Consider the following 72,089-nt stretch of genomic DNA (forward strand, 5'->3'; position numbering starts at 1 on the left):
GATGCAGTAAATATATTTGATCAGCAGGTAGCACAGGCGTTCAGTTATTCCGAGGCGTTTGGCAGCAGTCGGTCAGCGGTGGAGAGAGGTCACAAAAGCGGCTGCGCTTATCTTAGAGAGTATACGGCCTTGCGGCTACAACCACTGAAACAGATTCGGGCTTTCCCGCAGGCCAGGGGAAGCCACAGCTGAAAGCAGAGGCCTACCTGGACTCTAGGCAGCTAGAAACTGTCTCTGAGCTGGGTGGATGGTTCTGAGCAGCTCAGCAGCAGTGGGTCGGCTGCTAGCCAGGAACGCCTGTGGAAAGAGGGTGCTTTCCGGGCCTAGGCAGCGGGCCCGATGGAACCCACAGCCTGTCCCAAATGGGGTGTGGGTTTCCAATATCCCGCTTCTGACACCAGATATAGTAAGAAATTACCAATACGGAGTCAGGTAGAAATATAAGGGTATTTAATAGGGAAAAGCCTTACTTACAGAGCGAACCAGCCAGCCGGTGGTAGTCTGTACAGCAAGAAGCAAAGAGAAACCGAAACCGAAAACGCAGTCCCCCTACTCACTCTGACCACGCCCTCACAAGCCCTCAGGTACTCTTGTAGCCAGCCCCTAAGAAGGCGTGGCTACAGCTTCCCCTACATTTTTGTTTTCCTTTTTTCTTTTTATTTGTTCTTCTCTAACACAATACATCCCAACCACAGTTCCCATTCCATTCACTACACCAAGAACCTCCCCACCTCCCAACTCCCCTCTCCCCCAAATCCGCTCTTCCTGTTTCCCTTCAGAAAAGAGCAGGCATATCTACTAAACATGGCATTAAAAGATACAGCAAGACTAGGCACAAACACTCTTCTCAGGCCTGGGCAAGGCAACCCAATAGGAAGGAAAAGGTCCCAGCGGCAGGTGAAAGATTCTGAGACATCCTCACTCACACTGCTAGAGGAGTCCCACAGAACACCAAGCTAACAAGCATTGATTATTTGCAGAGGAGCCAGTGCAAACCCATGCAGGCTCTCTGGTCGCCTTGACCTCTGTCTCTGTGAACCCCACTGAGCCAGGCTTCCATGTTCTTCTGGTGTCCCCAACTCCTCTGGCATCTACAGTTCTTCCACCCCCTCTTCTGCAGAGATCCCCAAGCTCCAAGATGAGGGGCCCAGTGGAGATCTCTAATTTGGGCTCTTTCTTTACCTAGTGTTGGCTGTGGATCTCTTCATCTGCTTCCATCAGCAGCCTGGGGAAGCCTTTCTGATGATGACTGGGCTAGGCAACAACTTATGAATACAGAAGAAGGTCATTGTGAATTATTTTATTGATTTTTTTTCTATCACAGGTCTCTGTTATAGTCATCTTTTTATTAACATTGTCTAGGTTGAGGTTTATCACTTGTAACTCATAGTCACAATAGTAGAATTTGAAAATGAATGACACATCCTTGAGTTAGATTTGGGTTTTATAACGACAAACTTTATTTTTTATAGGTACAGAATATAAATCCAACAGGAATTATGGTTGATTCTCATAACTGATTAATTTTATCTTGTTCTCCTGTTTATCAAAGGACTGTTATCTTGCACATGTACTTCTCCCTGGCACAGTTAAGATGCATTCTAGTTTCAGCTCCTTTCTTCCCTGTTTTCTCATTGTTCTGTTGATGAGTTAATTGTTACTATATGATGAATTCTCTTGTTTTTTGTTCTTTCTGAGCACTTGAGAATATGTCCTTTCTGATACCTAAGAAAAGAGAAACAAAATGTTCTTAGTGGGTTTATAGTGAGAAGCAACCAGAAGGTTGCTAGCAAACTAAGCGCACCCTGGCTAGGAGCCTGCACACCATAAGAAACTGGAGAAGCCCAGGTGAGTCAGACAGCCAGCAGTATGATATGTTCCCAATTCTTTCAGAATTAACAGTCAATAAAGATGATATAGTACTCTAATTCGATGAAATAAGATTTGAATAAAACACAGCAAAACTTCCATTTAATCTCTTATGGTAGCAGTGCAACACATTCCAGTCACAGATTAGTAACAGAACATACTGAAAGACAAGATGAGTCTACAATCACAAAGGACAAATATTTCACTAGAAGGAGCCACACAAAATGAAGCAGAAATAAGTGAGACTGGGGGAATCAAAAACCCAAGTTAAAAATGTCACAAAAAATATTTCCACACTTGTATATTATAGCATTATTTACAATAGCTAAGGATGGAAGCCAACTAGGTGCACAACAATGAGGAATGAATATAGAAAATGTGTAGTTTACACACATGGAATTTCTTTCAACTACAAAACAAAAAGTTAAATTATTCTCAGGAAAATAGATGCAACTAAAGATGCTCTATTGAGCAAATTAGGCCAGTCTCAAAAGACAATATTTTCCCCATTTTTGGTTCCTAGATCTTTAGACAATTGTGTGTGTGTGTGTGTGTGTGTGTGTGTGTGTGTGTGTGTATGTGTGTGTGTGTGTGTAACTCGAGTGCATGCGTGCGCATGTAGGACCAGATACATTTGGTCCTAAGGAAGGGACAGATCCTCTAAGATCACATCTGATGAGAGACAGTGTTGATCCAATCCAGGTCTAGGTCCCAAGCAAAGCAGCCCAGTGTGAAAGAAGAGGACAGAGGTGAGCACATTATTTTCAGTCAGTGAAAGGGATATATCATTTTGTAATTTTCATTTTAAAACAAGAGTGAAGTTACGCAGATCTTCCAAAAAGGAGGAAGAATGCAGGAAGGAAATGTACAGGCTAAAGGTTAAAGGTCAGAGCTACTCATATGCCAATAGCCCAGAGACAGACCTACCAGGTAAGCAACAAACTCAAATAAAACTTAGCCAAGTTGATGATACTTCAAGCTCTGAGATCACCAGTCTACCTGGTTGTCCAATGGCAAGTCTTCTAAGAAGTCGTTGGCAGTATTCAGGATCTGTCTCAGTGCCAAGAGGATTAGCCTGTCCTTCACAGGGTCCAGATGCCATTCCGAGACATAATTACTAACCACCAAGATGTCAGAAAAAGCAAAACCAAAGTCTCTGTGGACTGCTTCTAGCTGAAATACAAAATTTAAAAACCAGAGTTGTGTAAAAATGAGAACAGAGTTTGATCCATGAGAATACATATTAAAACAAATATCAGTACTAGGAAAGAGAAAAGAGGATGCCAGGGGCTTGCTAGTCTACCAGTCATGTCAAATAAATGTGCTATAAGGTCAGTGAGAGACTTTATCGAAAAAAGTAAAGTGGAGATCAGTTAAGAAGACACCTAACTGAATCATGACTTCATACATATGTGTAATTATACACATATAAGCATGAGCACACATACAAACTCACACAGATACATACACACAACCTCTCAGATGTCTCAAAGTAGTAAAAAGTCTGATTCCAATGTAAATTATCAGAGAAGTAATAAAAAGCAAGAGCTTGGTTATCATTTTCCTATATTTTAAAAAAAAGATCAGACCTTCTGCAGCACGTTCTTGAGCAACTTCACATCGAGTTCCAATATCACCATTATTTTTTTATTTAAAATGTCTTGATATAGTAGACATGACTTAAAAACAAATGGTGTGCTCATTGGTCATTAGGATTAATACTGTGAAAATGACCATCCTACCAAAACCGAACCACAGATTCAATGAAATCCCCATCACAATTCCAACATAATTGTTCAGAGAAAGTGAGCAAACATCTCTGACTTCATATAGAAACACACATACAAAAACAAAGAGAAACAAGATGCCAAGACAAACCTGAATAACAAAAGGACAGAAAGACTGGTGGGGGTATCGCCATCCTGTATCTGATATTGTATTACTGAGCTACGGTAATAAAATCAGCATGGTGTTGGCATAAAACAGGCATGTGAATCTATGGAATCAAAGTGAAGACCCAAACATAAGCTCACACATCTATAGACATATGATTATTGGCAAAGAACATAGAAATACACACTGGAAAAAAAAAGAAAGCACCTTCAACAAATGGTGCTGGCCAAACTGGGTGGCTACATGTAGAAAAAAGATATAGATCTATACTTACAACCCTGCAAAAAAACTCAACTCTAAATGGAGTTTTACAAATCAGTTTAGGACCAGATATACTAAATCTAATAGAAGAGAACGTGGGGTATAGCCTTGAACTTATTGGCACGGGAGAAGACTTTCTGAATAAAACACCATTCGCACAGCCACTAAGACCAACAACTAATAAATGGACCTCATGAAACTGAAAAGCTTCTGTATGGCAAAGGACACCATCATTTGGGCAAACCAGCAACCTACAGAATATAAAAAATCTTTGACGATTATACATCTGATAGAGTGTTAGTATCTAAAACATATAAAGAACAACAAAATAATAAGGACATAAAAATAAGCAACCCAATTAAAAAGATGGGGTACAGAAACTAAGCCAAGAGTTCTCAAAGATGAAAGACAAAAGACTAGGAAAAGTTTATAGAAATAGTAAACATCTTTAGTCATTACAGAATGCAAATCAAGACTACTTTGAAAACTTCGTCATATCCACAGTCATAATGGCCAAAATTAATAAAACAAATGACAGCTCACACTGGTGAGCACATGTCGAAGAGAAACACTTACTAATTGGTGCTGGGGGTGGGGGATGACAAACTGGGGTGCAGCCACTATGAAAGCTGGGGTGGTGGTTCCTTAGGAAGCTGAAAATGGACCTACCTCAAGATCCAGCTACACTACACTTAAGCAAATCCCCAAAGGATTCCTAATACAGAGACACTTTCTCATCCATGTTCTTTGTACTCTATTCGTGATAGTCAGAAATTGGAAACAGCCTAGGTGTCCAGCAACTGACTCATGGATAATAAAAAATGTGGTAGATTTACACAATGAAATATTATTCAGCTGCTAAGAAAACTACATTCTGAAATTCATAGGTGGATCTAGGGGAAAAAATCCTTAGTGCAGTAATCTAGACCCCAAAACACTAATTCTGTATGTTTACTCTTGTATGTGGATGCTACCTTTAAGGTTTTGTTATGTGTGCTACAATCTGAATAACCATGTAGATTGGGTACTTAGTAAGGGACTGCTGGGGAGAGGAGTGGGGGAATTTAAGGGAGAAATTTCCCAAGGAATGGAAAATCTAATCCAGTGTTTCAGAGAGATAAGGGGGAAACTAGAATAGGAAGATTAAATAGAAAGGAGGATGGGAGAAATGGGTAAAGGAGGAAGGACAATTAACACTGAAGGCAATTTGAAAAACAGTAATGAAACCTACTAAGGTATAAGATTCCTAAAATAAATACATAACATAAAAGGAATATGGATGGAGTCATCAAATAATAGTGGCAACAATGCCCCAACTAAACATCATATACTAAGTAAAACCTTCTGTGCCAGAGATGAGTTACATCTTTTTGAGTCATTGGCAAAAAGGATCTCATGGATTCCCCCCGACGCCCAAGAAACATCACATTCTATTGCCAAGTTACTAATTTCTCTCCACAACATGATAGTAATGCCTTATTGCTTAAGATACCTATTTACATCGTAGAACACAGAGAAATTGAGGCAGTATCTCACTAAAAGCCTCACCCCTATAACCTAGTATTCACAGTACTAGATGATGCTTTGCAGAAGGAGAAAGATAATATCTGTACCTTCCATCTACTACCCCTGTGAGCTACAACAGTGACCTTCCTGAAAGATATATACTGGTGCAATATTGGGGCAAATGTTATGGGAGCAGCCATCCCCCTTTAGACTGGATTTAAGGCACACTCCAGGAGCAGAAAATCATCCTTGGCGCTACTGAAGTGACCAAGAACCTGAGACCAGGGGCCTAGGAGAAAACCTAATATTATTATTGTGCTGAAGGAGCAAAGCAAAAAAGTGACTCACAATGTCACTGTGCTAGACACATGGATAAATGCCTTATTCAGCCCACAGCAGAGAAGCTTCTCATAGTAGGAGAGACTTAACACAACCAACCAAAACTATACAATGTACAGAGAGTGAAGGACTTTGGAGCACTCAGCCCTAAATGGGGTGTCCTCATCAGACTTCTCCCATCAGGGCGGTGGATCTATGCAGAAGAAGAGGCAGAAAGGTTTTAAGAGTAAGGAGGCAGAAGTGGTGTGTGACTACAATAACACTGTGTCTTTTAGACACAACAGGACTTGACACACACACAAACTCGCAGAGAATGTGACAGAATGCATAGAGCTTGCAAAGGATCAAACAGAGAGGGGAAGTGAACACAGGCTCCCACCCCTAAATTGGAAATATCTGGTATTGGTACCCACTGGCAAAAGGAAAATCAGTGGGAGTGTCACTAAATATGTTAACCTTTGGGCAGGCCCTATACCCAGGAACAGTTGGCCAACACAAAATGAAATTCGTGGGTTGTTTTTGTTTGTTTGTGGGAGGTTTGTTTTATTTTGTTTTGGCTTTTTCATTGGTTTGTTTGATTATTGTTTTGTGGGGTTTGTGATTCCTTGGGGTTTATTATTATTTTTTTGTTTTGTTTTGAAAGTGAGAGGACACACAGTTTGATGGGTATGGAGGTAGGGAGTAACTGTGACAAACCAGAGGAAGGAAAAACATGATCAAATTTATTGTAAGGAAAAACTGAGAACTCTTAAAAAACAAAATTGGAATGGGCAGAGAAGTGAGGCAAAACTTGAGATAAAGAGGAGAAATAAAGAGGAGGAAAAGGAGGAAGGGGAAAGATAGAAGGAGAGAGGGAAATAAAAAGAAGGAATGGGATTTCTTGGAGCACTGATAAGGAAAGGAAGTGTTGCCAAGAGAGAAGAGAGAGTGACATAATAAAGGTCAGTAAATCGAGGGCAAATAATGGACACTGGTGGAGAAGGGATGCCATTTTTTACATGAGCATGGACTGTGAGGCCAGATGGTATTAAGTGGTTTCTGTACTTGTGTAGAGTACCAACAGAGGTACATTAGGAAGACAGCAATTCGAAACAAACAAACAAAATGAATAGCCACTCCCTGTTCTATAGCGATTCTTATGAAACTGAAGCAATTTTAACACGCATGAACTATTGTCCACAAATTCCAGTTTCCTTTTATAAGACATGCCCAGGATAAATCAATTTTATTAGACTTGTTTAACACTTAATTCTTGCTTAGACTAGGTCATCCTGAACATAGACCACCTAGGCTGTCAACATAGCTCAGTCATTTCTTAGCACTATTATTAAACATTGGCAAAAGCTTGCTTCTGGTTCATTTGGTCTCCTCATCTGTAACACAGCGTTAACTGTCCCCATCTCCGAGGATTGTTACCATGATTGAATAAGAAAAATCTATCACGCATGCTCACAACTAGTGCTCCCTCATCTGCATGTTTCTGCCTCCCATCTACTCTTCAGCTGTGTTAATTTTTAGAGATCTTAATGGTGGATAAATGGAGACTGTCTGAAGTCCATGGCTTCTGCATTTCTGTCCACTTCAAGTACCCAGCCGACCATTACACTGAGAACTCCAGGTATCTCAAACATTCTACATTTTTGCCCTCTAATACATCCTTGCTTAAATTCTTTTTCACTTTTTTGTCTCTTCTCTTACGAAAATCCTTAAACAGTATCTCCCAGTGTAAACTTTGCAGTTAAATAATCCCCTGTGATTTTTTTTCTCCTTCAAATCACCAAAACATGTTACCTTCTCCATTTTCTTACATGGTGTTTATCGTATGTAATCATGTCATACATCTGTCTACTTCCTCTTCTTCCACTTCCCTATGTGCTCACTTCTGCCTATAAAATTACAATCACTTTAGTGCAATGATTGTCCTTGACATCTGTGTATCAGATTAGAGGTTATTGTATTGGTTTGATCATAAAGAAATCAACAAATATTTGCTGAATTAAATTAAATCGTAGCAAATATAAATAAACAAAGTTCAACACAAAGATAAGTTGCATGTGGTACAGAACTAAATAGACAATTCTCAATAGAGGAATCTCAAATGGCAGAAAGACACATAAGAAAGTGTTCAACATACTTAGTCATCAAGGAAATGCAAATCAAAACAACTCTGAGATACCATCTTACTCCTGTCCGAATGGCTAAAATCAAAAACACCAATGGCAGTTTATGCTGGAGAGGGTGTGGAGAAAGGGGAACACTTCTCCACTGCTGGTGGGAGTGCCAACTTGTACAGCCACTTTGGAAATCAGTATGGCGACTCCTCAAGAAAATGGGAATGAGTCTACCACAAGATCCAGCAATTCCACTCTTAGGCATATACCCAAAAGAAGCACATTCATACAACAAGGACATATGTTCAACTATGTTCATAGCAGCACTATTTGTAATAGCCAGAAACTGGAAGCAGCCTAGATGCCCCTCAACTGAAGAATGGATAGAGAAAATGTGGTACATTTACACAATGGAGTACTACTCAGCGGGAAAAAACAATGGAATCTTGAAATTCTTAGGAAAATGGATGGAACTCGAAGAAACCATTCTGAGCAAGGTACCCAATCACAAAAAGACAAACATGATATGTACTCACTCATATGTGGACCTGCTTTATGATACATAGTAGTGACCGTGCTTTATCAGAGCTGTTTTTAATGATGTTGCTCAGAATGGTTTCCTTCCAGATTATGATTGAGAAGCTAAGTTTTAAAAAATGGTGCCAGGTACCACAAGAGTAACAGAACTGTGATGTTTTCTGGGATTTTGTTTTTTACTTTTTTGTTGTTGTTTTGTTTTTTAAATGGAGTGTTCTGGAGTGTACAATTTTGTTCAAATGACTGCAGAACCTGGAAAAGCTGTTGCTACTATTGATGCATAAGATACTGCTATTATTGGTCTTTTTTGAATTTTAATTTTAAAAGAATTCATATATATATATATAATATATAATATATATATATATAATTTGAATTTTTGGAAACTTTAGCTGTGCTGTCAACTTTGGAAAAAAGTATCCCAGTTTACTGTGTTGAGTTGGCATTGTACAAAAATTAACAGCCATATTGGTCTAGAAATGTTGAACTTAATTTTTTCCATTTGTACAAGGGTAACACACTGTATTAAATATGTAAGGTCTTATCTACGTGGGTTTGATTACAAAAACTAATTAAAGTATTCTCTATATAACAAAAAGATAAGTTGCATGGATATTCAATCTTCTAAGCCTGGGAAATGTCCCTAACTATCCTAGCAATTATTTTACTTCATCTTCAGTTTAGTAGTTATATACTATGTATATAAATGACATTCCTCATGAATGTCCACTCATTACCTTGAGCTTCAGAGGCTTACAGCTGTATATGTCTATAAGGTCTCCTTTTGTAATCAGATCCAGGCTATCCGCGTGTGTAAGCAAAGCCACATGCAGAACACCTGTGTCAAAGAAACACATAGGATTTTATCCTTTCAGATATCAATGGCATTTCTAAATTAATAAATTATTAGTTTTGCTACAGGCAAGCAATGCAGCAACTTAAGATTTAGGGAGTTCTCAACCTCCAGTGACCCCTCCATCTATAACACACACACACACACACACACACACACACACACACCTCCATCTATAACACACACACACACACACCTCCATCTATAACACACACACACACACCCTGGAATTTCTTCTGGATGGGATGTCTCCTTTGTTCCAAGCTAAGAAGTAAAGCTCACAAGTAACCACTTAGAAGAACTAACTAGAATTTACACCATATTATTGTCAATTGATATTCAGTCCTAAATGTGTTGTCTTAATGGAAACTAGAGAAAATGCCAGAGAAGATAGGGGAAGACACTCCAAGAGAGAAAAATCACCATGACCTCATGAATAAGCTACTCCTACTTTATAGTTTTGGCAAACAAATCCCTACACAAGATTTTAAAACCTTTCTATTTCAGTGAGCAGGTAAGTCAGTCATTCCTTGCTTCTCAGTCAAATTTGTGATAGGCTCTTTCACACTCCAGTGGATAAGACCAAGAAAGGCAGAGTTGGGATCCTGAATCACCAGCTTGTGTTCTTCTGCCTTTCTGCTGCCTTTATCTACCAGGCATTTTGTATGTCTACTCTTTTTCTTGCTAGAATATTTCTTTCTATTTTCTAATCCTGTAAGGACCAAAAGGAAAGATGTAGCATGTAGGCAGAAGTTTCTTCCCTGACTGGTTCTACAGCCCTTTAGTCCCAAATAAACACACTGAGGCTTATAATAATTATAAACTGTTTGGACAATAACTCAGGCTTCTTACTGGCTAGCACTCTCTTAGTTATTAACCCATTTCTTTTTTAGATTAATTTTTATTTAAATTAAAAACAATCTTATTTTACATACCAATCCCAGTTCCCTCTCCCTGATGATGGGGGAAGTCCTTCTGTGTATATGTTTGTCTTATTGGTTGATAAATAAAGCACTGTTGGCCAATAAGAAAGTAACTTAAGCAAGACTAGGAGAGAAGGAGGATTCTGGGAAATGTGTGATCCCAAGGAAGAGAGGATGCATGCCGCTGGAGTCCATGATAAGATAAGTCTTTATAAAATATATAGATTAATGGTTATAGTTGATACTTAAGATAGAGCTAGCAAATAAGAAATCCTAGTCATTGGCCAGCAGCATTGCAACTAATATTAATCTCTGTGTGTTATTTGGGGGCTCTATTGTGGCCGCAGAACGCAGGCAGCTGGTGGAAAGAGTTATTGTTACACCCTAGCCCATTTCTATCAATCTATGTATTTCCATGTGGTTTTGGATTACTGGAGACTACTCAGACTGCTTTCTTCCTTGGCAGCTACATGCTGTCTCTCTGGCAACTCACCCTCTGCATTCCTCCTCCCAGCATTCTCCGAGTCTGGAAGCCCTTACTATTCTTCTTGCATGGCTACATCCTTCCTGTCCATTGGCCAAAACAGCTTTATTCATCAACCAATAAGAGAAACATATTTTCACAGAATACAAAAGGACATCCCCCATCAGGAGCAATTGGTCAAAAACTATGTGACAAAGTATCAAGTTGGTATTTGGTTGCAGTTGGCTACTCTTCAACTTGTGTAAAATTTACAAACAAAATAGTCAGAGGGAGTTCCTATAATTTTAGCAATTTTAACATATTGAGGGAAATTGAGGTTAAGTCACATGTGAGTAGTCATACAGCTGTTGAGATCTCAATTGGATGTAACCATGTTGATGAGCTAGAAAGACTCACATTTGTGATCACTGTAATCTCATTCACTCCCCAAATTTCTGTTGTAAAGTTTAGTTACTTTCAGTAGCAAAATGAAAGGACGCTTACCACATCTTATCAATGTCCTTCGAATCCTTTTTATCTTTGTGACCAGTCCATAAGAGAGCTGTTCAACAGAATTGATATCAAACACAAACACCACACAATGAATTTTGTCCTTCAGCAGGGAGTCATGAATGTAGTTTGGATGGTTTGATGTGATTGGCTTCATGGAATTGAACTGTAAAGTAGATAAGAAGACAGAAGTCAGAGCACTCATAAAGGAAGTTGGAATCTTTAGACAGAGTGTGTTTGTTCATAAACTATACTCCAGTCCTATGCATTTGAACAAATTCCCAGATCTCTGATATTAAGAGGCTGACCATTAGGATTGCTACACCAGCTTGTTTCTTGGGTTTATTTGATTGGAAAGTCTTTTCCCAATCCTTTACTCTGAGGAAATATCTGTCTTTGACAGTGAGATGTGTTTCTTGTTTGCAGCAGAAGGATGGATTCTGTCTTTGTATCCATTCTGTTAGTCTGTATCTTTTTATAGGCAAATTAGGACCATTGACATTGAGGGATATTAATTATCATTGATTGTTGATTCTTATTTGTTTTAGATTTGGTGGTGGTGGTGTTAGGATTTCCCCACTTTTTTGATGTTTGGTAAAGTGGGATTATCTATGACTTCAAACTAAAATCAATCAAAAGAAAGAAGAAGGGCACTTTATACTTATCACAGAAAAAGTCCATCAAGATGAAGTCTCAATCCTGAATATCTATGCTCCAAATACAAAGACAACCACATTCATAAAAGAAACATTACTAAAGCTGAAATCACACATAAAGTGTCACAGACTTATAATAGGAGACTTCAACACCCCTCTCTCACCACTAGATAGGACCACCAGACAGAAACTTAACAAAGAAACAAAAGAACTAACAGAAGTTACGACCCAATTGGGTTTAACAGATATCTATAGAACATTCTATCTGAACACAAAAGAATATACCTTCTTCTTAGCACCACATGGAACCTTCTCTAAAATTGACTATATACTCAGCAATGTAGCAAACCTCAACAGATACAAAATATTGGAATAACCCCCTGTGTTTATCAGACCACCATGCCTTAAAGTTAGAATTCAACAACAACACAAATTGCAGAAACCCTGCAAACTCATGGAAATTGAATAATGTGCAATTGCACCATTCCTATGTCAAGGAAGAAATAAAAAAAAGAAATTAAAGACTTCCTAGAATTTAATAAGAATGAAGACACAACATACCCCAACTTATGGGACACTTTGAAAGCAGTGCTAAGAGGAAAGTTCATAGCACTAAGTGCCCACATGAAGAAATTGGAGAATAGTCACACTAGAGAATTAACAGTGCAACTGAAAGCTCTATAACAAAAGGAAGCAAACTCTCCCCAGAGGAGTAGATGCCAGGAAATAATCAAACTGAGGGCTGAAATCAATAAAGTAGAAACTGGGAAAACACTACAAAGACTCAATGAAACAAAGAGTTGGTTCTTCAAGAAAGTCAAGAAGATAGACAAACCTTTATTCAAACTTATCAAAAGACACAGAGATAATATGCTAATTAACAAAATCAGAAATGAAAAGGGGAACATAACAATGGATACTGAGGAGATACACAGAATCATCAGGTCATACTTTGAAAACCTGTACTCCACAAAATTTGAAAATCTAAAGGAAATGGACAATTTTCTGGATAGATATCACTTACTAAAGTTAAATCAAGAACAGACAAGTGATTTAAACAGTCCTATAACCCCTAATGAAATAGAAGCAGTCATCAAAAGTCTACCCACCAACAAAAGCTCAGGGCCAAAAGGTTTCAGTGCAGAATTCTACCAGAAATTCAAAGAAGGGCTAATAACAGGACTCCTCAAATTGTTCCACATAATAGCAGCAGAAGGGACATTGACAAGCTCTTTCTATGAGGCTACAATTACCTTTGTACCCAAGCCACACAAAGACACAACAAAAAAAGAGAATTGCAAGCCAATATCCCTCATGAACATTGATGCAAAAATATTCAACAAAATAATGGCAAATTGGATCCAAAAACACATCAGTGAAATCATCCACCATGATCAAGTTGGCTTTATCCCAGAAATGCAGGGATGGTTCAACAAATGAAAATCCATCAATGTGATCCACCATATAAACAAACTGAAAAAGAAAAACCACATGATCATCTTGCTAGATGCTGAAAAAGCCTTTGACAAAATCCAACATCCCTTCATGATAAAGGTCTTGGAGAGATCAGGAATAACAGGAACATATCTAAACATGATAAAAGCAATATACTGCCAACAGCCACCATTAAACTAAATGGAGAGAAACCCAAAGCGATTCCTCTAAAATCAGGAACAAGACAAAGCTGTCCACTCTCTCCATATCTCTTCAATATTATACTTGAAGTTCTAGCTAGAGCAATAAGACAAGAAAAGGATATCAAAGGGAAACAAATTAGAAAGGAAGAATCAAATTTTCACTATTTGCAGATGGTATGATAGTCTACTTAAGTTACCTGAAAAATTCTACCAGGGAACTCCTACAGCTGATAAACACATTCAGCAAAGTAGCAGGATATAAAAGTAATTCAAATAAAAGTCAATAGCCCTACCATATATAGATGATAAATGCAATGAGAAAGAAATCACAGAAACATCACCCTTCACAATAGACACAAACAACATAAAATATCTTGGGGTAATGCTAACCAAAAAAGTGAAAGACCTGTACAGTAAGAACTTTGAGTCTTTAAAGAAAGAAACTAAAGAATATGCCAGAAAATGGAAAGATCTCCCATGCTCTTGGATAGGTAGGATCAAAATAGTAAAAATGACAATCTTGCCAAAAGCAATGTACAGATTCAATTCAATTCCCATCAAAATCCCAAAACAATTCTTCACAGACCTTGAAAGAACAGTACTCAACTTCATATGGAAAAACAAAAAACCCAGGATAGCCCAAAAAACCCTGTACAATAAAGGAACTTCCAGAGGCATCACCATCCCTGACTTCAAGCTCTATTATAGAGCCATAGTTCTGAAAACAGCTTGGTATTGGCACAAAAATAAACAGGTTGACCAATGGAATTGATTGAAAACACTGATATTAACCCGCACACCTATGAACACATGATTTTTAACAAAGAAGCTAAAGTTATACAATGGAAAAAAGAAAACATCTTCAACAAATAGTGTTGGTATAACTGGATTCGGACATGTAGAAGATTGCAGATAGATCCATATCTATCACCATGCACAAAACTTAAGCCCAAATTCATCAAAGACCTCAACATAATTTCAGCCACACTGAACTTCCTAGAAGAGAAGATAGGTGGTACCCTCGAACAAATTGGTACAGGAGACGTTTTCTGAACATAACACCCTTAGCACAAACTTTGAGATGGACATTTAATAAAAGGGACCTCCTGAAAATGAGAAGTTTCTGTAAGGCAAAGGATACTGTCAGCAAGATAAAACGCCAGCCCACAGAATGGGAAAAGATATTCACCAACCCCACATCTGACAGAAAGCTGATCACCAAAATATACAATGAACTCAAGAAGCTAGCCACCAAAACATCAAACAATGCAATTACAAAGTGGAGTGCAGAACTAAATAGAGAATTCTTAACAGAGGAATCTAAAATGGCTGAAAGACACTTAAGAAAGTTTCAACATCCTTAGCCATCTGGAAATGTAGCTCAAAACCACTCTAAGATACCATCTTACTCCTATCAGAATGGCTAAAATCAATAACACCAATGACAGTCTATCTGGAGAGGATGTGGAGAAAGTGAAACACTCCTTCATTGCTGGTGGGAGTGCAAACTTGTACAACCACTCTGGAAATCAGTATGGCAGTTTCTCAGGAAAATGGGAATCAGTCTACCTCAAGATCCAGCAATCCGTCTCTTGGGTATATACCCAAGGAATGCACACTCATACAATAAGGACATCTGTTCAACTATGTTCATAGCAGCATTATTTGTAATAGCCAGAACTTGTGAACAACCTAGATGCCCCTCTACTTAAGAATGGTTGAAGAAAATGTGGTACATTTACACAATGGAGTACTACTCAGCAGGAAAAAAAAACAGTGGAATCTTGAAATTCACAGGCAAATGGATAGAACTAGAAGAAACCATCCTGAGTGTGGTAACCCAGTCACAAAAAGACAAACACGGTATGCACTAATTCATATATGATTTTTAGACATAGAGCAAAGGATTACCAGCCTACAATCCACACCACCAGAGAAGCCAGGAAACAAGGGGGACCCCAAGAGAAGATTGTATAGTCCTTAGAAGAAGGGGAGGGGCACAAGGACCCTTGGAGAAAGTAGAAGCATGGGCGGGGTGGAGAGGAAGGAGGTGGGAAGGGAAGAAGGGGAGGAGGGGAGAGAACAAAAGGACTGAGACAGGGGAGGAATAGAGGAGAGCAAGAAAGGAGATGCCTTGATAGACGGAAACTGTACAGGTATGGAGAGAGGTCTGGCACAGGGGAAGTGTTAGAGGGATCCACAGGGATGACCTCAACTAAGAATCCAAGCAGTGGTAGACAAAATGCCATTAATTCCCTTTCTCTAGAATGAGATTGGTGTCTACCTTGGTTACCATTCCTAGAGCCTTCATCCAGTAGCTGTTTGAAGCAGAAACAGGTACCCACAGGTAAGTACTGAACCATATTACTGCAATCCAATTGTGGAGAGGGAGGAAGGATAAGCAACAGAGCCAAGATGGTGCTGCAGAAACCCACAGAAACAGTTAACATGACCTAGTGAGGGCATGGATACCCTAGTCATAAAGCTGGCGAAACAGCATTGGACCGAACCAAGTACTCTGAATGTGAGTGCCAGCTAGGAGGCCAAGACAGTCTATGGGACCTCTAACAGAATGATACCAATATCCTTGAACTAACAATCACTCTGCCAGGTTCTGTCTCACAGAGATATTGGCATAAAGACAAAATGAGATCTGCACAATGTCTTGATTCTAGGTCTATTCATGCAACAAAAACGTGGTATAGCAGTAAGCCATAGGATATTATAACTCCTCTAAAAATGAGGAAAACAAATATGTATGTATATTCTTTGATATTGCAAAGGGAAAGCAAGTCAAAAATTATTATGGTTTCCTATATAAAAAACAAAGGCATTTGTGTTAATAAACAGAGAAAGAAGATCAATTCTTTAAATATTTTTATTCTACAAATTTGACGTTATGTATATAAATAATAATAAGTTATAAAATAAAACAAAATCAAATGTTAAAACAAATTCATAAATCAAATTAAACGTTGTACTTAGTTGGGATAACTAGAGTCAAACTATTACTGACTGACTGTAAAACAGTATAACTTGTGTGCCCCATAGCTACATATGAGTGCATGCTCAACATCGCGTAAGAACCTGCTAGAATTGATCTATTGTCTCCAGTTTTGATTCTTATTTTACTAAATAGTATTAAATATGATTAGGCAACTTACACTAGTAATGGAGTCTGTTCTGAAGCTACCATGTGACATGAAAAAATTAGTTGCGATACAATATTTAATCTATACACTCTACCATCCTAGAGAACAAAAACTCTCAATTGGGGAGAAATTCAACAAAAATATAATTAGAAAAGGTTAAATAAAATGTCTCTGGTCTTTAATTTGAATACATATATATGAATTTATAGGATAGCTTATCAGAGAAACATGTGCTTCCCTGAAAAGTGAAAGAAAAAACACCCAACAAAGTAGCAACAAGTTTTCTAATGCTACAAGCCAGGGCTTTGTAAAGAAGAAACTGACTCCCAATACAGGAAGGGAAACAAAAAGCTCTGGCAGGGGATCCAGTTCCACCACAGAGAAAAAAAAAAAACACACACAGAAAAGACTTGTGTTTCTGTCAAAAGACCTGTGGTTTAACTTACAGAGGTACTACTGGTCCCAGCATTTGGAGATAGAAAAAGTACAGTATATCAAAATGCATCAAGTATATTCAGTTTAAATTGAGTTCACAATGATAATAAAATAGTATCTTATTATTAATGGCAAACTCTCAGAAAACAACCAAGAGCCCATTTCTTTTATTTCCAAGTCAGATTTAATTTTTCTGTCAGTATACTACAGAAATAATAGTTTAATCAAATGAAAATCAACCAGCCCCAGAAATAAGGTTTAACTATTTGTAGACATAAATAAACAGAGTAGCAGAAATGTGAAATCTCAAACAAGGGAAGTCTTCGTGTTAATCTAACATTTGCTCATTGTCAGACACAAATCACTTTTTTAAAAGTGATACTATTATTAATTATATCCGGACTGTATTTTCCCTTCCCTCCTCTCCTCGATGTCTCCCCAGCCCAGACCCCGCATCTACTCCTCCTTTGCGGCTTTCAGAATAGGTCAGGCCTCCCACGGATAATCAACCAAACATAGTATATCAGGTTTGCAGTAAGACTAGGTACCTCCCCTCATATTAAGGCTGGACAAGATAATCAAGGTGCCAGAAAAGTTTGTCTATTGAGGTTTTTCAGACATCCATTTTTAACCAATACCATCAAATGGCAAAAAGGGATCAGCTGTCACGTGGTTTCTGAGCACAGTGATTCCACAGCTTAAGGGCTCCACCCTCACAACATAACTACTTCCCAAAGCCTCCACCTACCAGAGCTATCACACTGATGGCTGGGACTTCAGCATAGGAAACCTGGGGGAAACAAATATTCAGTCCCTGATCCTGTACTGGCTGGTTTTGTGTCAACTTGATACAAGCTAGGGTCGTCAGAGAGGAGGGAGCCTCAATTCAGGAAATGTCACTATAAGATCCAGCTATAGCGCATTTTCAAAAATTTGTGCTTATGGGGGAGGGCCAGCCCATTGTGGGTGGTGCCATCCCTGAACAACTGATCCCGGGGTTTGTAAGAAAGCAGGCTGAGCAAGCCAATAAACAGCACTCTTTCATCAGCTCCTGCCTCCAACATCCTGCCCTGTTTGAGTTCCTATCCTGACTTCCTTTGAGGATGAACCATGACGTGGAAGCATAAACTAAATAAACCCTCCCCAACTTACTTTTGGTCATGGTGTTTCATTAAAGCGATACTAACCCTGACTAAGACAATGGCCATGCTGCGATGCTCAAAAATGGAAACTTCTGAAATTAATAGCCCCAGGAAAGTTCTCACATTCCCAAGCTTCTGCCTTCAGGTCTCCTGCTAGCAAAGGTGGTTATTTATGTAATTCATACAGATGGGTGTCTGTTTCACAGAAAGCAGTCTAAACAACTGATGGCTGTTACAGTGGGTGTAACGGAAGAATATTCTGAATTTTTTTAATTCCTTGTGAAATGTCTATCAAAAAGGAACAAAGGAATTTGAAATGAGTGCCCTTTAACATGCTGAAGCGATTATCTTAGTCCAGTGTACACCAACTGGAAGGTGGGCAAAAGCAGACATTTTAAAAATCAACCCATGATTTTTAAGAATCGGTAAAATCTTACCTGGTATCTGTCAGGAATGTGGCCTTTTAATATGAAGTCTATGTCATCTACATGCAAGCCAGCTTTCTGACTCAGCCCCATTGAGTCACACAGAACAAACGGCAGGGGGAAACCATCACTCCCATATGTGACGGGATATGTCCTAAACTGAAAAGTGAAGGACAACAATTTGAAAAGGACATTTCCTTATTTATAAATTTAAATAAAGTCTCATGAAATTGAGTGTCAACATGGTTTCCAATAGAGCTTATTTGAACCAAAGAAGCCTGGGTAGCCTAAAATATATTTACCTTGTCAGATACCCCATTTACGTCACAGCCCACCAAGGCCTGGTGTGTGATGCTGCCTCTGAAAACGGACTTGACTGAGTTGACAAAGCTAGACTTTCCGGCTCCAGTCGGACCCAGGAGCAGAATCCGTGCTTGCGGAACCAGGTCTCCATAAGGCTTATATGTTCTCAGGGTTTGCAATAAATTATTCTGTATCCTATTAAAACTCAACACATTTCAAGAATTAGCTGGTCAGCTCACATGACCTCACCATACATCTCCTAAGAATTTACTTATCTTCCTTATATTATTTATAATTAGCAGCTTGCCTTCTTCCCTGGACACACAAGACTGTTGCATAGGGTGGTTTCAATGAAAATGTCCCTTGTAAGCTTACGTTTCTGAACACTGTCTTATGTTGGTGTTTGGGAAGAGTACAGGATCTTGAGAAGGTGGAGCCTTGCTGGAGGAAGTGCACCAATGAGCACAGCGTTAGGGCTTGTAACCTCACCCACTTCCTCTTCTTTCTCCCTGTGTGTCTGACACCAGCTTCCTGGTCCTGGTACCATATTTTTGGGGACTTTTGCTATGCCTCCCCTCCCATGACGGCCTCTATCCCTCTAGAACCCGAAGCTGAAGTAAACCCTTTCTTCCTTGAGTTAATTTGGTTGTGGTATTTTGTCAGAACAACTGAACCATAGCTAATACACTACCCTAAGTCATATTGTAAAAGAAATAAAAACAAAAATAATACTTGCAACTAAAACTGCTAACTTACATTACTAGACCTTGCAAATTCAGCAATAAATATCAACCGTGCCAAGTGTGAAGATCAATATATGATATGCATTTGAAGTTTATCGAAGTAGACCATTTCTAACATGTTCTCAAAAGTCATTAATAGATTCTCTGAGCACATTCTAAAGAAAAAAATTTACTATAAGAACTCTAGCCGGATGGTGGTGGTTCATGACTTTAATCCCAGTACTTGAGAGGCAGAGGCAGGCAGATCTCTGTACGTTCCAGGCAAGCCTGGTCTAAAGAGTGAGTTCTAGGATAGCCAGAGCTGTTACACAGAGAAACCTTGTCTCGAAAAGTCAAAAAAAATTTCTAAAATCAATGTAAGCAAATTATTTTCCCCTAAGTATATACCATTAAAAATAGTCCCTCCGACTCAATGTTCTTTTAATGTTACTAATATCAATTGTTTTATGATTATAGACATGAGCTTTGGTTATTCTTTGATGGTCTATATATTAGCTGTAATAATTTGTGTTATCAATTTTGTTGACATACATTATCATAATCTAAAGTAATAAAGATTAAAAAATATTGACTTACACAGCAATGTCTCTCCTCTTTTTCTCATCCAAAAACTCTAAGGAAAATAACAAATAATAGAGATTATAAATTCTTAAATGTATGTCTGGTCAAATGAATGGGAGCAAATCCACTAGAGACAAATATGTAAGTAGTATTTTCACAGGAAAAAGCAAGGGGGGAGGGGAATTGCCTGTTTTGGAAACACAAGAGCTCAGGAGGAGTGTCTGCACATGAGCTCTGCCCTCTGCTCAGTGGCCGTGTGGACCTCTTTGCCTGATCAGGAACTGGATTAGGAGTGTCTTCTGAATTAGAGAAGCAGAACTTAGAAATATAGACAAACCAAGGAAAGACTAATATTAATTGATACTTTCCCTAAAAATGGTAATAGGTCTGAAAGATACAAGTGCAGAAATGCATAAAGATAATTTGTTTTAAAAATAGGCACATGTTTTTGTCAAAGCCAGCTATTGGTAGGAACTCCCATTTAGTCAAAGCAGTCCTGGGTCAAAATAGAAGATAAAAGTAGATAAAAATAAATTCTAGCCGCTGGAAAGATAATGGTTGTGCAGCAAAGGCAGAGGACTAGAGACAGGACAGTTGTTCAGGTTCAGGGTGCTTTGCTTTTTCTTCCTTTTTTTAAGAAAAATACTTTTGAGGGGGTAGATTTAAAACTGAAACCATTAGCCTAACAATGCTATCAAATCTGTGATAACTCTCACTATTGGGCCATATGTAGAGAAAGCAAGGAAATACCATTAAATTACCAAAAGCAGATAGAATTAAAACTGTATGAAAGTAAAAGAAAATCTTTGAGACTTTATAAAGCATTTCTGAAGTAGCTTCAAAGTCTGAAAGGCAACTTAAAACCACAATTATGTGTAAACTTACTGTGAATACTGTCCAGCAACTTTGTGATAAAATTGAGCTATATCCTGACAGGAAATAAGGAATATTTGAAAGCAGAAACAAAACAAAAAGTGTAGGAACTCTCAAGAAAATGAGTAATCAATAAAATTAGGGATGTAAGTTGTAAAAGCATAACCAAGTACAAATGAATGTAGCAGCTGATTCTTTTAAACTGAAATAAACTAATAACTTCCTACCCTAGCCAAGGAAAGCCCAATCTATGTGATCACAATATTATGAGATGTAACACAGCCAAACTCACAAAATAATAATGGTAATAATAATGACTACAAGCAAGTGGGGTGGAGTTAGTATGACACTTAAATATTTCATTACCCATGACAAAAGGTTAGATCTTATGTTAAGTGGTCTCATTTCATGATTGAGTTTTAGCAATTTCTGGCCAGGTGTAAGCATGGCTCATCTCTCCAGATTGAAGAACCCAAGATCGAAGGTGCCTTTTGCACAGGGGTATGCCATCTAAAAGCCACTAAATATGCAGGGGAGAACTCCGTAGGCTTGTCTAAGCAAACGTACCTTCGCATCGAAAAGTTTCACAGTCGAGAATATCCATGGGAGAACATTCGGGAGGCAGTCCGAGCTTTTCACATATCTCTGAACTTATAGTCACATTTTTCTCATCTAACACTATATAGAAACAAGGAATACAATCGAAAGCCTGTCTATCATAGAACAATAAAGCTGGCAAATATGGTCCTATTAGGCATGCTGAAACTTCAGTCTCCTGGAGTGCAAAAAGAGTGATAGACATCTCTCTTTTCTGGAAGCCTTCTTGCAAGTAGGCACCAACAACACAGTTTTCGCTGTATAGCACAACCATGGTAGGACCATTATCCCAACATTTCCAGAACAAATCCTGCTTACAGAACTTCTGCACACTCGCTTTATAAAGAAGACAAAACCGTTTTTCTCCAAAATAATTCTGCAGGCACTTTTCTTGCAACCACGTCAAACGAGTTCTCATGGCCATACTCGACAGCCTAGTGGGAAAGCCAATACAGTCCTCATTAAACACTGAAAACCAGACAGATGCACACAGAGGTCTCGTTTACTCTTGTTTTCTCACAGAACATTAGTGAACATGGGGTAAATACATAGCAAGAAAATCACTACAAAAAATGTTCACTTAAATAACTGCTTTCAAAAATTTTAAATACTCTTGTTGCCATACATACCAAATGAAGAGTCTGCACAAAGGCTAGCGCCAGGGACAGCTTCTGCCTCAGTAAACAATCCTGCAGTAAACTGGAAACCTTTCCACAGCCTGCAGCTTCCTGCTTAGGAAATGAAACTGAAATTCTGCCTGCCTAGTCATACTGGCAGTCAGCCAACTTCTGCAGTGGCAGGGCCACCTTTTTACCCAACATAATATTTTACAGATTATTTGGGAGTTTCACATAATACACCCTAACCATACATCTCAGTCTTCCCAGACCCATCCCTACCTCACCCCACTCCCACCTGTCTCCTTCCCCCAAAGGAAAGAAAGAAAAAAAAAAAATCCAAGTCTAGTTTGTGTTGCCCATATACTCACTGGGGCATGGCCAAATTCCCAGTGCCCAGCCCCTTAAAGAAAACCCATTACTTCCCCACCCCCAACCCCTGCCAGACGCTATCAACCTTGAAGAGAGACACTTCAGCATCCCTATCATGATTTTTCTGAGTTCTCTTCAGTGGCTTCCTGTCTAGACTGTATTAGGGGGGCAGGCTATCACAGACGCCTCTACGTCTCTCTCATTGTCTACCGTGAGTCTGTGGCCATCAATGTCACTGTAAAGGGACTACTTTTATACAGCAAAGTCAGCCCAGAAGTGCATTAGGAAAATTTAGGAACCACATTCCCACATGCTGCTGAGGTTTGTTTTTAAAGGTAAATGGGTATGCATGGACATACACAGCAAAATTACAACCTACTGTACCTCCAAAGCACATCTCAAAGTCATCCACTTCTCTCATTCCATGCCATCATTTTATTCTAAACCTCCATGGGCTGCTACGACAGCCTCCTCTCTGAAGAAACAATGAGATGAGCAAGCAGAAACACCCTGCCCAACAGCTGGCTACAGGGAGAATGTCACTTTGCTCCCATCAAATCTCAAGGAAAACAAAGGTGGCCAACACTGTGGACACTGTGGGAAATACACTAAGAAGAGTATAGAGAGGAATGGGGAATACCTTGCCAGCAGGTATGAGAAACAATGGCCTTGTCTTCACTTAATAATAAGAGTGCCAGAGACTCAAAGTAGCAAAAGCAAAGCACTTCATTTTCTGACTTCGAGAAGTTGGAGTCAGCTTAGAGAAAAGTCAAAAATAGAATTTGATGGAGAATACTGGGTTGTTTTTGTTGTTGTCTTCTTTTCTTTTTCTGCTCTCAAGTGCATTTCCCTATCCCCTGAATTTCTCTTTGGCAGGGTTCTTTGGGGAAGAACAGTTTCCCACTCATCTAGCATAGGCCAAACCCTCCATCCCCCTGAGGCTCAAGATCCTCCCAGCTGTCCTGATAGGTCAGCTGGACTACATAGTTAAACCCTGAGGTAAACTGAAAAGTACCCAAGTAAGCAGGAGCCAGGACTGACCAGGGAAGGCAGGAATCTAGTGTCTCCTGATTATCTGTGATACCTTGGGGAGTTCAATGAACCTCATACTGACGATTGACTGTAATGATTTAGTCCTTATACAGGTCAGAGGAGAAGGTGGTGGATGGAACAGTTGGAGGATTTATAGTGGCAAAAGCAGTGAAGAGTGCTCAGATCCAAGATGTCTTTCAAACATAACAGAAAACGGAGAAAGTTTACTGGTGGGATAGAAGCGGGCTAGCTGGGGTAGGAATGGGAATGGGAATAGAGAAAAAGATTTTTCTTACTTGAGCATGGGATGAATGGTGAGACTATTTGTCATTGATATGAGAATATTGGGAGAGTTATTAGGGGAAGACCAGGTATTCTGTCTTCTACTGGAAACTGTATGTGAAGACTTTGTTAGTGCTTGGTGTGTGAGGTCAAAGACTAGGGAATGATGGTAACCTGAGAATCATCAGCGCCACACATAGAGATACATAAGTGAAGAGAAACTTTCAGTAAGTGCAGCTCTATGCCAAACCTTGTGCCTTCCTCCCTCTTTTAGAAGTTTAAGAAAACTTGTGGGAAGCAAGAAGAGTGAGTTGTTCCCAGAGCCAAGGAAGGAAGGAAAAAGTGGTCAACCACTTTAAATACTGTTCTGTCTTTCAGAGTCTCCTCCACTGAGCACATGGAGAAGAAAGCTCCTTCTGTGGACAACCTGTATGGCTGTGAGAAGAGAGCACTTGGGTTATAATCTTGAAAAGCAGAAAAGTGTTGGATGCTGAAACAGGAATGAAATTGAAGACACAACATCTCCACAGTTGAACTGAAGAACAAACTACAAGATCTATTGACAACAAGCAATCCAATGATGGCCTCCTGCATCAGCCATGATTAATTGCTCAGAGGGATCGATCAATCAGATGTTCTCATACTCTGCTGAGAAAGCCTTGTGCCGAGTTTCTCAACCTTCTGAAAGTGTGTGCTCTTGGTTTCCTCAGCATCACTTGAAGGATGCTAGCAACAAGGAAAGCTTTTTTAAGCTGACCCCAACAGAGATGGGACAACCCCATGAAAAACTGTGTCAGAGACTGGGCAACGATAAGCTGAGAAAGTTAGATTATAAATACAAGAATTTGGGCAATCAGAAGGAGTCAGATGCAATGTCCTCACTGAAGACATGTGGTCAGGGTCTACTGATCCCTGACCTAATGGGACACATGATTGTATTGAGTTCACTGTCTGAAATCTGATGCATCCGAACACTTGGCACCAGGTGACAGTACTATTCAGGGAGCTTGTTAAACCTTTCCGATTTGGGGCCTAGCTAAAGAAAGTGAGTCACTGGGTCTGGAGCATGTAGATGTGGCTATTTGTGGTCCAGATCAACCCTGATACCTACCTGATCTTTCTGCTTTCTGATCCACCAAAACGTGAGGAGTTCCAGCCATAGTCTCCCACAGAGCTCTTCTATACTTTCTCCACCAAGATGAACTATACACTCTAAAACTGTAAGCCAAAAAACCTTCCTCTCTTAAATGCTACTATCAGGTATCTGGTCACAGCAATGAGGAAACTGACTAATACATTATCTCCATTTTTGACAACTTCTTCTAATATTAAGTTTACAACCAGGAATCAACCTGGGAATAATAGATATCTGTTTGTTCAGTGATATGTCCAGAAACCTTAGGTTTAAAAAAAAAAGTCAGTCAAACTGAAATAAATAAGATTTCTCTTCTCACTAAAAGAATAGTGATATGAAGAGAAAAATAGAAGATATTTGAGTTTGTTGGAGGTGTCCTTGTTTCCAGTGAACAATAACCCAGAGGGCTGGAGTCTTGGACACTCATATGAATAACACTGTGCAGACTGAGTAAGTTATTTCTAGAACTCTGTGTGTGTGTGTGTGTGTGTGTGTGTGTGTGTGTGTGTGTGTGTGTGTGTCTGCAGAGAATAGAAATTAATGAAAAATAAAGCCATACATTTTTTTTTAAAAAAAAAAAGCAAGAATGGGTAAATGGAAGGGCTTAGAGGGAGATTTGTATTCCCTGTTAGGCATGGTGGCACATACATCAAATCCTAACCCTGGGGAGCCCGAGGGGAAGCATAGTTAGTTCAAGGACAGTCTGGGATAAAAAGAAAGAAAACTAAAGAAGAAATTGATATTACATTTTCCCTTGAATCTGGTAAGACAAAAATGTTCCATATGAGTTTAGATTATTGATAAACTCCATCTTATTGTGGAAATTACTTTAACTATGTAAAGATGTGTTTCATTTGTTTCATCTTGCCTGCCTTAGGCACCTGATTGGTATAATAAAGAGCTTAACAGCTAATGGCTAGACAGAGAAAGGATAGGTGGGGCTGACAGGCCGAGAGAATAAGGAGGAGAAATCTAGGCTTAAGAAGAATGCAAAAAAATGAGAAGGAGAAAAGAACAAGGATAAAGAGGGGGACATGCCCAGGGACAGGGGCTAAGCAGCTACCAGACAGATAGATATAGAGAGAGCAGGAAAGTAAGTTATGTAGCCAAAGTCATTAAATTCTACAAAACAAGTCTCTATTTCATTATTTGGGAGCCTGGTACACCACATGGGTTTGAACTCCCCAACTTATATCTGTACTGATTCCCTTAGTGTGAAGCACTCACCCTATAGGTCAGTAATATATTGAATTTGCATAGAGAGAGATTAATTTCAATTGGTCAAACTATTAGCCTCATCTAAATTTCAAGACAGGAATATGTCTTCCTGTTGCATAATCTATAGATCACAGACAGGATATTATTAAGATCATTGATCAGCAGAGATCTCTAGTAGTGACTTCAGCATCAGACTGAGATGATCCTAAATGATCAAAGCTTGTCCACTCATCTCTGGAGAGTGTGGACCCAGCATGGCACCCAATGCAAGCTTTTTCCTTATAATTAATTCTAGGCCGACCTTTTACTAATGAACCAACCTGCAAAGTGATAACCCATCAAACTGTTTTTCTTAAGGACACATAGTCTCACACCGTGAAGCACATACTCTCAGCATCCTGTGGTAGATATTGGGTGAGTGCACATAGCCACACACTTCAGAAACCATCACTTGGTATTGCAAAAGTCTCACCTACCACTACTCGAAGAGCTCTGTCACCAACACTTGAGTGGTTTCCACACCACCCTTCTGCCTCATGCTGTACTCATCTTTTGTCTACTATACGATTTAACATACTGTTTTTTATCAAGGAAGAATTTAATGACTTTGGTTACATAACTTGCTGAAAGCTAAGTCATATAAAGTTCCAGAAATCCAGAATAGCCTCTAGAATGCCACAAAGTGGGAAGTCCCACTACCACTCAGTGTACCAGAGAAATATTTGGGGAATCAATAAGTCATGGGAGATCTCCTCCTAGACAGAAGTTCCAGCCTTCTTGAGTCCCTCCCTTCCCAGACTTTTCCTGTGTGGATTTCAGTTTCATATTTGATTCCATGAGACATGTGTGTGTTTTATAACATTGTTGGCCATGTTGGGTTTATTTTTCTTTTTTGGAGGGGGCTACAGTAAACTTGATCTGAAGGCTTTTACTCCTAAAGGGCATGCATATTCCCGTGGACAGTCCTTTCATGTCTAACTCCCTTGGCCTTTACACACACTCACCTTCTTTCTATGTTCTAGATCTCCTTGATAACACTACTCTGTGCTAGTTCTTTATAAAAAAGGAAAACTTGTCATTTTCTGCCCAGATAGTCTCTTCATAAAAGAGACAGCAAGGCTACAGCCTTATAGTCACCAAGGAAAATGGTGAATCGTCAACCATTTTCAGTTTCTTTCATGCCTCATTTTTCTCTATATTATATAGATAAAGGCCCACCTGTATCTGCACTTCCTACATCCAGTTGCAGCTGGTTGCTATCCAAAATTTGTTCTCCATATCTTCTCTGTCTTTCCTCATCAATTTCTATTCTATCAATGACTATTCAGAATCTAGATATTTCTTAAAACCATCTTCATGAATATTCACAAAAGTGCAGCTTCCCTTGAAACACTGCTTTAGGGAAATCCATTTCCTCATACCTACCCTGAAGGAATCCTTGTCCTCTTAGTATCAAGAAATAGCCAGAAGAAAGACTAAACTGGCTGAAGATAAGATAGACTGTCACAATGCAGGAGTCTGTTGAACCAAAACATATTTTTTAAAAGAAAACTAAGAGGCCAGAGAGACGGCTCTTCAGTACAAGAGTGCACACTGCTTGTGCAAAGGACACTTTCAGTTCCCAGCCCACAAACCAGATGGCTCCTGACCCCCTTCTGTAGTTCCATGGGGATGTGACTCCTGACCTTCATGTTCACCTGCACTCACATGCATATGTGTACATACAAACACACACATAAGCACATGTTAAAAATAATGAAATAAATATGTGCCCAAATAATAAAATGCTAAACTGAAAAAGTTGAAGAATTATTAAAATTTACAGAAAGAGTTGGAAAGAATACTATAAGGTTTGTTTTCCTTCAACAATAGTCCTGATTTTGACAGCTGCCTGGAGGACTTCATAACCACCCGAAGGACTTGCATGTCAACCTTCCATGCGGACTAGCATGACTTCATCTCTCAGTAGTTCCTCTTTGGAGACACAGCTATGATGCTTTGGGATTCAGTCCATTAAAATCAAGCATGGGAATATTACAGGAAGAAACTTTATTTCATGAAATTAAAACTTTAATGTAGTTATCAAAGTTGCTAACAAATAGTGGCTCGTTTTAATTAATTTAAGTTTGTTTAGAGGCATTCATATTTTCAAGCAAAGATAAGTAAGACCCTCTCTGTCCTTATTTTCTCATTCTCTTTCCAGCATCTTACTCTTTGTGTCTTTTCATCCATAATGAGTAGATGCCAAAGTAAATATCATCTATCTAGAGAAAGTGGTACAGGAGAGCCATTGTGAGTATTCTGATTGCATACCAGACCTTGTGCTGAGCTCTGTGACTACAAAGGCAAACCCAAAGCCTATTTTCCCCAAGAACTTACACTCTCTTTAGAATAGCAGATATCTATATAATTTTGTAACCATTGTGTGATTGATAGGATGCATAGAATTGCATAATGTGCTCGATAAGTAAAAGCAAAGGCATCAAGATATGAAACGGCAGTGGGTACAAGTGTTTGGAAGCAGATTTGTGTTAGGTCATTTCCTTCCTCTCCACTTCTCAGGCTTCATCTTCATTTTTTTGATGCATGACTGGCTGCTGAGGGAGCCATTAGCTGATCCTGTCTTAAAAAAAAAAAAAAAAAGAACATTAACAAAGGCAGAGTCTCAAAGAGGCTCTCTTTAGGGCAATTCAGGTATGGGCCAAAAAGGGTAACTAATGTCCCAGAAGATTGTGCCATTCCTCACACTCCTCCAAAAACAAGGCAAACAAAAGCAGGAATGAACACACATTACAGTACAGTCAAGGTCCCAACCACCCCACTGAAGGACAGCTGGGGCTTTTCTGAGAGACACGGTGCTTTAGCAAGGAGCCACATTACCTGTTCTCAAGAGGAAGGTCTTCTAAGGAGTCATCTGCAGCCCGCAACATCTGCCTGAGTGCAGCAAAGATCAGAATATCCCTTATAGGGTGCATTGATTGCTCTGAAGTGTAATTACTGACCATCAGGATATTAGATACAGGAATAGTGAGCATGTTTTGGACTTTCTTTACCTGTGGAAAATATAATTTAAATTATATATATAATTTAAATATAATTTAAGTATAATTTAAAATGCATTTTATGTAAAAATATGTAAGTAGATCATACTAGAAATTTGACTTAATATTAAGTACAATTAAGGACAGAAACTGAAAAGGTAATGGTTTGCTAAATCCTCTTTAGAATACAATTATACTTATGTAAATTATGGATAATGATAGCTCGAAAATGAAACATAAACCACAGCAAACTGAGAAACCAATCCAGTTATTTGTACCAACAGGGACTGAAGCCAATGCCTCACATTTTCTCAGAAAGTGCTCTCTCATTGAGCAATATCTACAGCCCCTCTTTACTTTTTAGTTAGAGACAAGGACTTGACTTCACTCTGTAGTCCAAACAGGCCTTAAACTTGCAATCTTCTTACATCACCTTCCTGAGTATCTGACATTACAGGCCTGCAGAAGCAAACCCACCTTGATATAATTCTCAATTCACCTATGACTAAACACACACATGCACATGCTCACACACACTTATGGACACACACATTCGCATGCATATACACACAGTCTTGTGTGTGTGTGTGTGAGAGAGAGAGAGAGAGAGAGAGAGAGAGAGAGAGAGAGAGAGAGGGAGAGGGAGAGAGAGAGAGAGAGAGAGAGAGAGAGAGAGAGAGAGAGAGAGAGAGAGCATGTGGCTGTGATTCTGTTCCTATATCACCTGATTCTAAATATCACTCTTTACCTGGCTTTGAGAAGTCGTACTTTCTGTCATGTTTGTAAAATTGTCGTCAAGAACTTCATCACAGTTATCCACATTAGTAAGCAAGACTACTTGTCCTATACCTGTATCAAACAGACACCGTTATGATAGAATATGTCAAGATAGTTTTTAAACGTATGTTTGAACACTGATTTCTGTAAGATGATTTATTTGGAGAGTTGGATGTGAAATATCCCCAGTAAAACTTAGCCTGATCTTCTTCCAAAGGTGATTTCCTCCCAAAAGAAGAGCTTACTTTGAGACATACCTAAATTCACAGTAAGTTTAAAAACTTGGTATGCTTTAAAGTGAGAAACATGGCTTACTGCACGATTGAACTAAAGATAAATGCCAGAAGAGGCAAAGTGAGGAAGAGTGTACGCCACCGAGCTACACTGACCTCAGAGTTCATCTGGGATCTTGCTATCTTCTCCCTCAAGCATGCAGATATGCAATCTTCAAAATTCGCACTCCACCCTCTTCCTCTTCCCTCTCTCTTGGACATTGTGATTTGATTACAACATTCTCTCTTCCCTTTCCTCACTGGAAACCCTTCCATGTAACCCTCTTGCTCTCCTTCAAATCCATAGCTTCATTTTAATTTTTTACTGGTATCGCATGCATATATGTATATACACATATATTCCTAAATATCAACTGTTCAGTCCATATAAGTCTACCTGCATGTATGTTTTCAGTTGTGAACCTTTGGAAATGGACAACCAATTTTTTTCCATGAGAAGGGATCTTCTTAGAGTTGGTTTCATTAAACATCACTTCATACCATGGTGGTGTAATGCCATATATCCTTAAAAACTAACTTCAGATCTTAGCACTTCTCTAACTCAGTTATTTCCCAAACCCACCAGTGTTTTAAACACATTTCCATATACAGTTACATTAAGTGCATATAATGTCCATTAGATATTATATATAATATATATATATATATATATTATATATATATATTCAGTGTATGGTAAAAGACCTAGTAGTCATGCTGAAAGAGTTGCTGGAGGAAAGAGAGATGGCCGAACCAAATTTAATGATAATGAAAAACAAAACAAAAATATAAACACTGACATGGAGGAACTATCAGCAAACCATGTATCTGACAGTGACTCAGATTTAGGGATATGGTTATTTAAATAAAAGTGGCCATGTAGGCTGGTATATATGAATGCTCAGAGTCCCTAAGGAGTGACACTGTTTGGAAGGATTAGGAGGTGTGGCCATCTTGGAGGACAGATGGCTCTAGGGGTGGGCTTTGAGGTTTCAAGAGTCCAAGTCCAGCCCAGAGTCTCTCTCTTCCTGCTGCCTGAGATGTAGAAGTCTCAGATACTTCTCTAGCACCATGTCTACCCGCCTGCTGCCATGCTGTCCACCATGACAACAGTGGCCCAAACCTCCGAAGCCAGCCCCAGTTAAATGTCTTCCTTTGTAAGAGTTGCCATGGTCATGATGTCTCTTCACAGCAACTGAACACTGACTAAGACAAGGGGTCTCTTAAGATTCAACATAAAAGAAAACATACATATAAATTAATCAGAAAAAAATGGTTAAAGATATGAAAGAAAGCATTTTACTGGAGATATATGGGAGACCAGAGATTATGTGACAAGATATTTAATGCTATGGATCATTAGGTAAAGCAAGTTAAGGCAATAATGACGTATTTGTACATATCTATTACAGAAGTTAATTTTCAATAGTGACAGCAATAATAGCAAATATTAGAAAGGATGCAGAAAACTTGGATTGGCCGTGTAGTGCTAGCTGGAATGTTGTCTTATTCCTGGGGAAATATTCCCCCACAAAATGAAAACACCTATGTTTGGTAGCATTTTATTTATAATACCTAAAACTAGGCAATGGTTAAACACATCCTGATATAACTATACCAAAGAATATTACTCAACAGCCATTGAGGCAATCACTACATAAAGCGTGTGACAGGGACTTAAAAGGGTGCCAGGCCAAGTTAAAACAGTCATTCTCAAAAGATGGCATAATGAATGATTCTATTTACATAATATTCTCAAATGAAGACTTATTACCATAGAGAAGTAGCTACAAGCAGTTAAGCTACAAGGGCCAGTGTATTGTCTTTGTAGTGATGATAATAGAGGTAATTCTGTGTCCTCAGTTGTAGATATAATTTCATGAGTTTCTACACATGACAAAACAGTGTGACAATGTCGGCAGCCTGACTTTGATACTGCTAGCTAGTTCCTGTGAGGAGGTGAGTCCATCTAAAGACCACAAGAGGGTTATACAACAGAAGACTATAGACATCATAGTCCTTCAGTTCTGAAGGCTAACAGACACTCGGGACACTTACCAAAGAGAGCAAAACATGAGACTCCTCACTACCCCCTTTGTAACTTTCTGTGAAAATGTAGTTATTTCAGAGTTTATACAATGAGACTTACCACAGTCTATTACATCTCTCTGAATTCTTTTGAGCTTTGCCACCATTTTATCAGACAGTGAGTTAACAGAGTTGATGTTTAAGACATAAGCCACACAGTGGATCCTGTCCTTCAGTGGTGGAGATGTGTTGTAGGCCAAGTGCCTGGGCTTAATTGGCTTACATGGGTCGAACTGGATAGAAACACATGTTGAGATTCACTTTTCAGAGACTTTGCTTAGTTTCCACAGCAGAAACCACAACCACTCACTCTTCTTTCCCCAGCGTCTTCCCCTGGTTTTTCATTTGTGACTTCCCTCCTGCCTGTTCTCATTGCCAAGATCTTACTATAGTGTTCTTAAAGACAAATGGCTTTTTTGTTTTGATAAAAATGATGATTAACCACAGTAATTATTGAAGGGAAATGCAAAGAATACTTTTAAAAACATGGCTTAAATATCCAATCTCCAGAAGCATATATCACTAAGATTTGCTATGAATCATTTAAGACCCTCTTTGAGAATTTTGCAAGCTTAAAAGGTCTAATGCATGGGAAGAGGCAAGCAGAGAAAAGAGAATGAGATGATATTTAAACTTAAAGGCTATGATTTCTTCTTAATTTTTTTCAAGACCAAGTAAGATGAAGTGAAACTAAAGAAATATCAACTTCCAAGTTAGCTTCTTCTTACCACAAACATGACAACAATCTTTCTGTTATTGAGAAAGTAGATTGTAAAACATGGCAAACATTTATAAGTGTGTACTCCTTCTGCTCTCTCTCTCTCTCTCTCTCTCTCTCTCTCTCTCTCTCTCTCTCTCTCTGTGTGTGTGTGTGGGGGGGGGGGGTGTATGTGTGTTTGTGTTCAATGTTGAACTGAAATGCTGGTTCTCTGCTACTAAACTGGGGATCTTAGTGATTTGACTTTCCTGTCTTTCTGCTCTCTTCCTCCCTGTAATTATGTAACTAGATTATAAGTCTCTTAAAAATAATACCTGAACTCTTAACTAACTGTGGATTTTTTCTGTTGCTCTCTTCATGTCTAGAACAAATTATGTTTCTAATAAATACTTTCAAGTGAAAAATAGCACTTTGTCAATCTTTTCAATCAGGTTCAAATGAGAGGGGAAAAAGACAAATGTTTAGAAATTGAAACTGATGCCATTATATTAGATACCTGAAAGAAAGTGGGCAAATGGGTAACTCTTCGAGAACTTAAGATCACTCACCTTATATTCTCAGATGCTCTAGGAGACAAGCAGTATTAATTCTTACATTTCACATACTTAAAATTTAAGGCTTAAAAAGAGCATTGTGTAACTTCCTTCATGGCTACACATCAAATAAGGATCCAAGCACAGAACAGCACTGCCTGGCTCTTGTGGAATACATCAGTAGACAACAGATACTGATTCTACTGTCTAGTTTGTATAATTAAACATGCACAAAGTTAAACTAGCACTGGTTTCGCTACTTAAATTGACTTCTTCATTCACAGTTGACACCATTGAAAGAATCCTGTAAGCAGAACAGTCCTATGAGTGTGTCCTGGAATTCAGAGAAGTCAAGTCCTGCTGTTTTGTTTTATGTCTCGATGGCACAGACTGTAAGGGACACCTCTTTAGCTTTTTCTCAAAAATACTGATTTATTGAAAGTAGAGTAGTGCTAATGTTGGAATCACATAAGGGCAGTTCACGTGTGCTTGTAGGATAGAGATGCAATGAAATGATTTTAAGTGTCTTGGGGTAGAAGAAATCTTACCTGATACCTGTCTGGTACAAAGCCTTTTAATATATGAAGTATGTCATCTAGGCATAGTCCTGCTTCTTCCCTCTCATCCAGTCCCATTGAATCGCACAAGATAAATGGAAGTGTTTTCCCTCCTTCTCCATTTTTAACAGAATATGTTCTGTACTGTTAAAAAATTGTTGAGTTAGACTATATTGGCTAGCATTCAAGAGAAAAGAGAAATCAGTTAATATTTTAAAATAGTGGCCTGGAACTGGCCTGATTCCTCCCTACCTCAGCCCGACAAGGGCTGAGATTATAGGCATGTACCACCACATCAAGCCTGAAAAACATCAATTTCTTCAGTATTCAAAACTGCTATGTCTTCATAGTTCTTCCATATGTGGTACAGGAGATGGTCTTATGCTGCAGTCTACTAGAAAGTACAGAATCTATCTGTGATGTCACAACAATTTGGATGCTGAAGTATTTCAGTTAATGCTTAATGAATTCACATTGTAGCATCTTGACTTCTCAAACTAAGCTGACATGATACAATAAATCCACATAAGAAACAAGATGCAATTCATGAAAGTATTAGAAACATTTTGAGTTATTAAATGTAGAACCACAGATAAACCGATGTTATAGTCTTATAATGTATTTGCAAAAGTACCATAAGATATTTTCTATAACTAATTATCAGATCTGTAAAACCAAATGCTTCTCTGGATAGTATTATTGAATAGAGATAACTCTGATGCAGTGTTTACTTCTATTTTACTTAATTATTTAGCATTTAATTGTAGATTAGGAAGAAGGTTATGTCTGAGAAAAAATTAGAAAGAAATGAGCAAATGCATTCACTATGATCTATAAATCACAATCTTCCACCAATCCTCAGGTAACTCACCTGTTTAGTAATGCTGGTTTCATCAGACCCCATGACTGCCTGGCGAGTGAAGTGGCCGTAGAAAGCAGACTTCACTGAGTTGAAAAAGCTGGACTTCCCAGAACCCACAGGGCCCACCAGGAGAATACGGACTTCCGAAACCAAGTCTCCACTGGGCCTGTAGGCTCGGAGAGCAGATAAGAATCTTCTTCGGTGCCTATAAAGAATTCAGGGATTAAATGCAGCAGCAGATCTTCCTCAAAGCAATGTAGTTAGCCTAGAGCTTCGGTTTCTCCCCATTTGGGGATGGGTTTAGCTACACACTTATTTCGATAGTAGCTCTATCATATATTACATATAGCACCCTAAACATAAACATCCTGAGTTAAATATTTTGCACTTAGATAAACCACAATTATATATATTGGAGTGAAAGGTTCCTTTTTCTTTTTTCTTTTTTGTTTTTCAAGGCAGGGTTACTCTGTGTAGCCCCAGCTGTCATAGAACTTGCTCTGTAGACCAAGCTGGCTTCAAATTCACAGAGATCTGCCTGCCTCTGCTTCTCATGTGCTATGACTAAAGGTGTGCAACACCATTAACTAAGCATGAAATCTTAACCTGTAACAAGCCATTGTTAACCTTATAACACAAATCTTTGAAAGACTCAACACTTAAAGTAAGTGATTATCGGCAATAAAATATATTAAGGAGAAATAAAAATATATTTATATCTATAAAATGGAAAAGAGAGATTTGGTTTTGACATTAACTGGAATATTGTCTGTCAGTGACAACTTTTTATAATTCCAAGCAATACGATTTTTAATCTCTGTTATTGGTTCATTGTCAGCACTTTTACCATAATTGATCAAAATAAAATGAGTAACAAGAAGGTCAAGACGCTAACTTACTGTTTGGCGGTCAGCATCTTCTTTATGAAGCCTGGATCATTCTTAACACCTACAGAAAATAAGCACAGTGTAGTAAGCTCCCTGATTTGTTTGGTCCTCCGTGGTCAAGTCTCCCTCCTAAACAGGGCTGGTCTGGCCTTCCCAACTAAGAGTTCAAGGTGGCAGCACCCTGAGAAGAAGAAGAGAAAAATGTATCTTTTTGCAAGTCAAAGTTTCTCTCTGCTTCCTCCCCCTTTCTTCTCTCCCACCCTTCCTCGCTCCCATCCCTACATCTCCATCTCTGTCTTTTAAGGGAATAAATTTATTCTTGAGTCATTTTATTGACTATGACCTGGGAACACAGATGAATGTTATCCCAAATTCCAACATTTTTATAGTTTTATAGAACAAATATAGTCATAAATCAAGGCAAGTTTACAATGTGTTGGCAGGTGCATCAGAGAGGCAGGCACGAGGCCGTCCCTATCTTTATGCATATCCATCTTAAATTTCTTTCTCACAGCAGTCTATAGTCCTTAGTCCTGCATAATAAACTAATGTTTATTCATAATTTCCCTTGTGCGTGCACACCAATGATAATTCATGAACTGCAAAGACTAGAACCAAATGTAGAGGCAGATTATCCTTTTGTACATACCATCAACTCGAAAAATTTCACATTCCAAATATTCAGAGAAACACTTAAGATTAAGTTCTAGTTCTTTTATGACTTCGCCACTTAGATGAAGTTTGTTTTTCTTTAGATTCACAGTGAGCCACATATCATCAGATGAGAAAAATTTCAGCTCTGTAGTATTGATTTCTACCTGTGCGTTCAAAAACAGAGCTGATGTTCCAGTGCTGGTATTCTCTTTAAATGCAAACAGAACACAAGTACTTGGCTTTTTAGAATGTAAAACGGGAAAGTGTTCCAGCATAAAAATACCCACAACGTCTTGCTTCAAGTGAAAGACTGTCATTGTGGAACCCTGATGAGAACATCTCTGGATCATATCAAGAGCGTGTAATCCATGAGCTCCAGACTTATAAAGAAGAGTCAATGATGTATTCCCAAGTAGTTTTCCCAGAACCCTTTCCTGTATCCATGTCAATCTGGTTGTCACTTCCATATTCCTGCAACTGATAAGAAAACAAATGGAAGTTGAGTGACTACCATAATATAGAAGTTTAAGTTACAAGTTTCTGTTTAGTTCCAGCAAGTTCTATTGTCCTCTGATGCAATTGGAAGACATTAATATTTTGAAGCCAAAAAATACAATGTAGAGATGTAGGAACAGCAACTATACATGAAAAGTAGATACTTTAGAAGTGATAAGGAGCATTAAAATTAAAATCTGGGCTGGGAATAATGGCACACTCATTTAATTCCTGCACACTGGAGACAAAGGTAAGTACATTTCTGTGAGTATAAGGCCAGCCTAGGCTACATACATAGTGAGGTCCAGTCCAGTCAGAACTACATAGGAGACTTTTCTGTAAATAAATAAATAAAATTTAATACTGGTTGACAGAGTAAATTCCAGACTAGAGAAAAATAAAACAAAATTAGTAATCAATAAATAACTTAATTATACAAATAGTAAATAATTCACCCCAAGACTCATGTGTTGGGAGCTTTGCCCTCACTGTGGTATTGACTGATAGAACAATAAAGAAAGAAATACATAGTTCAATTTGGAACATGCCTTTGCAAGAAACGAAGGTATTTCTCGGAGAACCCCAGTCCTTTTTCATGATTAAGTTACCATAAAAGCTTAACATTGCCTATGATTCTGATATCTTCTGCACATATATGATACCACTATGATACAATCTTCTTTGAGGTAATCCAACCAAGAAGACTTGTACCATATCTGGGCAACATAGCTTTAGATATCTAGAACTATGAGCTAAATCAACCTGTTTCCTTTATAAAGTTACCTTGTTCCAGATATTTTATTACAGGAACAAAACATACTAATTCTATATCTAAACAAATAAACATGACTGCATGTGGACAAAACATTTTTTACCACACATGAACTATAATTTGGCAAACCATGAATTAAAGGACAGAATGAAAATATATTCAAAAATAGTTCACACGGAAATAATAAAAATAAGAAAGGTATCAATAGGTGTATAAGTCCCACAGTGACAGCTAACCACGCAGCCATTACACTAGTTACTAGGATTTTTAAAAATGGTACAAACTGTTTTTAATGCATTAAAAATCATTAGACAATCAGTCTAATTAATAGGAAGTCTGGTAAATAATTATATTACTGGCTAAGATTTAGAAGAATTAGCACAGAACAACAAACTTGACATTTAGAATTACACTTCTCTGAGCTGTGCATGTCAGCTTCAGAGAGGTACCTTAGAGGATAAGAAATGGCTCTGTGAGAAAAGTGTTTGTCATGTAAGTACAAGGGCCAGTATTCAAATTTGCAAAACTCTTGTAACGCCAGACACAAGAGTGCTCATCTATAAAACTGGCATTCCCATCATAAAAAGGGATCTAAAATAGGAGAATCCCCTGAAGATCTGAGTGAGGTAGAAGCATGCAAGCCAGGTAAACCATATGGGCCAGGTAGACCATATGGGCCAGGTAGACCATATGGACCAGGTAGACCATATGGACCAGGTAGACCAGGTGTACCAGGTAGGAGCATGTGGACCAGGTAGAAGCATGTAAGCCAGGTAACATGCTACATGCAACAATGCACAAGAGACCTGTCTTCAAACAAAACGGACGACAAGTACAGATACAACAGGTTGGCCTCTGAACTCTACAAATGCTGTGGTACATGTGCACCTATGTACACACACACACACACACACACACACACACACACACACACACCAGTGACCTGAAATGCTGAAAAGTTAAGTAAAATCTCCAGCTAGACTAACAGAACTAAAACAGAAATTTTATTTTGGACTACAACAACAACAACAAAAGACTTTGCAGCTTTATCCAGAGATGACAGGTTGGCATTCTGAAGAGTACTAGAGAAGAAATTAATAGACTGAGGGTATGCAGAATTTGTTTTATCTTCCAATAGCTTCAGTCATGTTGCATTCAGATAAGTAGGGTTTCTGGTGTGGGTCATTGCATGGCAACTTAATTACTAGATATTTGAAATAAGACACTACAGATACAAGCTATAAAGGAAAGATAAAATTGACTTTGAAATGAATAATTGCCTTATAACAAGACACAATAAAAAACTAGTTGGTGAATTATGATGCATATTCTACAAAGGAATGAGGAAGCAATGAAGCACACAGAAGAAAAATAGCCCAGAATGTGAAGAGCAAAGTCAAAGATGTGGTGACCCAAAAGAGTAACACGCACAGAAAATGAGGTAACATTTTGTAATACAACTCTGTGCTGACTCCATTTCACATCAGAAGAAATATCCAGTGGTGCCAGCAGTTGGCCCAGATACAGAGACTCAAAAATGCGGGTGTTGGAGGCTGGAGAGATGACTAACCAACTCAAAGAACTTTCTAGAGGACCACGGTTCCATTCATGGCACTCGCCTACCACCTGAAACTCCATATGAAGGGGCCTGAGGCTCTCTTCTGTTTTCTACAGGCACTGCGTGTGTGGATACACATATGAACAATTAGACACACACACACATAAGACAAACATTCTAAACAAAAGTGTTGACAGTGTCCTGATGGCCACATAGAGTTCAGCGGAAAGTATATTCAGGCCCGCGTTGTTGAGGGAGACATGTGTAGATTAGATATACACATCTGGCACACCTCCACAATAAGGATCGACAGCAGCTGATGTCAGTGGATGAGCTAGCTCTATTTTAACAAACATGGGTAAAGGGCAAATAATTTTCTATTAGTTTAAAAAGCAAACTAAGTACAAGAAATTAAGTCTGGTGTCACTTATATAAAATGTTAGCACAAAGCAAAACCAAAGATTCCATTCATGTATTATACACATAGCAGATGCACAAAAATAAGCATGGTAATAATGTCTGGATTATGTCTCCCTCCATGAAAGAAGTAAAGAAGGGAACAGAGGACTGAGTCATAGAGTCACAGATTGCTTCTACTTTTCTTCCAAAGCATTCTGATTGAATGAAGTAAATCATAGATGAAATGGGATAGAACTATTTGGAGATTTTTTTTCTAGAGTTCACTCTCCCTAAACATAGCAATCTGTGAAACTTTCATTAAAGTAAGCACAGAACTGGATGAGAACAGTGTGGTCAGCCTGCCAACTTCACCCAAAGAGCAAAGAGAACCAAGCAAGTGGAGAGTGAGGTGACCAGGAGGTGCTTACCCACTGCTGAGCCTGGAGCAGAGTGAAACAAAGGGCAAATAGAGTAGATGTTTTTCTGAGCTGTGGAGCAGACAGAAGACAGAAAGTTGATTGGCTTTCTTAGGTTCCAGAATCACAAGCAAAGAAACAAAACTGAAACTCAAAGCAGGAAGAGCTTGTTTGGCTGCACCCAATTGCTCTTAGCTTTCATTTTCCTCACTAGGAAGAAAGAAGATGAGAAAAAGAAAGCCAGGCAAAAGAGATTATCCTTGAGTCTGTCTACATGCAGACATGCATGAAATGGTGATGACTCATGAAAAACTTAAAGTAAAAAAAAATTCCTTCTGCAAGATTGCCTATGCCTTTGGCCCTAATGCTTTCACAAATCTTCCTAGAACATCCCCATACCTGTTAGTAGCTCTGTTAGGTGGGACAGCTGGTGCTGCTCAGAACCTAGATCCCCTTTATTGGAGCATGTGCATGATGATTATGCTTTCCCTGACTCTATGTAGCACCACAGAGCTCATTTTTCTATTTACACAATTCACACACCAGCTCTAGACCCAGGAAAGAGAAGTTAAACTGGATAAAAGTAGTGGTGTTGAGAGGGATGCAGAATGCTCAGAGAAACAGTCAAATATTCGGGCACTTACCCACGTTAAACTATCCAGGACACTTACACAAATAAGAACGTAATCAGTTATGAACATGAACATATAAAAACAGTATCAGAGAAAGCATGTCTGTGAGCTTAGCAAACACAACAGACAACCCATGATGCAACCACTCCATCTGCATTGTGTGGGCTGTCCAACAACACTGGGATCTGGAGGTACCTGAATGGCCTTAGGCCATTTCTCAAAGTGCATCATGGGACTGACAAACCACAAAGCCCTGAGCTCAGTATGACCTGTCTACATGATTAGACCTACATGAAACAACCATTCATCTGGCCCAATTGCAACTGAGCCAGCTCCACACTTTGCACCAGCTCTGCTTAGGCAGCTCATTGCCCTGACCCTTCCTCGACGTTATTCCTTATATAAATATCTTATCCAGCACCTGCCATGACTCTTTGCATCTGTATTGACTCTCTAGAAAGACTTTTGAGACCTCTGTCTTTAAGCCTTCCTTTGCCAACTTGTACTCTGTATGTCACTGTGTGCAGTATGTATGGTGTGTGATCTGTTAGTAATTAAGGTTGGAATCAATAGAAGAATCTGTGATAGCCAAATCAAATCAGGAGTACTCAGTGAATTAAGGCTAACAAAATTTGTGTGACTGTTGAGTTTATTGTCATTCAAAGAAATTCAAACAAACAGTAAGACACAAATATGTCATCAATCACGGTATAACAATTCACTGAAGAGAGTGAGGGCATCTGAAGTAGAATCTCCGTCTCAGAGTCCAGACCTTAAAGACTAGACGGGCCCAAGTCTTGTGGCCTGAAAAGAAATCATGCAGCTAAGTAGAGAGTCCTCTGAAAGTGGTATTTCCTATTCCTGTAGCCAAGCCAAAGGCGCTGAAACCACACTTACCGCTATGGTAGGCTATGTATAACCCTCTCTTTCTTCTTTCTCTCTTCTCCACACTTTCTGAGACACGCTTGCAGTTGTGCACAAGGGCTGCATTGACTTCTATTCTTTGAGCCCTCATCTCATGCTCTCTCTTTTGCATGCATGTTTTTACCTCCTCTACAGCTTTTCTTTGCATTTCTTCTTTCCCGTTTGTGGTTTGCCTCCACCTCTCCTTGTCAAGCCTGAAACACTTAGCTTGAGGGAACATATGATTGAGAAGACAGACCCCCGACCCCCAAGACTGCATAGTGCCTTCACATAACTCTTTTGACGTGGTCTTTTGACATGGTTGATTTTTCTAAAGAAAATGTTCCATGAAAAATCATACCATCCCAGTTTTGCTATGGCTTTTATTTATAAAAGAATTTGACCAAATAGTAAAAGGAACTCTAAAATGTCTAGAATGTGGTAAGAATAAATTGCAACACTTATGATAATTTTCTAAGACTAAAATTGTTGAAAATAACCATTAGAAAATTTCCATGTAGGTGTTTGCTCCAAAAAAATTATGGATATTTACAAGTGTTATTGCTGGGCATAGCTCATGTCATAGTTTATCATATGCAAAAATATGAATATTCATATGAGGATTCTACTAGAGCCTATGCTAATTATCATAGTTGAGAGGAGGGGTTCAGTGGAGGAACATTGGCAGGTGAGTACAAACGAAGCAGAATGATGCATGCATGCATGTATAACACGTCCCAGAAAAAACTACTGGCAGGTGAGTACGAATGAAGCATTATGGTACATATGCATGAAAATGCCAGCAAGAAATTCATGACTTTGTACATTAAATGAAAAGGATTAACAATAATGGTGATTTAAATGTCAGAAAGCCCAACCAAGTTTTGGGTAGAATATAGCAAGTCACTATTATAGTGTGTGAAAAGACGATCCGTAAGGCTAAGATTTCTTTATTCAGATAAACACCAGCCAAACGCAAGCCAGAGCAAACCCAGAGGCAGCAAGCTAGCGTGGCCGGAGAGAAGGGGTCACCACGTGTCCTCGGCCCCTTAAGAATCCACCCCCCAGTCATCCTCCACCTCCCCTGACCATGCCCTCATGGGCACACCTGTAGCAGCTACTAGGAGGCAGGGCTATAGTGTCTCCCTACACACTCTTGTTGAAGTATAAATTTATGTGATTATTTTAAACAGGCAGGCGATGTCAATGTAAGCTGAATATATGTTCACATAATGAGCCAGACATTCTAGTCCTTTTCATGCAAATCAATCTGCATGTTTATCACAGGACATGAACAAATGTCCACAGAAGCCAAGAACCTCCAACAGCTATGCATACTAGGACAAGATATACAGAATTCAGCAGTCATCTCCCAGCAGTCATCTAAGAGGGAGAAGGAGACTCCTGTGGCCATATCACACATTTCTGATCTATTGGCAACCAAGAGATTCTGGAGAGATATCCTATGGCATACAGTGCTGTATCTACTGTGAGTCCACCAGGCTCGAGGGGTTAGTTCTGAACTCAGGATCAATCAGAATGCCGTGGTTAAATGCTGAGGGACACTAAAAACCAACACTAGTAAGTAAGGGAAAGATGTTTATAACTGGGAGATGTTGGTAGGGTAGAAGGGAAATGGGAGGGAAGAGAAGGACACACAGTGCTCCTGTGGAAAAGCCTGGAAGAACTCCAAACTGAAAAACAAGCTAATTACCCATTAACCAGAAAACAAACATTTTTGTGCCCACAAAATGGAATACTGTCTAGCTGTAAGAATAAATGAACTACAGGAAATGTGTACAAATGAATCTCACAAACATGTTTAGTAAAATAAGCCAGAATTTTACAAAATACATGTGACATGTTATTATTACAGAATGGTACAAAATGCATGTGACATGTATTTTGTAACAGTCCACGCACACTCAAAGCCTGCCTCTGGGTTTAATTACAGAACCAGTAGCTGTCCTGGTGAGACAGTGACTACAAGTAGAAGTGAGAAGATATTCCAAATATCAGCAGCATTCTTACCCTTCATGTGGATTATAGTTACATCCAATTCACAGGAATTCATTGAACTAACAATCACGACTTGATTTCCTGTGTCTTATATATCGATAAACGGCTGCTCAAAAGAGAGAAAAGAAAATCATCTAGTGCTACAAACAATCAGGATCTCATCAAATTGGTGAATATGGTTAATTAACTTACAATTCATGTGTTCTGGGTGTAACTAAGATATAAAAAGGAAAAAAAAAATCTGCCCAGGTTTTACTTGAGAGGAATGTCATGCCGCCACAAGAGGGCTCCCTTGCTACACTCCAAAACCTATGACAATCACTTTTCTTTAAGGGTGTTTGGGTACATTTTGTCTGCTTATTGACAACCAATCAAGGCCACACTCTGCCCTAACTGTCATCTCTGTAACATAATCTACACACTATAAATCGTAAAACCGCCCCACAAGTGGCCATTAACAAGTACTGGAATTTGTTTCTCTGAAAACTTGATTCTTATTGCTAGATAACTTGATATTAAACCTTTCATTATAATTCCTTGCCTTTGTATTTGCTCTGACTCTTAGAATCCAATGTCTCTGTTGTTGACAGGGTGCAAACTTCAGTTCAGCAAGGGACGTATTTTCATTGTTTTCATCATACTTCAGACTATTCTTAACCTGACGGCTATGAGCACTTGCCTGTGACTTTTTTTCTAACTACTATCACAATAAACCATTTATAAAATTTGCACAACAGAGCTATGCTGATCCTTATTAACTTTCTGTTAAAGTTGGAAAATTCCTACCTATCACAACAGTTACCCTGACTCTTACTAAGCTGCGTTATGCATAAGCATACTGAGTGTTTCCTACCTCATAACATAACTAGTACGTGACAGGTTTCAGTAGCATTCATCAGATATGGTTCATCTGAACAATGGCAAAGTTGACTTACTTTTCTCCCCTTTGTCCATATATATTTTATAACACTTTGTTTTTTTCTGCAGTGTACACGTACCGACTCTGCATCACTACTTTCTTTTAGGTCTAGTAAAATCTGCTTAAAAAGAGAATTCATCTAATGTGCCAGATCCTGGTTTCAGAAATGAGGATCATGACTCTGCATTTGTTTTCTGTTGTTGCTGTTGCTTTGCTGCTCTTTCACTGGCTCACCAAACAAATACGGAGTGCTAGCATGGTGTGTGGGCCTCTTTGTAGAAGATGGAGTGGGCACGGGCTGACTATGACAGCATTCTGGCTTTCATGAAACTTTATTTTCAACAGCAGAAGAAAATGAAATTTTCACATAGCAAACAGACCTGTCACAACAGTAAACACAAGCTTATTTTGCCATGCGATTACAAGGAGAACAACACTTTGGATAAGATGGTCCAATTTGAGAAAGGAGCATTCAAGACCCCAAAGGAAAGAAACTAGCCATGAAAATCAGCCAACAAAAAGTTTCAGGAAAATAGTAATCATTTTCTGAGGCAGAAGCAGGACTGAAGACTGACACACAGAGAGTCTACAGACATGGGCAGTGCTGCAGGCAAGCATGGCACCCACAGACCAGATGAGCGCTTGCGGGACACATCAGCGAATTTGCATTTAATTCCAGTTGGATGAATTACACACTGTGGTTTTCTATTGAATGCATCATTGTGGCTGCTGGGAAAAGGTGGCTTCAAAGTGGGGAATTGGCAAAAGCAGATGCCTATTTTAGTGGACTTCGATGGGTTGGTCTAGAGTCCTGGTGGTAAACATAAAAACAAGTGAAAACTTACAAATATTTTGGACGTAAAGCAAAAAAACTTGGCAGTTGCTTGTATATGGAACTGGAAAGGGAAAAAAGCCAACTGAACATTTTGCTGAAGAAACTCACTGTGTTTTATGAACCATTTTATGAATCAAAGGGACACAACAGAAATGAAGTTTAGCAGGGGGACCCAAAGCTGCATTTTTAAACCTGGAAGGCCTGGTGTTAGCAGACACAGGGAAGCTGAAGCTCCCTGAGAGGATTTTCTTCTCTCTCTCTCTCTCTCTCTCATCTCTCGCTCTCTCGCTCTCTCACTCTCTCGCTCTCGCTCTCTCTCTCGCTCTCTCGCTCTCTCATCTCTCGCTCTCTCTCGCTCTCTCGCTCTCTCGCTCTCTCTCGTTCTCTCTCGCTCTCTCTCATCTCTCGCTCTCTCTCGCTCTCTCTCATCTCTCGCTCTCTCTCATCTCTCGCTCTCTCGCTCTCTCACTCTCTCGCTCTCGCTCTCTCTCATCTCTCGCTCTCTCTCTCGCTCTCTCGCTCTCTCTCGCTCTCTCTCATCTCTCGCTCTCTCTCGCTCTCTCGCTCTCTCTCGTTCTCTCTCGCTCTCTCTCATCTCTCGCTCTCTCTCTCGCTCTCTCTCTCATCTCTCGCTCTCTCTCTCTCTCGCTCTCTCATCTCTCTCTCGCTCTCACTCTCGCTTTCTCTCTCTCTCTCTTGCTCTCTCTCATCTCTCGTCTATCCGTCTGTCTGTCTATCTCTTCTAGATACCAGTGAGCTACTTTGTGAAAACTCCAGTCTTCCCCAAAGATCCATCCCTCTGCCTCACCACCAACACCCCCAGAACCTCTTCTTTCCACTGCTACCAGACACGTATGCCCATCTCACTTCAGTCCCCAGAGATGGCAAGGAATCAAGAGCCAGACACTGTTTCTTGTCTGGTTTTGAAGTCCTGCACCACTGTTAATAATTACATAGAACACAGAACTGTGCAGAGATGATGTGAAGAAAACGGCACCATCCAAACATCACCAAGTAGCCAGACGTGGTGGCACATCACTGCCATCGGGGCACTCACATCTGGGAGGGAAAAGGAGGTTGAAAGGTCACTACAATTTCTGAGCTAGCCTAATTTATACAGAGAGTTCTAAGCTAGCCATGACTGCAGAGTGAGACTGTCTCAATGCAGCCATAACAAACAATTAATCGGTTTTAAAATACAATGTAAAAACTTTATAAAGTCAAGTCAGAATGCAAATTTTAAAAAGAAGAACAAGCTTTTCTTCTTAATGACAGGTGACCAGTGTTTGCCTCTCTCTTTTCCCACTAATCTCTGAGGTCACATCCAACTTACCACTAAACCAGTCTGGCAACTAGAAAGAGTCACTAAAGGGAACCCAAACACCACCCCAGTGCCTCCCACACACAAATCCACTTCATGTTCTCATAGAAGGAGAGCTGTAAAGATCTGCAGGTTGGTTTTTGTCAAAATGTGAATGGAACAACATGGAGAAGCAGGGAAAGGAGCTGGGCTCAGAAACAAGGCAGAGACACAGGTAGGACACAAGGAGCCAGGGTTGTAAACACTTGACTTGGTGTCTTAGTCATGGATGGAACAGAACATATAGACTCAACAGCTTATGAGCCACAGGAATTTATTTCTGCCATTTCTGGAAACTGAGAAAGCCATGGTCAAAGCACCATCAGATCCGCTGTGTGCTGACCTGGAACCGAGGGCTCTTGTGGAAGCACTTTGTTCACGTGGGCTCTAATCCTATTTCTCAGCCTTTCCCAAGGGCAGCATCTCCCAAGGCCCTCACCCTGGGGGTGAAGATTTTGGCAGATGAGCTGGGAAAATGGAAGACATAATTCCTACTATACAAATGTGCTTCTTCTTTCTAAAAAAAATGGACATGGAATCATTTTGTTCTTGTGATTAAAGAAAAACATTCAGATCCCCCCATATCAAACAATGTTCCCTAAATACACAAACACACACACACACACACACACACACACACACACAGACACAGGCATGTATGCATGTATGCAACTAATAATAAGAGTTGATGAGATTGCTTAGTGAGTAGAGGCGCTTGACCCCAGACTGACAACCCAGACTGACGACCTGACTTGGTTACCTGAGTCCTTAAGAGAGCCAAATGCTAATATTTGCCCTCTGGCCCCCACACATGCCTGCTGTTAAGGGAAGAAAAGCATGATCATAAGGTATGGACCACGATGACTACAGACAACCTCTCAGCCAGCCACTTTACAGTGTGCTCACAGATCTATCTGCCTTAGGGTGTTCTCTCAAGACACTGACTCTTAGGCACACACAACAAAGATGTTCAACTAATTGGACTTTGTTCTAAGTCGAGATTTCTCAGATCTTAGTCTCTAAGGTGATTTCTGCCTCACATTCAGTTCCATATTTAGAAGTAATGAAGAACAGCCTGATGTAGAATGTATCTAGGAAAAATCCATTTTTTTATAGAGGCCATACATTTCAACACAGTATACGTCTAATGCTTATTCTTATGTCAACATTATAACCAATTAATGAAAGGTCATGGTGCTTTACAGCTCCATTTAATGGCATTAATACCCTCTAGATTTTTAATAATTTTATACTATATCATATGCTCTATATGATATAGTATATGGTATAGTAAATATTACAGTTATTTCATATATTTGACTAAAATTTACTTATAATTTTAATATATGGATGGGCTCGGTTCAGTTTATAGAATGTTTGCTTCTCATGGGTAAAATCCTAGGTTTGCTACTCAGAACTCCATAAAAAAATCTCAATACATCTATGAACTAATTCTTATTCTCCACAGCTCTTGCTATGATTTTTCAAAATCTGAGTACCAATTTCCCCTTTTATGTAATCAACATAGATGAAACCAACCAACTTCGCTAACTACAGGACAGATTCCATTTCATTTCTAATTTTAAATTCAGAAGTTGAAATCTCAGAGTTCCATGAATACTTCATTTGATTTTATTGGTTATTAAAATTGACTTTAAATCCTTGCTTAGACTGTATGGGGATTGCATAAGAAATCATGAAGAAATCGTGTAGAATAAAAACTCCATCTTCAGTCCTGGCCATTTTTCTAGGTCTTGAGAAACATCTTTCTAAAATCCAAAGCTTATGTCATTTTCCTTTGCAAACTGGTTTGGTGACTCTCTGTTGTTTGGGGAAGATGCAAAATTTATTAAACTCCAAGTCCCATCAAACTCTGCAAACTTATCTTTGATTGTATCCACCTGAGCTCCGATGTTACAGTATCCATAATGCCACATGCTTGCACAAGTGTGAGCCTTTGAACCTTTGAATATGTCCTTCTCTGTGTCCAGGTCGATCTTTCCCTGTGGTCTTCATTTTCACCTTCTCTTAGAGTAACTGCTAGAAAACCACATGAAACACTCTAGAGGTCATCAGGAGACAAGGAAGGTCATTTTAATGACATTAGTATATTATATGGCACTACTGTTTATTAAAATATAGAGGAATGTCAGGAAATTGCATTAATTCCAGTTTTTATATGAAAATTAGTTCCTGGGAGTTTGAATGATGTTCTTGTGTTTAGACAAAGAAAAAGGTATTCATATATCAATCAGTGAGTTTCAGAATGCTTTGCCAAAAGCTAAGTACAAATTCAGGTATTTTCTAATTAATTATAGCCAATCTAGGTTTTCCTATTGTTTTATGTGTTAATATGAAGGGAATATTGGTTGCTCAGTTGTCACAGCTTAATAATTAGTATGCAGTTTTAATCTGTCTCTTTTAAAACTAGCAAGCACTGAAAGGAGTTCAGCAAATATTTGCTAAAAGGGAAGGAAGGAGCGGTGCTCCCCTGGAGATGGTATTGTATTACAATTTATACAGGGTGATTAGTTAACTGAGCATCTGTTTTGAAGGGTATGGCTTGTAGGGATCAGTAGCCAATACATGCTCTTTCTACTAGTGGAAAAAGAGAGGACTCCTCTGATCCTCTGATTCAGCAGCTCTGATCCACTGATGAATCTTTCTGCCTAACAGATTCAGTAGAAATGCTAAGGTCTAATGATTGGCCCTTCCTGCAGACAATCCTTTGTAAAGCTGACTTCAGATGATGAATGAACTTCTTTCTCGTTGAAAACTTTGTTTCATCCAAGCTATCACACTGACCCCACTCAGGCAGAATGTACTTTCAGAAATCTGAAAACCCAAATAAAATTTTGCTTATGCTTTTTATGTTACAAAATAAGTGTGTAATTGGGTGTTGACAGTAAAATTCTAAATTATCTCTATTTTAATAGCTATTAAACTGCTTCCCAGAACTTTCAAAGAGCTTTACAAATAATAAGGTTAGCTATGCAAAGTTCTATGAAAAGAATAGAAATAAATAATAAACGATCATTTAGATTTATAGAAACATAGATATATATTAAAGGACTAAAAGACACAGAAGTCATTTGACAAAAGTAACAGATTCCAGATTCTGAAATTTAATTTAACAGGTGTTATTATAAAATACTAATTAGGGCCCTCCTTGTTTCCTAACATCTCTGGTGGTGTGGATTGTAGGCTGGTAATCCTTTTCTCTATGTCTAACATCCGTATTTGAGTGAGTACATACCATGCTTGTCTTTCTGTGACTGCATTACCTCTCTCACGATGGTTTCTTCCAGTTCCATACATTTGCCTTCAAATTTCAAGATTTCATTGTTTTTCTTTCTGCTGAGTAGTACTCCACTGTGTAAATGTACCACATTTTTTCCAGCAATTCTTCAGTTGAGGGGCATCTAGGTTGCTTCCAGGTTCTGGCTATTGCAGACAGCACTGCTATGAACATAGTTGAACAGATGTCCTTGTTGTATATGCCCGAGAGTGAAATTGCTGTATCTTGAGGCAGACGGAGTCCCATTTTCCTGAGAAACCACCATACTGATGTCCAAAATGTCTGTACGGGTTGGCACTCTCACCAGCAGTGGAGGAGTGTTCCCCCTTCTCCACATTCTCTGCAGCATAAACTGTCATTGATGTTTTTGATTTTAGCCATTCTGGCAGGTATAAGATGGTATCTCAGAGTTGTTTTGAATGCATTTCCCTGTTGGCTAAGGATGTTGAGCAATTTCTTAAGTGCCTTTTAGCCATTTTAGATTACTCTATTGAGAATTCTCTATACCCCACTTTCTTTTCCTTTTTTTTAAATTTAAATTAGAAACAAGCTTGTTTTACATGTCAATTCCAGTTCCATTATCCCCTGCCCGCCCCCACACCTACTCCCTATCCCATACCCTTTCTGCTCCCCAGGGAGGGTAAGGCCTTCCATGGGGGATCATCAAAGTCTGTCATATCATTTGAAGCAGGGCCTAGGCCCTCCTCCTTGTGTGTAGGCTGAGAGAGTATTCCTTTATGTGGAACAGGCTCCCAAAGTCCACTCTTGTACTAGGGATAAATACTGATCCACTACCAGAGACCCCATAGACTGCCCAGACTTTCAAACTGATATTCTTATTCAGGGGGTCTGGATCAGACCTATGCTTTCCCAAATATCAGTCTGGGGTCCATGAGCGCCCCCTTGTTCAGGTCAGCTGTTTCTGTGGTCTTGACCCCTTTGCTCATCACTCCTCCCTCTCCGCAACTGGATTCCAGGAGTTCAGCTCAGTGTTTAGCTGTGGATATCTGCTTCTGCTTCCATCTCAGCTACTGGGTGAAGGCTCTAGGATGGTATATAAGGTAGCCATCAATCTCATAATAGGGGAAGGACATTTAAGGTAGCCTTTCCACTATTGCTTAGATTGTTAGTTGGTGTCATCCTTGTAGATCTCTGGACATTTCCCTAGTGGCAGATTTCTCTTTAAACCTATAATGGCTCCCTCTGTGATGGTATCTCTTTTCTTGCTCTCCTCTATTCTTCCCTGACTCAATCTTCCTGCTCCCTCATGTCCTCCTCTCCCCTCCTCTTCTCCCCTTCTCTTTCTCCTAACTCCCTCTCCCCTCCCCCCATGCTCCCAATTTGCTCAGGAGATCTTGTCCCTTTCACCTTCTCTAGTGGACCATGTATGTCTCTCTTAAGGTCCTCCTTGTTTATTAGCTTCTCTGGAAGTGTGGATTATAGGCTGTGTACCCCACTTTTTTATTAGAAAGAAATTTATTTTACATATCAATCCCAGGTCCCTCTCCCTCCCCTCCTCCCCTGCCCCCCTCAACTAACACCCTGCCCATCGCATGCCCTTTCTGCTCCACAAGAAGGTTGAGGCCTTCCATAGGGGGGGTCTTCAAAGTCTGTCATAACTTTGGGATGGTGCCTAGGCCAACCCCCTTGTGTCTAAGCTCAGGGACTATCCCTCCATGTAGGATAGCCTTCATCCAGCAGCTTGTGGAAGTAGAAGCAGACACCCACAGCTAAACCTTGAACTGGACTGAAATCCAGATGCAGAGAAGGATGACTGATGAGCAAAGGGTCCAGACCAGGCTGGTGAAACCCACAGAAACAGCTGACCTGAACAAGGGGGAGCTCTTGGTCCCCAGACTGATAGCTGGGAAACCAGCATGGGACTGATCCAGATCCAGACCCCCTGAATGTGGGTGTCAGTGAGGAGACTTTGGAAATCTATGGGGCCTCTTGTAGTGGATCAGTGCTTATCGCTAGCATAGGAATGGACTTTAGGAGTCCCACTTTTTAATTGGATTGTTTGGTGTTATGGCGACTAGCTTCTTGAGTTCTTTGTATATTTTAGTAATCAGCCCTCTGTAATATGTGGGGTTGGTGAATATCTTTTCCCATTCTGTGGGCTGCCATTTTGTCTTATTGACTGTGTCCTTTGCTTTACAGAAGCTTGAACCAAGCCTGCTGAATGTGGGTGCCAGTTAGGAGGCCTGGGCAGTTTATGGGCAGTGGAACCAGTATTTATGCCTAGTGCACAAATGGACTTTGGGAGCCCATGCCCCAAGGAGGAATATTCTCTCAGCCCAGATACATGGAGGATGGCCTAGGCCTCCCCCAAATAATGACAGACTTTTATGATCCCCCATGGAAGGCCTCATCCTCCCTGGAGTGTGGATGGGGGTAGGATGGGGGAGTCAGTAGGGGACATGGGAGAATGGGAGGGAGAAGGAACTGGGATTGATATGTCAAATACGATTGCTTCTAATTTAAACAAATAAAATCTAAGCAAAAATACTAATTAGATATTGTCTATACAATGTAAGCTAAAATACAGAACTTAGATGAATGGAAATAATTTTATCCAGTTTGCTAATATTAACATGAAGTTGGAGGTAGTATTTTCTTAATATAAAAAAATACATGTGTGCCTCTGTATGTGGTTTTTCATAATCAATCGTATTGGTTTCTTCCCTTTTTCTCAATTAGCACTATTAGTTACTTTTTGTTCCTGTCATAAAACACCATGACCAAAAGGAACTTCCCAAAGCAAGAGTTGGTTCTGGCATAGGATTCCAGGAGAGACCATGGTGGTGGGGAGCATAGCAGCAGGCACCCAGAGCAGGAAGCTGAGAGATTACACTTTCCACCACAACACAAAACAGAGCAAACCGGAAGTAGGCTGAGAATGTAAACTCCCAAAGCCTGTTCCCAGTGACAGACTTTCTCCAGCAAGGCTCCATCTCTTAAAAACCCATAACCTCCCAACAGTGCCAACAACGGGAACCACGTGTTTACATATTTGGGCCTAAGGGACCAGTTCTCATTCTAACCATCACATACACTCACCAAGTTTTCAAGACATTTGGATTATTGGGTTGTTCTAAAAAGTAGCCAGATTTTAATTTTATCATTTTACTTATTTTGTCTACTTTCTAAGTCATTGTTTTTCATTTTCTCTATATCCTTTTGACATGGAAGCTGTTCTTCCTATGCAATTGGGACTTTTCTTAGCAATGGGGACATTGTGTAACCTGTGACAGCCTCTCTTATCACAGCAGTCATGTTAGCATTTCTGAGAAAGCATGACAACTGTCAACCCCTAAAGTACTTACCACAAAACATCACACTTTGTTCTAAACATTGTATTGAAACACCTAAACTAAGTCTTATTCAGAAATATGGTGATCTTGTGTTCTTTGTCCTTTCTTGTGGTTCAACATTAACTGGAATTTTAAAATTGCCTTTAGGCCATAGAGAGTCTATTGATAAATGCAACACAGTGATACAATATCAGATTCATTAGGAATAAAGTCAATCATTTCAGAATCAATGGGTCAGTACTTGCTAAAATAAATAGCAACTATTTTAATACTAAATTTGATTGTTCATAAATAAAATAGACCTGTATGGTTGTCACTCTGAATACTGTCCTTAGAAGAAAGGTCACTTCCTAAGTCAAATCCCAGAAGAACATTTGCATTCACAGGGAGAATATATGCACATTTGATTATAGGTTGACAACAGGAACAGACTTCAGTACCTATAAGAGTAGGTACCACAGCAACCAGGACCCAATTTATTTGTCTGATGCTTTCCCCAACCTCTCGCTACCTTATTTTCTGAAATGGGATTCCTTATTGAATCTGGAATTCACTGATTTGGCTGTGTTGGCTGGCCAGCAAACTCCAAGCATCCTCTGCCTCTCCAGCGCTGGGGAGTGAGGCACACTCCACCAGGCTATGGAGTAAAATTTTTTTGTGTGTGCTATGGATCAACTCCATTTCTCATGTTTGCTAGAAAGGTCTTTACCAACTGAGCCAGCTCACTGTCCCTTCCAATACATACTTGGTTATATAAAGAAAAGTAGGAAGATTACCATGTTACTTGGCATAGTTTAGGTCCTAGTTAATTATTCTACCCAAATTAGAAAGAAATGATCATTCGATATTTTAACATGAATGTTGTAAATGTTTGTTACTGGCAAGTCTCTGTGACTCCAGCTGCCCTGGGATTACTACATTTTACTAGTGTGGAAGGCTAAAATTCCTACTTGTGGTGAAAGATAGTCACACAGTCACACTGAGTGTTCTGGGGGAAAGACACTTCTAATGTTGCCATTCAGACTGAATGCCACAGTTCCCCAGGCATACTGGATGACTGGGAAGAAATCTGAAGCTCGGATGCTTTTCATGAAGTGATTAACGACAGGGTTTGAGTTATTATCATTCTCTCTTCTTGAAAAGGACACCTGAGAGTTTTAGTGGCTGCAAGAGCACTGATGTTGATGGGTCAACAGCTCAAATGCTTTGCCAACCTCTGAACCATATCATGGAGCAATGCAGGACAGGACCACAGGGGCCATACAGGCTAAACCTCTGATGTCACACCCGCTCCTCTCCAGCAGTGGAAAGTTGGACAAGATCACAAATCTCAGTTTCCTCATCTCTAAAATGGATTAACCATAGTGAATCTTGTGTGTCCTCTAAGGGTCTGCCTGAAATGTCACCTTTTTTATATCCAGGACAACTTTATGAAACTCTTCTGATTTTAAATTTTGAGTCAAAATGATTTACAAAATACCCACCAAATGTTTTACACACTAAAGTAAGTTCCAGCTTTACTAAGGAACTGGAGTGTTTGCATTCATTGGCAGCTTGTTTACTGAAAAGCTTCAGTTAACCCTATGTAGTTTTGCTAACTAACTGCTTTAAAGAAAGAACCCAAAGCTGTCCACCCTTTCCATAGCTTCTTGAACCCTGAGAGGAGAGATCCGATAAAGACATCCCATTTGAGACTGAGTTTTCAAAAATCTCTAACTCGGTCCATTGTCCAGTTGTGGGTCTCTGTGTTAGGAACCATCTACTGAGGTTGGAAGCTTCTCCAATGATGGCTGAGTCAGATACTGATGTATAGGGATAGTAGAATGTTGTTGAAAGTAATTTTAGTGCTAGGTTTCTTCAGCAGAACAATAATATTTGGTTTTCCCCTAGACCCATGGCCTATCCAGTCTCATATAAGAGCCAGAGGGGATGGGTGACTCCAAAGACCCAGTGCCCTCCAGACACCACAGGAACGATGAACATATGAACTCCCAGAGATGGCTGTGCAGCATGCACAGGGCCCAAACCAGAAAGGGTCCCAGTGCCTAGAGGTGAAATAGACTGCTACCCTAACTGAAAAGCTATCTCCACTTTGCTAGCAAAGGAAAAAGTAGTTTCTTCCAACAGAGTCTCACTAAGTAAGTATATTAACCACAATTCAGGGAAGGTCCCAGGTCCAGCAGTAGACAGCCAACACAAAATGAACTCAATGCTATTTTGTAGGCTTTTGTTTCGTATTGCTTTGGGCATTTTTTTTGTCTTACTGGTTTTTTGCTTGTATTTTATGGTTTCCAATTTAGTGTTTTGTGGATTTTCTTTGTGTGTGTGTGTGTGTGTGTGTGTGTGTGTGTGTGTGTGTGTGTGTGAGTGTGTGTGTGAGTGTGTGTGTGTGTGTGTGTATGTGTGTGTGTGAGAGAGAGAGGGGGGGGTGGAGGGAGATTCTTGAGGTAGTTTTGTGTGTTTGCCTGTTTGTTTCCTAAAGAGAAAGAAAGGACACAGAATTAGGTAGGTGAAGAGGAGGTGGTGAGGATCTGGAAGCAGCCAGAGTAAGGGGGAAGCATGATTAGAATATAATATATATAATATATAATATATGAAAAATTAATTGCAGTATTAATGATTCATTCAAAGCAAGTGTATTTCTGTTTTATGGAAAATCCAGCACAGATTGACAGAGGAGCAGAGGAGCAGTGTACCCCCATTGCATATAATCATTCTGAGACCCAGGCTAAGGAAGTTTGCGCTGTCTTCAGTACATGTCTCTGTGGATTACTCTAGATGATGGCATCACCCATCCTTTAGAGAAGAATAAATAAATACGTAAAATCGTACAGGGGATTTTCTTTCCAGTCCTGAAGGAAACAGGGATGGCTTCAGTCTACGCTGAACTCTATCTCCATTCTCAGTTTCAAGTAGCTGGAAATGTAGGATTTACCCATGCTCAGTATAAACTATGACATAATAAGAATAGAGACTGTCTGTGACATCATTCTTGACCAGGCAGGGCCCAAAATAATATGCATATGGTGTTGGCAATGGCTATGAAGAAGGCTTAATGGAGGAAGAGTATACCATCTCTTCCTAATGTCATTTTAAAAGAAACAAGCTCATGGATATATCTAAATTTTGTCTCTCTTCCTCCAAAAATCCACACACTGATGACCTATCCCCTCCAAAAGTGATTGCATTTATGAAAAGGTCTTTAGTGGGGTATATAAGTTAAAGTCAATTGTGAAGGTGCACCCTAATCCGGTTGTGACTGGTGACTGTATATGAAAAGGAATACAGTCACAGAGGGAGGACCATGTGAGGACATGAGCATAGGTCTGCATGGCAGTGAGAGAGGTCTTAGAAGAAACCAAACTTGAAGATATTTTGCTCCTATATTCCCAGAACTGTTGAAAATTAATTTCTATTTTAAGTCCCCAGCTATGATATTATCTTGCAGCATACCTTACAAGCAATGGTTTACCTTTTTTTTCCTCTTGCAACAGAAACAAAAATTACCTAAATGTATAAAAATCAAAGTTGCAGAGTAGGAAACATAGCAAACATCTTGCAGTAAAATCCAAACAATTTAAATGGCTACAGAGTGGACAAGTGCGGACTGGCTTTGGTTGTTTTTGTTTTGTGTTTTCTCTAAAATGAGAAACATTTCAGACTTACTCTTAAAAGTGACCCTTATGTGTACACACATGTTTAAGCATGTTTGTTTCCTTATTGTTTAGTTTTAAGACTTCTTACTATATACTGGACACAAGATCTTCACCGGATATTTTGTTTGCAAACACTTTTAAGTTACTGTGCTTTTATTTGCTGAACAGAGTGCCTTACTAAGAAAACTATTTTATTTAGATGACGTAAGACTTAGTCCTTTCTTTAGTGAATCATGCTTTTGACATTATATCTAAAACTCATTACCAAAATAAAGACGAAAATGTGGTTTCTGCTCTGCTTCCTTTCTGAGTCTTTCAGTTTTGTGTTCACATGTTTGTCTCTAGTGTACTGAGAAAAATTTTATATAGACCTTGCTATGTGTCAAGATTCTTTTTCTTGCATATGGTGTTGAATGCCTCTCATTCTCTTTCCATATGTGTTAGACATTTATTTGACTGTGTCTATTGCATGGAAGACAATATGTAGAGCCCAAGTAAAAATACAAATACAATGTTTCAAAATACATCCCAACTGTCCCCTGAAGACACCCTAACTCTGTATCTCTGTAACTCTAACACTACTGAAATAGATTATACCCAATGTCTCTCATAAATTTGATCTGTGGGATTCTGTGTCTCTTTTAAAAATCAGCAATTGTATTAAAGTAGCTGAAAATGAATGAGCAGATGGATCTCTTGACTGCACCATACAATTCTTATTTCTAATTCAATAGAGCACAATTCATCCTTGTTAACTCCTGCATCAGACTCCATCTTTCTATCTTTGTACCTACCTCTACCTCCAGGTTTTTTGTTTAATTATATTTTATAAGAATGATAATCTTCACTTTCCAACTGGTCATTTAAATTATCCACACAAATCTTTGTTTTATTTGATGAGACTAGACAGCTCCTAAATAACCCACCATAATTTGTATACTGTCTTCTAGTTAGTTACATTTTCTACCTCAGTGCTCTGGGATTTTGTGGTGATATATTATTTATGATTTAATAAAGTTTGCCTGGGAGTTCAGAATTCAAAGCTAGCCACAAAGCATAGAGGCCAGGCAGTGGTGGCACATGCCTTCAATACCAGGACTCAGGAGACAGAGCCAGATGGATCTCTGTGAGTTCAAGACCGTCTTGGGCTACATGAGTCTAAAGAGTAACAGAGCTCACACCTTTAATCCTAGCACTAGGGAAATGGAAACAGGAGTGATATGGCCAGACAGAGAAAGGAACATAAGATGGGAGGAGACAGGAACTCAGAGCATTGCATTCTGAGGTTTGGTAGAGAACATTGCACTCTGAGGATTTGTGGAGACAGAATCACCTATTTCAGTCTGAGGTAGAAGTAAGAAATAGTGGCTGGCTTGAACCCAGATATTTGTCTCTGGGTTTTTATTATTCATGTTACAGACTTTTGCTTTCTTTCTCTTGTTATAATGAATAAAATGTAAGTTTATAGAAAGCCAGATATACAGATTCCCAGTTGAATTATTATTTTCATGAACAATATGAAACACATGGTTGTTTTGTTCTGAATTACTAAATGACCCATCCACTGGGTAGTTGGTCACTATTTCTCCCTGATCTTATCCAGGAATGGAGTCCCTCTACATAAATCTATCATAGGAACAGATAGTAGAAAATTTAAGGGGAAACTAGATGAATACCACTTTTCTTTGCAAGTCTCTCAGCAAGTAGACCTCAGCCAAATAATCAAGGAACTGGCCCAGTCCTCTGCCTCACTCACTCTCTGAAAATACTCACTATTGCTTTTTAGTAGCAGACCTTGTCCTGGTGCTTCTTTCAGACTGTTCATCTTAGTCTGTTGAAGATTTCATACTATTTTCCTGTAGACTGGTGGCATAAAGAGCAAATGCTCATGTTTTAGAGCTAAAAGGTTAATATGAAGGTGCCCATACCTCCTGTTTCTGGTAAAGGCCTGTGTCCATATTGGAAGATAGCTATCTTATTCATGACTCTTCACTCAGAGGAGACAAGAGAAAGACAACCCCTCTCTTGCCCTTTCTTATGTGGGTACCAATCCCACTCGAGGGACTCCACCCAGGTCACCCCCATGTATCTAGGCCCCACTTCTGTCTTGGACCACAGTGGGAGTTGGGTTTCAGCGTCTGAATTTAGGTAAACCCAAATGTTCATTTCATAGCACTGTTGTTGATATTACTTAGCAATACTTTTTTAAGTTTTAAAGTAAGTTTCCCAGAGATTCTCCAGAAATAAACTAGTTAAGTGGGAGATACACACACACACACACACACACACACACACACACACACACACATATATATATGTATGTATTTCTGTCATAGCTGAGTAAGTTAAAGCAAAATAAAGAGATCAAGTTTCTACAGTTGTCTAGTGCATAGAACTCCACTAGAACATAGGGCTTTCAGGCATGTAACAATCAATACAGTCCTTAAATATCCACAAAAATATAAAGATGAAAAATATAAACTCACTGAAAAGTCCTTTATGACCACTCAAAAATTAGAAAATATCTTGATATTTCATTTTTCATATATTTAATGCATATTAAACATGTATTTTGTTTTAAACATTGAGTTATCTTGAGTTTTCCCAGACTTGATATCCTATGAGGTATAAGAATAGCAAAACTTTTCATGTTTTCATTATAGAGCTTTCAGACATTAAATATTTTCTCTCCAGGTCATAAAATGGATCTTTGTGGTGAGCTTTTTTCTGATGAGGAGAAATATTGTATTTATTAATATTTCTCACTCTTGTTAGGAGGCTCTGCCTCTATGACTTCATGTGGTCCCTGAAAGCTCCCTGGGTCCTATCCAGGAAATGTTATTACAAGACTCTGTGTGATGTTTCCTGAAAAACTGGCTTCCTGTGACTCACGAAGAGCCATATAGGATTCTGCTGCAATTCCATGCAAAAAGGGTAAGGAGACCAGGTGGGCAGGAGGACAATTATATACAGTGATCACTAAACATGGTTACCTCTGAAGGTGAATTCAGGAAAATCATTCTAAAATCTTACAAAACCAAATGAAAACAAAGAGAAAAGAAAAGAAAAGAAAAGAAAAGAAAAGGAAAGGAAAGGAAAGGAAAGGAAAGGAAAGGAAAGGAAAGGAAAGGAAAGGAAAGGAAAGGAAAGGAAAGGAAAGGAAAGGAAAGAAAAGGAAAGAAAAGGAGGGGTGGTGATGTGACCCAGTGGTTAACAGCATTGGCTACTCTGTAGCAGAGAGGATTCAGTTAGCATAAAGATACTACAGGCTCCTTGAGTTTTCCCTGACCTGGTCCAGGAAGCAACATTATTCCAAGGAGTATGTTGCTAATTTCGCTCCAGTATGACACAGATAATCCAATACTTAGGGACTGAGAAAGATTCTGAGATCATTAAGAACCAGCCAGAATATTTGCTCATAGACTTAAACAAGAGGTGGACATCAGGACCATTTAGCCTAAGCAATAAAAGAACCAGATGTGCCATTAATTAAAATAAATAAGTCTGTTTGGCAGATCTGTGGGAGGTGGGAAACCAGGCTTAAATTTGGGGCATTATTAAAATACAAGATATTCTCCTGGAAAAGTTGAGTAGCCAATTGCTTCTGACTATAGTGCATGCATGGATGTGCTATCTATCCTTGAAAAAAAAAAGTTAATGTAGAGAAAGTGGAGAACTGCTTATTGTATGAATGAATTCCATTATTGCTGTCTGCCTATTTTCTCAGACTGAAACACTCCCTTAGGAGAGAGAAGAAAACTCACACAGCTTACCAACCTCAAGAATTTCAGAAGTGACACAATTTATAGGGCCTCTCCCAAAGCTTTTAAATGCAGTGAGCAATTTCAGGGGGAACAAGCTCTCCAGATATTGAGCCACTAAACAGGTCTCCTGAGGATAGAGTTTTTTCAAGTCAGCACCCATGCTGGTGAGCTCTACAATGGCCCAGATGGCTCCTGTAGTGACCTCCAATCCACGCTACATGAATAATCCCAATAATTTATCTATTCATCAAGTTAGGCTTGGCTAAAGTCATTTCTTTTATCTATTTTCAGTGTCCTATCTGGGATTAATAGGTGTTTACTTACATAATGGGGGCGGGGCATGCAACAACTACAAAGAAGAGAAACTCCAATGTGAATGTGTTGTAACACTGAAATTAATTACCTTTAAGAACATAGTTCCTGCCGAGCGTTTGTGGTGCACTCCTTTAATCCCAGCACTCAGAACATAGTTCAATGATAGAGTTTTATCCTAACATATGTAAGGCCCTGAGTTTGATTTCCAGCACACAACAAACATACACACACACACACACACACACACACACACACACACACACACACTATGGAATTCAACTGTATAAAGATTTATAAATAGATACATTCTACAACAGAACTCTATATAACATATTCATGATAGAAAGCCCACAGTAAACCCAAGTGTCAGTGAGTTCAAGGCTACCAGGAGGACAAACAGGCAAAGGAAAGCCATGTCAATAAATAGTGTTGAGAAACTGTCTATACATATACCAAAGAATAAAACTGTACCCCCATGTAACATCATACACAAGTCAATGCAAAGGACATTCAGTACCTGAAAGTAAAGCCTAAAACTGTAAAGCTGCTAACCAAAAAAGCACTTTCAACCAAATGAAACTTAACTTTCCCTGGCCATTGTTAATTTTGACATTAGCCATTTATGAATTGTTTAATATGTACAAGAATTAATTGAATCAAAAATTCATTAGCAGAGAATTAATCAAGTTTTCTTGTCCTAGATAAATTAACCCCTGAATCGGGTAACACGATAAGCATCTAAGTTATTCCTAAAATTACTATTGCTGTATGTCTACACTGCCCACAATAGATACTCTTGCTTCTAATGGTATGAAATTATCTTAGGGTTTTTAATTTTTAGGCAGAATAGTGACTTTCAATGCTGAATTTGTGACACAAAATTTCTTAGATTTTTATTTAATGAAGTGCTCAACATACACAGGTTTGCACATGATCTTTCTGGCCACAAGTCCTGAAAACCATGTAAGTTGTGTATATTTTTCCATACAAGGTCTTTCATTCTCAACTGGCTATGCACAAGTACTCTCCAAAGAATAAAGTTACTATAGAAAATAATTGGTGTCTTTCTGTTTATGTGTGTGTGCCTGGCAGGTAAAGTCTATGTCATATTCTCTGCATGATGACCTTCATGTCAATTTTTCAGCATAACAGATTTGTTTAATTCCAACATAATCATTCCTTGGTGTTCACACAGGATACCAAAATTTTCAGGTATTCGAGACTCATTATATATAAGATGAAATTATCTTCAAACCAAGGCATAGATATACACATATTCCTTTAAATCACTACTGGATTATTTTATATCTTTCTAGAACTTTATTTCTTAAGAAACGGCATCACTAAAAAGATGCTTAAACAATGATGGGCAATGTTTTATTAGAATTTTTAGATCTCTGGATGGTTGAATGCTCAGCTGTGACATCTGTGGGTGAGGAACCCACCTTTTTTATAATAGCAAGTAACTATAATACTCATTAATGGTTCTAATATTGTGCCTTAAATAGTAGGCAGTTTATATGACACTTTAGTTAAACTGTGATGTTTAAATTTCTGTTCACAGCTGTAGAGCAGCCTGGGTGCTAGGAAGCTGTAATTTTAGGTAGTTTCTATTTTGTCTATTTAATGTGATAGGTTGTTAAGATGCCAAAATTGTGCCAAAATAAAGATAAAATTGGAAAATTGATAAGCATATGAATCTAAAAGTCCAGGCAGAGAAGTTTGATTTTTCACAACTTCATGAAGCCTGTGGGAAATCTCCTTCATCTTAGCACGGAAGTAGAGAAGTGATGAAAGAGACTGGAATCTTACAGGAGAAAGGGTACTTTACACAGGTACTTTCTCACAGGAGAAAGGGCATTATCATCTACAAAGTTCATGCTCACAACTTCCAAAGTGGGGTTTCAAAAGGAGAATGTTTTAAGTAGGCTCACAATTTTGTGTTGGATCACATTCAGAGCTGCCTCAACCACATGTGGGTGCATGACTTCCGGCTTGGCACACCTGTGTGGGGCTGTTTACCCCCCAACATGATACACTGAGGCAGAGAGAGAAAGACTTCTCTTTGTCACATTAAATAGTTGCAACTTGATTCCGGGGGACAATGAAGACTAAAAGAGTTTCAAAGCAAATGTGTCAAATAGTTACTATTTTCAGGAATCAAATTCTGAATTTGTTGTGAAAAGTCAAAGCACTAACAGCACAGGAAAGAGTGGGAAGAAAGATGACAAGCACAGCTACATATCAAGCCAGCGTGGCCAGGTCTGACCTGTGGTGGTAAAAGCTATGAAGTGAGAGTAGGGAACCATTGTCTGAACAGCAGAGCAAATTATGACTTGCATCTATAAAAATATCACTGGACACTGGTGCTCCAAATGCAACCTCTAGCATGATGGTGTCAACCTTTTACAATGTAATGACATTTATACCAGCTTGCAAACAGTATCTGGAACTGCTGTAAGAATATTGAATTTCAGAGAGAGCTTGTAATCTTATAAAGAATTACTGGCAATGCCTGTGAGAAACAAATGGTTTCCAAAGGCCGCATCAAAGCACAGTGCTAGAGCGGCTTCCACTCTCACGTTGCAGGTTTTCTTCTGACACTGTTGACACTAAAATCGTCCCTGTTTTCTCTCCAATGCTTCCCCACAGGGCACCTCAGTAGTCTAGGAAGTTCCTGAACACATGGTCAGGTGGGTGATACTAATGCCAGTCAACAGGCTAAATGGCTGTTGTTACTTCCTTAGCTCAGAAAGAACTCCTATTTAATTCTGAAATCAATTTTGGCAAATGGGTCCACAATAATTACACTTTTGTTGAATAAACTATAAGGGGATTAAATCTATGGAGATCTAAATGACCTGTCTCTCCTGGGGTCAAAAGCTGAGCTTTCTGTCTGTTTAGGAAACATGGAACTGAAAACCAGTTGGTTTTCTAGATTCTCTCTCTCTCTCTCTCTCTCTCTCTCTCTCTCTCTCTCTCTCTCTCTCTCACACACACACACACACACACACACACACACACAAACACACACACACACACCCCGAGTCTGTAGCGCACATTACCCTTTTGCAAGGCTCCACTCCACTGAGGATGTTCCTTCTTCTCCCGGGGGGAATTTATGGTTGGTCACTGTACATTCAAGTGTGTTGGATTGGATTTTTATTGTTTTTTTTATATTATTTTTGTTTACTAGTTGGGTTTTTTGTTTTTTTTCTTTCCTTAAGAATATCATTTAGATTTATGTTAAAACTTTAATAAATAGCAGGGTGGCGCACAGCTTTAATCCCAGAACTCAAGAGGTAGAGGCAGGTGGGTCTCTGAGTCCAAGGCCAACCTGGTCTACAGAGAGAGTTCCAGGACAACCAGAGCTACACAGAGAAACTTGTTTTGGAAAAAAAACATTTAATAAATAAATGCCTTTAGGTTGAGACTTGATTGTCAATGTATCTTTATTTTGTTTTCAACCATTTAGTCTCAGTTGCCATTCTGAGCCCATTGGATAGAATCCACTGCAATAATTTACTCACCATAGCATGAAAATATTAACCTCTCTGTCATCTTAGTTAGAAACAAATACTCAGAACTCATCTAGAAACCAATTAAACATTTTTTTTTAGTATAGTGGGAAGTGATTTTAAAACCAACTGGACTAGACAGGGGTGAAAAAATACCAAGATCAAAGGATAATAGAAATATTATAAACATTGGAATTGCAGAGAGAAACATAAAATCAATCCGAATGGCCTCAAATTCTTTTAAGAAGGAAGGAGGGGGGAGACACAAAAAGAAAAGAAAAGTTTGGCTACAAAGTCAAAATCTCAACAATATCCTAAAAGTCTAGTGTAGAAATTTTGTCTGCTTTCTGAACAATCCTTCTGAAACTAGTAAGAGACTAGAGACCAGCTAAACCTTGTTTCACTGTCTACTTGGGTCATTTTTATACAACTTCTTGTCTGTTTTTTTTTTTCTGCAGACTTTTTTTCTATTCAACTTGGTTAGAATTGGGGAGAAAACACAGGCTAGGTATAATATGGCCAGCACGAAAATAGTGATGAAATTTTACAGATTTTTTTTTGAAATTTTACAGTTTTACAAGCTTCTTTGTTCTTTGTGCATTTCATGCCACAACTTATGACTGGTTAGCCACATGCTCAAATAGAAATAGACCAAAGTGTGTTCTTCAGACTAGCCTTGCCTGATACTCTCATCTGCAATCCTGTTGTAAAACAAATTCCCCTCCCACAACCCCAGACTTACCAAATAAGTCAAGGCAGCAGATCACAGCAATTTAAGAAACCACCCATCTTCTAGGCATGAACACCAATACCTAAGACTCAGCCCCCGTGTGTCAGTCACTGTATCTGCATCTCAATGTCTGTGCTGCTGCTACAACTGAATTGTGACCTTCTACATGCCGTACAAATTGTAATTATTTTTGATGGTAGGATCTAGAACGAATCCTATTCAAGTCTGACTGCTGCTACAGAGGCACAGAAACTCACATGAAGGATGATCACATGAAGGCACGAGGGAAAGACACACCTACAAGACAAAGAGACAGACCCTAACCATACACTGATCCTTCTAGCTATGACAAATGTAAGAAAAAGTCCAGCTAATGTCACTGGCTCAGTCTGTGGCAGTTTTCAACAGATCCAGCAAGCTAATATCTTCCTCTCTCACCTCAAACCATGTGACGTGAATAGAAACATATAATGGTGGCTAATTCATGTTTAAGTCCTCTGAAATGAGGCCAAGCACCACACTGCTTACTAGACAGAAGCCATGGGCATGGTCCAAACCTTTGTGAGGATTATGGCATTAGCATTTGAAGTTCTTTGACATGACGGACACCTTGAGACTACCTCACAATATCTACCCCACGAGTTTAGAATCAATGAAATCTTCTTGGGGGAAGTGAGGCTCCGATAAAAGAACCACAAATGCCACAGAAGATTGGGTGGAGAAGAGGTAATCAAAGCATACAAAGCAGACGGAAGTGCTTATCATCTAACTACAAGTTTAAATAAAATTTCCCCTTGGGTGACTTCCTAAAGCTAACTAACCAAACTAGCCAAAGCTTTTAATATGCATGCCATTCATATTAGTGCAAGCACCATCATTTACTCTTTTACTACAAGTATGAGGAACACAAAAATACATTCATTCACATAACAAGAGAACTGCTCGTCCTCTGCAGCTAAAATGTGTCAGTAATGAGGTGAAGTCCAACACTATTTACCAGGTGGTAAATTCTTTATAATCCCAGTTTTCATAATCTGATCCTGGAAAGCAGTTCATTTGCAGTAAAGCAGGCAACCCAGCGTTTCTATAAAATGTCATGCTATCCAATGAGTACCCTCATTTAGGTCCTAACCTCACATTAGGCACAAAACAAGGTATCATTGACTTTTAAGACTGAAGGTGAGAAAAGAAAACAGATCTCCACTTATGTGCGAGTTGGCATCTAGGAATTTCCTACTTCGTAGACATCCTGTCTTTAGAATATTTCTATCCCCTCATTAAACCCACCAGCAAGTATCATGTTTTTTGGTTGGTACCCACAGCTAATTACAATTCAGTATGCAATCTTAGAAAACGTGACATGTATTTTATCCCATTTTCATTAAATAGTTACAAAGACTCCAAAAAGTTCAACCATGTTTAGTGTTTGTTTTCCTATAAGAAAGTTATTCTCCAGAAACCCAGTGTTTGAATAACACTTGAAGTTGTGTATAATAATTGACCTCATGAAACAAACTATATATGTCAAAACAGAGCTTAAGCACTCACATTGGTGAGCTTGTTGAAAATATTTCTAGTATTTATTATAATGAATAAGAACACACTTTTATTCACACTGATAACTCAGGAAGCTATCAGGGAATGTTTCCTTCCATTGCTCATTACACAGCAAACTGCGCTGTAAGTAAGCTCTATACAACAGCTACAATAACACACAGAATTTTGGAGTCAGGTGTAACATTAAAGTTTTTTTCAAAATTTTTTTGGTTTACATTGTGGGTTTAGCCTCATCTTAAGATCAGTTAAAATGTCTGACAAGTTTGCTCAGGTACAATGGACAAATCTGCACAGATTAACTCCTTCCTCCATTCCCAGAGCCTTGCCTCCACAACCTGATGATATCACAAGATGATCTCACTGTAGATGCACATAGCCAGGGTGACATCACAGCAATAGAGAACAATTCTGTCTGTAGTAGAGACTCACCGAGAAGGGACCTGGGACCTTGGAGCAAGTTCCTTCTCAGTGCCTTTTCTCAGTTGAAATGCAGGGAAATGTGAATGGCAGAGTTTTATCAACTATGATGGAGAAAGATGGAGATTTGCTTCTTTGTGCCTCAGTTTACAGGATGTCAACACCTTATCACTGCAGGAAATAAATATTTGCTCTAAAAATAAGTGAACCATCCAGAAGTTTTTCCAAGCTTTAAGTGCTCTTGAAATTAAACATGATAATATTTATGTAAAGTAACAGCAATCACTAATTGTAATGGCTTTTTACAATCATATGCATTATACATACACATGCACATACAATACATAGACACACAAATTCATTTACACATGCATGTACACACAAACACACATACATACATGTCTACATATATACACCACAATAACCAACATGCAGTTGTCAGCTTAACTTTAAATAGGACACAACCTTTACAACTCCTGCCCAATTTACACCAGGATCTTGTTGCCTATTATCTGACATATTCTCCACATAGGAATAAATTGTGTGATTGATCTCTTATCGTCTTTAAGTTAAGATTATCACATATTAGTATGAATTCCTTTTCATTAATTCACTACAAATAATTTCCTTTAAGCCTTCAGCAAGGCTACTTGTTTAATTTCTTTTAATTTACTCGTGAGAATTTACCAAAATCATTAATCACATCTAATGTAAACTGCCAATCAAAAGCAGTTTATAAAAATTACTAATTTAATTTCATTGAATTCTCAGTGTTCCTAGAATCTGAAATCATTTTTTACAGATAAAAACAACTTTTAGAGGCTATAGGAACAGCTCAGCAGTTAAGAGCACTGACTGCTCTTCTAGAGGACCTGGGTTCAATTCCCAGCACCCATATGGTAGCTCACAACTGTCTGTAACTCCCAGTCCCACAGAATCTGATGTCATTTTCTGGTCTCAGTCGGTGCCAGAAAGATACAGAAATGCATTCAAGCAAAACACCCACACACATTGCAAAGTTGGGGGAAAGGCAGTATTTTTTTTAAAATACAGCCAAACCTGATGAAAACAAGAACTTTTAAATATTTTTAAAAAATGTATTTCTTTGTAAAACAAAACCACTAACTCTAGTCACTGATGGACCTACAATGCTTAGAATGGTTACTGAAATTAAAAACCTTTATGCTAAATTACACAAAAAAGCAAAGGAGAAGTGTGAATTAGGATTGGGAAACTTGGAGACAGAGTCTTATCCCTTGGTCTCTAATTAACTATAACAATGGATCGCCAACTCTTTCCCCTAGACACTGATAACACAGGCTTTTGAAAATGTGGTCTGACAGATTTAGTGAAACTGCTGTCAACAGAACTTCCTATTGCCTGTGCTTGTAAAGCGGAAGCACACTAGCTGCAGGCAGACTGGATATGTGATTGTTTTCTTTTATTCTCTGACACAGAAACGACAGCTCAGGTAAAGCAATATTTGTCATGTTCTTGGCATGTATCACTGGGACTTAGATGGTTTGCATAGTTCATGATAGGGCACGTTATCAGGAGCTGAATCTGTGCTAAGATAAAGCCCATGTTTCTCTGTAATTTTCAGAGGAAAGCGAGACCATTTAAACACTGATACTCTATTACTTTATAGAGAAAAATTCAAACAATGGTTGACCTTCAAAACAACAAATGCAAGAAAGTACATGTGTCAGTTGTGACAAGAATGGCCATGCTCATCAGCCTCATGAGGTCAGGCTAACACAGCGTATGTAGTGACCATCACGAGCACTGTGAATCTCAGATGCCTTGGTCATGCAGACATTGATTAAGGCTGTGTGGACTGGTAAACTCACGAGAACCCCACACACAAACAAGTGCAGAGTCTCGTGTTACTTTGAGCCTTGTCTATACGTCAATGAAATGGCCATTTCATGGTGCAGGTAGCATTAAGGTGTCTTGAGCAAACAGGTCAAGTATTCATCCTCATTGGGCCTCAACGGATACGTTTATTCCAAAAACACAAGTCACACAGCTAAACTCAAAAAGTTGTGTTCCACTCAACTCCACCGTATTGCATCAGTTTACCTCCTGTTGACAAAAACCAACAAGTGAAAAGGCACAACCATGCAGCAACAGCCAGTGTAACAATATTCGGAAGCTGTGTCAGTCCAGTGTACTCCCAAACTACACAGTGAGGTCCAAATGTTCCAGTTAGGCTATGTATCCCATCAGCTGAGATGTTTCCAAATCTTTCCCCAATTTTCTTCTAGCCCTGCGTTGGCCTACAGTCCTACTTCAACGGATGCTTGCTGACTCTCCTTCTCTGCAGCTGGTGACTCAGAAATGGCAGCAACCTTTAAGGAATTCTTGATGGAGCTGAGCTCCCAGATGTGCACACTGATGATGTGCACGCCACAGCAGTGACTGGCAAGCTTATATAAGTTCTTAAGGACAGCCTTCCGGAGCAGAATGTAGACCCAGGGATCCAAGATCTGATTCCACGTGGCCATTCGGAGAGCAAAGAGTGTCGTTTCACAGGTCACTGGGGAATTACTTCCGTTTATTGCAATGTTGGCCATTGTTACCTAGAAGACAAGCAAAATGGGGAAAGCTGTTGATCACAGGCATTCCTTCAGCCCCATAGTTTTCAAATGGACTACAAATTCGGCATGACCTTTGCATTACATCCCTCAAAGTGCTACTATTCTGCAAAATACTGGTGAAAGGTGGCATAAATTGCAGACACGAACCATAGAACCTTTTAAATTCAAGCTGACATGAAGACTACAAAAATTATATTCCACTGTGTACAAACAGACTTATGGGGAAACAAATATTGATATCAGCAATTATATATCTGGGAATAGGAATTTTAAAGCAAACACACATTTGCTTATTCAATAGAAAATGAAAGTATTTTTAAACAAATTATGCATATGCTTTTAAGTACTTTAAAACAAGAGCTTTGCTGAACACTGTAATGCTTGTATCCTAAAGATGGGAACAGGAGGATCATGAGTTCACGGCCAGTCTGAGTTGTAAAGAAAGACTCTGTCTCAAACAAGAAAAGGAAGAGAACTTTAGACTTTCCCATTAGTAGCTACAACATTACCAACTTTTCACTTGATATCCACAGCTCTGCCTTCCTCATCTGCCGCCTTTATTGAGTTACATTCCCAGGAATCTGCACAGAACTTCCCAAGGAATTTGCAGAGACGAGTCCCTTCTACAGCTCTGGCTTAGCCACACCAGTGTCTCTTGGGGTACACTTGATCCACTTCGTGCATGAATTGTAAAGATCATTTGTAGAGCTGGTTCCATAAGTCATTATCAATATATATTAAAATAAGGAAAATCACCAAACCTAGATTTCACTGCCACATACAAAGTTGCACATAAGAGAATATTGAAAATATCCTGTCTATGAAAATAGCAATTAATAAATGAATAGAAGATAATTCATAAATATTATACAGATGCTTGGAACATTGTGCCATCTGGGTTAAGAGATAATACAGCAAAACTGAAAATCCCGAACAAAAAGAAAATCAAGAGTATTGTAGGAAAGAAAGGTCTTTATGGCATCAATGACTGAAGAGCGGGGCCCTTAACAAAACTGTCATTGTCCATACAGCACACTCCATAGTGACCGATGCATGATGCACCCAACACTTGGCCCTGAAAACCTCCTATCACGGGCACAAAGCCTCTGCTCCCACTGCTTGGGAGGCATCACTTGCCCCAGAGGTGTGGCACCCTTTCATGTATCCACTTGCATTGCTTTTATTTTAAAAATCCTCTGCTTTATCTTTCTGTCCACTAATTCCTACTCATCCCAAAAACTGTACCTAAGAATAGCCTCACCTCCAACTCATCATCTCCATCAAAATGAATTTTCAGCTGCAGTGGTTCTGGTCCCTACCCAAGTCTCCATAGCCACTCCAAGCACATGACAATCCTGAACAGGTTTAGGCACCTTTGAGTGTCTTTTCATTTCTGCTACCAAGTACAAAGTCAGTGTTCAACATGCACTTCATAAATTCACTCATGTTTTTATCCCTCGAGGCTGTACCTCATAGTACGACTGATTACCAGAGAAAACCCTGCCCAGTTCTCACAAAGGTCCAATATTTTGAGCCACTAAAAGTTTCTAAGTGTTTCTGCAGTGCCATAAGCTAATGGGAATTCCAGGGTAATTGGCTATCACTCGAAAGAAACAGGATCTTCAGCCCAAGCAGATCTTTTGGGAAGCAGCTTCTTTTCCAGGAAAATAATGTATCAAACTGCAGACCTAAATGTGCTACAACCAACGAAGTGAAAAATGTATCTTGACAGAGCACCCAGATCAGATGCAGACACAGGTGTTATTGCTTCCCCTAAT

At 39.1% G+C, this 72,089-nt stretch overlaps 2 protein-coding genes across 3 annotated transcripts; both read right to left on the reverse strand.

Annotated features, from left to right (window-relative positions):
* Positions 1–1,431: 1,431 nt before the first annotated feature.
* Ifi44 (interferon induced protein 44) lies at positions 1,432–22,554 on the reverse strand. The gene is made up of 9 exons (XM_027395136.2): positions 22,419–22,554; positions 21,760–22,223; positions 20,335–20,371; positions 19,015–19,210; positions 18,725–18,871; positions 11,260–11,431; positions 9,254–9,354; positions 2,869–3,042; positions 1,432–1,725 (listed from the first exon to the last, which is right to left on the reverse strand). Exons 2-9 carry the CDS (start codon positions 22,211–22,213, stop codon positions 1,651–1,653), a joined length of 1,356 nt encoding a protein of 451 aa, XP_027250937.1. The 5' UTR covers positions 22,214–22,223; positions 22,419–22,554; the 3' UTR covers positions 1,432–1,650.
* Positions 22,555–28,475: 5,921 nt separating this feature from the next.
* Ifi44l (interferon induced protein 44 like) lies at positions 28,476–40,641 on the reverse strand. 2 transcript variants are annotated; one of them, XM_035453694.1, is made up of 9 exons: positions 40,487–40,641; positions 36,830–37,311; positions 36,193–36,241; positions 35,303–35,498; positions 34,423–34,575; positions 32,685–32,856; positions 30,235–30,335; positions 29,326–29,498; positions 28,476–29,064 (listed from the first exon to the last, which is right to left on the reverse strand). In XM_035453694.1, exons 2-9 carry the CDS (start codon positions 37,299–37,301, stop codon positions 29,055–29,057), a joined length of 1,326 nt encoding a protein of 441 aa, XP_035309585.1. In that variant the 5' UTR covers positions 37,302–37,311; positions 40,487–40,641; the 3' UTR covers positions 28,476–29,054. The 2 variants fall into 2 exon arrangements, with proteins under 2 accessions (XP_035309585.1, XP_035309584.1); XM_035453693.1 differs by having other exon boundaries at positions 28,476–29,068.
* Between the last annotated feature and the right edge of the window lie 31,448 nt (positions 40,642–72,089).

This window comes from Cricetulus griseus, unplaced genomic scaffold, assembly GCF_003668045.3.
Source record: "Cricetulus griseus strain 17A/GY unplaced genomic scaffold, alternate assembly CriGri-PICRH-1.0 unplaced_scaffold_115, whole genome shotgun sequence".
In the NCBI taxonomy this organism is placed as follows: Eukaryota; Metazoa; Chordata; class Mammalia; order Rodentia; family Cricetidae; genus Cricetulus; species Cricetulus griseus.

Excerpts from the sequence above, each read along its gene's own strand:
- Ifi44 (XM_027395136.2), bottom strand. The coding sequence starts at position 22,213 with ATGGCCATGAGAACTCGTTTGACGTGGTTGCAAGAAAAGTGCCTGCAG. Across the intron at positions 20,372-21,759 it reads TGAAACTTTTCGATGCGAAG|AGTTTTTGGATGAGAAAAAG; the intron begins GTACGTTTGCTT and ends TATTTTCCTTAG. Across the intron at positions 18,872-19,014 it reads TAAATGGGGTATCTGACAAG|TTTAGGACATATCCCGTCAC; the intron begins GTAAATATATTT and ends TTCACTTTTCAG.
- Ifi44l (XM_035453693.1), bottom strand. The coding sequence starts at position 37,301 with ATGGAAGTGACAACCAGATTGACATGGATACAGGAAAGGGTTCTGGGA. Across the intron at positions 32,857-34,422 it reads TTGTACCAGACAGGTATCAG|TTCGACCCATGTAAGCCAAT; the intron begins GTAAGATTTCTT and ends GTTTCTATCCAG. Across the intron at positions 30,336-32,684 it reads GAGAGATGTAATAGACTGTG|GTATAGGACAAGTAGTCTTG; the intron begins GTAAGTCTCATT and ends TGTTTGATACAG.